A 69513-nucleotide genomic window follows, 5' to 3' on the forward strand; every position below is an offset into this window, starting at 1 on the left:
CCAACAAGTCCCTCAGGTAGACATCTGATACATTGCAGGAGGGAGAGAAGAGGGATCCTGGTTTAAAACACGAGTTGCAATAGAGGGCTGTTGTTGTCTTTTATTTTTTGGCAAGCTGGGCCAGAGCTGAGCGGGGCTGGGAGCAGGAAACAGAGCAGGGATGGGGCTGCGATGTGTCTGGGGGCCATTTCCTCCCCCCCCAGGCAGGCTGTGCAGGAGCACTGCTGCACAGAGGTGCCTGGGAGCACACGCACACCGCTCTCCTTCAGCCTGAGCACTGTGGTATCCAGTGACACTGTGATGTGATGGCACTCCAGGCAGTGCCTGTCCTGCACATCCCACTCAGCCTGGGGGGATGGCAGCTCTGCCAGGAGGGTGAGCAGCGTGGATCTGTGCGGAGATGGGGTGTGGTGCTCAGCTCCCCAGCACCCAGCACAGAGAGGTTAAAGAAAAAGACGTTTGAGAAAGAAAATCCTCATTTGCTGAAGGGAGAAAGGAAGGGGAAAGGGGGGACCTTATTTGTTAACAGCAAAGAATGAGCTTCTACAGAGTCCTCGCGTCCAGAGCACTTCAGCTTCTCCTGGCATTTCCCATTCATTCATGGCTGAGCCCCCTGTGCTGGATGCTGTGCAGGAACACAGTGCGATCCCGTCGCCGAGGTGTGCTCCCTGCTCACACACTCTGCAGCCTTTGCTCCTCAGATTTGACTTCCTTCTTTTGAAGGACAAAAAAAAAGAAAAGGAAAAAAAAATGGTTGGTTTGTGCAGGGGCTGCCCCTGGCCCCACACTGGGAGGGAAATAGCACCTCGGTTTGCAGGGAGATGATGGGCTGCAGTGCATTCCCACAATCTCTGAGACGGGACAGGAAGGCCTTAGTGACTCACAAACACCAACGGATTTTGTGTACGAGCTTCTCTTTGTTGTTTGTTATCCTTAATTTCATGGTTTTCCTTCTTTTGAGCGTGTTTGTGTATTTTAGACGATGCCATCATTTTGTCGGGGCACTTTGTGTGTGGTTCCCACACAGGAGCAGTGCTGTGTGCCTTACGGCCGTGCTCAGAAAAGCAAAAAGGGCCATCAATGGGGTGCATTCAGGGCTGCATCCTGACTTGGGGCAGCAGCATGAGGAGGAGGAGGAGGAGGAGGACAGCGGCTGCTCTTCCTCATCCCCGCAGCCATCCCTGCGCTGAGTTGGAGGCTTTCAGCCCTGGGGAGCCAATGTGCTGTAAGGCCCAGAGGAGCCCCTTTCATTTCATTTCAGTGAGATATTATTTAACGAAGCAGCACAGCTCTCAGCTCCTTGCTTGGGTTGCCGGTTGGGTGCGTGGAGGAGCGGCACACAGTTGCATCTCTGAGTGAGGGGCGATCTGAAAGAGCTTTTCATGCTCTTCTCTGGATGTGGGGACAATAATGGAGCAGCTGTTTAAATAACTGGAAATTTTGGAAACACACAGGCAAGCACTAAACTTTCCCAAGGTGGTTGAGTAATCTTGTTTGCTTTAGCATTTTAGTCCCCCAATTACCCAAGTGAAGGATATTGCCTCTTTAAACAGAGTTCAAAAAGCCCAAGAATTTTTTATAAATAGCTCACATCCTCTTGATAACAACCGGGCTGCTATTTATTGCCCACTTCCCCTCAGACAGACAGGTCGGAATATTTAAAACCACACTTCCCATGAAATCCAGAGGAACTTGGTTTTTCAGGTTCCTACAATTGTTTGTCATTCTGGGTTTCCTTTGCAGTTTACAGCGTAGGGCTAACCCTTGAAAGGAGCTGGCCAAGGGGCTGCTAAGATATACTGCTGCCACTCTGGAGTCCTCGCATGCATTTTTCCCTTACTTTTTTGGAGACAAAAGAAAAGCCCATCACTTCCCAGCACCATGGGCTCTCCCCAACCCATCTGATGAGCGCTCTCTGTCCATATTTCACATCCCCAACTCATGCACTCCCAGAAGCCACACGGTCAAAGCCCTCTCAACAAGTGGGCACGTAGATGTACTGCTCATGTTGGTGCCTCTCCAAGGGGAGTACCTCTGCTCCCAAGCTGGGGTCTGTCCATGGCTCCCAGGGGAGTAGGATGGAATGGGATGGAATGGAATAGGGTGGAATAGAAGAATTGGGTTGGAAGGCTCTTCCAAAAACCAGCTACTCCAACTGCCTGACCGTCCCAGGACTAACCAGAAGTTAAAGGATGTTGTCGAGTATCTGCATGGAAAAGCTACCAATGCCCACTGGGATGGGTATGAGTCCTTCCCCAGGCTTCAGCCATTCAGAAGTGCATCTGGGCTCTTCCTGGAGTGGAGACAAAACATCCATGTGAGGCAAGAAGGAGCTGGCCATTGCCTCCATGGAGAGGAGCACTGGGATCTGGCTCACACCGGTGCTGTAACCAGTGCACGGGGATGCGGTGCAGAGCGTCCCGGTTTCATGTTCCAAGAATGTAATGTTTCTGATTAGGAAAATCCAGTTACATAACACTGTAACATAATCACAAACATACCTAGAGTGAGCAGGACCCGATTTTATGATTTATTCGTTTATATAAAGATTTATTCATGCATAAGTTCCCATCGGAAGGCGGTGTGTGCGGTGGGGGCTCCTCGTGGTGGTGTGATGTCCCCGGCTTCGTGCCCTTCACAGAACACATTTGAGGGGAAGGCTGCCACAGATAGGTGTGCCTGCAGTTCCTTGGACTGCTGGTTGGTTGTTTATGTGCACCAACCAAAGCACAGACCCTCCAGGTCCTCCTCTTTGCACCATGTCCTGACCCGAGCAGTCACCCTTTGTTCCCCAGGGGTCCCTGGGCTCTGCTTGCAGCACGGCTGCTGCTGCTCCGGTGCTGCTGGCATCAGGAAGCAAAAGCAAACACAAAATCAATCTATCTCCATCCCGACCATTTGTTTGCTGCTCGCAGAGGGCTGAACCTCGGCCGTGTGTGACATCCACCGAGGTCTGAATCCTGCCTTGACACAGCTGGGTTTTGTTTCATGGTAAGGGCAGACCAACCAAACCTTCCGCTGCTGTCTCACTTCCACTGAGCAGAGTGGAGGTGCTCATTAAGGGGAACTGCTCCCAACAGTCCCTCTCTCGTTTGTGCACCTGCTGGTGTGTGTGCTCACAGTGACACGGTCCTCGTGTAAGTGCAAAGGAACAAAAATCCCCACAGTGGAGGGATGCTGGATGCTCCCCTGTCCCGCCCTCCCCCTCTGGAGGCATCCCAAGCTGTCACATGTCAGCAGGTTTCGTTTAACCCTTGGAAAAATCTCGAAGCGTTTATTAAATATGCATCCAAGCAATATTTTTTTACAGGAAATTTCAGAATCAGCTTTTTATCGCAATCCATGAGTTTCAGCCCATCCCCTCCGAGGCAGGGCATCGCCGAGTGGGGTTTGGGTGCTTTGGTTCATCAGGAATTCCCTTCGTGGCCCAAACTACAGGAGCTGGGGCTGCTGCTGGAGCTGCACGGCCCGTTGTCCTCAGCCCCGGATCCCTTCAGCAGTCAGTTACTGAAAACAGCAGCAACCTTAATGTGAGGAAAGGGGATGATTTTGACTGAGAAGTTATTACTTTAACATCTCCTGTCAGATCAACAAGGCTGTGCTGGTGTGCCTCCAGCAGAGAGACGTGAGCACCGAGCTGATATTTGTAAAGCTTTATGTGCAAGACATCAGGCGGCGCTGCCAAGCTCGAGTTTAAATTTATACATCCTGGCTAAGTCTGCTTTAAATAAAAACAACGTAAACTCAGCATCTTTTCCCCACTGCAGACTTTTTGGCACCGGTGTGAGGACCTGTGCAGCGCAGCAGTTGTCTCTGTTGTTATTTTTCAGTGGTGCTTTGGGCCGGGTGCAGTGCTGCTGGGGAGGACACGGACCGCAGCGCTTCTGGCTGTGAGTCACAGCTGAGCTGCAGAGCTCGCGCAAATAAACACAGGAACGGGTACAAACAGAGTGGGCCCTTATTTTTAGCAGCCTGGCACGCTGCTGGGGACAGGGCACGGGCCGGGTTCGGTGAGCTGGCACTGGGCAACGTGCTGCACGGAGCTGGAGCCCGTTCTGCTGGAACTTCGCTCCACGTTGGGTCTCTACCCGAAGAAATGTCTGCGTCCCAGCGTTGGTGGGGGGAGGCCGTCTGCCTGGGGCTCCCTGCAGATGGGATGGAAAGATCTGGGCTGTTCTGGAAGGTGATGGGGCGCAGAAGCTTCATGCAGACATTTGGGATTTCCTTGCAGCAGCCCCCGTCTCTGTGCTGATGGGGATAGGTAGGCTGCACCGCTGTCCTTTCCTGCGTGCTGTGACATTTCTCTCGTGCTGTACATACGGATCAGCACTTCTAGCACTGGACCAGTTAGGGAAAGAAAGCCAATGGCTCTTAGCTTGGTCACAACTGCTGCATTTTGGTGGTTATGCTCTGGCAGCCTCAGCACGTCTCTGGGCTGAGCATGGCCGAGGCCGTGCAAGACAAGGTGCCAGGGATCCATGGAGCAGCACATCCACTGCTCCCATCCTGCAGCCACAGGCACTGGGAAGCTGGCACCTGCCTGAGGCCAGGCACATGCTGTTTTACTGGTGTTGGATGGGGGCAGCGGCAGTGCTGAGCTCTCTGAGCTTTCCCCTGAGCCTGTCCCCATCCCACTGCAGTTGTGCACAGCCTGGAAGTGAGGACACAGCAGCGAGGAATGGGGCTGAAGAGCTGGGGGGGCTTTGTGGGATCGGTACTGCTAAGCTGGCTTTTAATCTCCAGCCAAACATTCAAGTGAAGGGCTGACCTTCAGCTTTGTGGAAGTTGCAGTTGACTGCAACCCAAGCTTCCCAGCGTGTGCTGGGAGGGAAGGAGAGAACTGCTCCTGCGAGGGGCAGAGCTGGGAGCTGCTCTGCTCGGGCACTGCGATGGATGGGTGTGGGGCTGAGCACCCGGGCTGACACTGGGGGCTGCTGTCCACCCGTATTTTAGGATAATTGCTACAAACATTCTTCAGGACTTTTTATATAGACAAACCACAACAGCCACCGATATATTTAACAATATATATTTATATATATATATATAATTTCTAGATCAGTACATTCATCAGTACTTGTTTTTTCTTCACAAACAGAAGAACTCTTAACAATAGTAGACTTTCTAAAATAAATACTATTAAAATAGAGCTTCAAAATAAATATTCTATACAAAGAAAAAAAAAAACCTTCTGTGGTGACTTCTCAGGGTGCACGTGTGACGGGGGCTGGGGGGGCCTCACTCAGCACGGGGATGGGAGGGGTGGGGGGACCTGGTGGCTCCTGGCACCGGGGGCTGTGAGCACTGATGGCTGCAGCTCTTCCCCGTGGGTCGCACGGCACCGGGCAGCGTTCCCCACGCAGGGATTTGGGGTGATGCTCTGCGAGAGGCAGCGCAGCCCGTGTCTGTGCCTGCAGGGCCTGGGGGTGGCACGAGACCCAAGTACCGTCAGAGGAAAAGGGGAACGGAGGCATTGGGGTGGGGGAACCAGGACCTCATTGCCTCCGAGCCCGAGCTGCCCCGAGCTGCGGAGCTGGAGGGGTCCTCAGGGGGAGGGAGCACTGCTACATCGACCACTGCTCTAACACATCCACGAACACGTTACAGTCTTCCAGCAAGTGGTGGGCTTACATCACAGCGGGCTTTATAGATTAAAAGAAACCAACAGAGAAATAGTTTACAACTATGTACAATGAAGGCAGGAGCGGAAGCCTCGTCGCGCTGGGGAACGGGGCGGGCACGTGCACGGCACGGGGTTGGCACAGTGGTGACCACTCCATGTTGCATTTGCTGGCAGGAACCATGCAGCTACCGATGGGATTTGCTATTGCAGATTTTCAGTACAGACCCCTCAGGAACAGCCAAGAACAGAGGGTCAAAAAGGGGAGACGTGTAGGTAGAGGCCATTTGGCTACTGCATATGCTCCCATAGCAGCTGCCCCTCCTGCTGCATTTTCAGGCCTGATTGTATCTGAGGGAAATTATTTCTATTATTAAATACATATACTTTATACATTCAACCAACAGTTCAGCTAGTCAGGGGCTGGTTTGCCTTTTACCTTTTCCCCTCTCATTTGTGCAAGATAATTCATACAGCCCCACCTGCTTCCTTCTTTCTGGTGTCCCCATATGCTCAACACAAGGATAAACTGTAGGAATTGGCATCTGGTATCAGATGTGCCCCTGGTCCTACAATCTATCATATACAAGCTAGCAAATATTATAAATATAAAAACTTTCCTTTTAATTCACCACTCACTAAATATCCACAATTAAACGTAACCATACCCAAGTCATCCAAGGTAAATGGGCTCCTGACACAAAAGACACCACACCTCCCATCAGCACGCTCCTGCCAACCCCTGCGCAGCCACTGCGGTGCAGCTGAGCAAATGGCACTCCTGGAAACACTGCCCGAGCTCTGCCTATTGCTTTGCTAATTAGGAATGACATTTCACTGTCACTGCTGTGCATTTACCGAGGAAATTTCCTCTAATTAAAAAAATAAAGAGAAAAGATAGACTCGATCTGTTGTCAGCATGCAGCTAGTACCTACCCGCTCAGGACAGCGGGGCGTGCTCGGGTAAAGGTGCTTAGTTAGCACCTGGCAGCTGTCAGAGCAATGGGGTCACTGCCCCCCAGAGGAGCACAGCCCCCCAGTGCGAGCACTCCTCTCACTGAGCACCACAGACAAATCCTTTACAGGTGCTCTGGTCCCTTCCTGGCTTTCCCTAGCGTTTGTTCGTGCTAAAAGAATCTTTACAAGCGTTCCCCGCTTTTGTACAGAGGATGCAAAAGCTGAACAGCAGCAATAGAAATGGGGGAATGGGATGTGATGCACACGAGTGCCATTTGGCCCCAGGATGAAGAAAAAAAAGATACCTAAAGAGCAAAGAGCTGTCCCAGGAGAGGAGGTACCGGGTGACAGTCCTATATGGGTACACCTATGGGCATCCCACTCTTCCACCTTTGTGGTCTGAGAGTTTTAAAGATACAAATACAGATTATCTGAACTTCATGGACTGGGTTAACACTGCTTTTGCTCCAGCACCTGGGAGTGAGCACATGGCAGGGAAATGGGATTTGAACCTTCTGGGGCAGGTGAGTGCTGCTGGTGTAAAATCAGCACTCGGTGGGATGAAACCTGGTGCTACACACTGGGACCCAGCTCGGACACGTCCCCTGTCCTGCTGAAGTCCCCAAAGCAATGTGGGCACCCAACAGAGCACTGTGCCTCCGTGCTGAGACCCCCACAGCACTGTGCTGTGTGTCTGCTTCTGGTTCAGACCCTCTGAGGAAGGCAGAAAGCTTGAGGGAAGGGCTCACTGCACACAGGTGGCCCTGACAACAGGAGCAGGTGGGCAGAGAGGGGCGGGAGCACTGCCAGCACCTGTGGCAGGGAGCGAATCTGGCTTAGGAGGGAGAAAAACAGGAACCCCACGATGGATGTGAGCCCAGGGCAGCGTTCTGCGAGCGGCGGTGGGAACTGCGTGTGCTGGTGCACCGGTGAGTGAGCGGCTGCGGGTCCTCGGGGTGAGCAGCTGTGCGTGGCAGTGTGTATCGCCTTGTATGTGGGTTTGCAGGCTCTGCTCTGAGTGATTGAGATTCCTCCTTTGGCCCTACGAACTTAAATGCTGATCAGTTCCAAAACCCTGAATGACCCGAAGTGCTTCAGTTTGTAGAAATAGTTGCTTCTGCTTTCTCCGAAGGTGAAAGGTTCGTGCTATCCTCAGACCACAGGTTACGAAAAAACCCAACTCCACCCCCGTGGGGAGCATCCTCCCCCCTCCTGCCTTCCCAAACTATCAAAAGGGCTTCTCAGCCCTGCTGGCTTTGCTCTCGGGCAGCGCCTTGCACATGACACTGTTTGTGTTCTTGCACCTGCAGCCGGGCCGGCGCAGGCGGTCGTAGCAGCACTGGGACAGCTTGACGCAGCCGGTGGCGGGCAGGTAGCAGAGCAGGCAGGGCAGCACCAGGGACACGGCGCTCATGAAGGCCCATCGGGCACAGCAGTTGGACTGGGAGCAGGAGCAGGGGTGGTCGGCGCACGTGCCTTCATCGTCCTCGTTGGTGCAGTGGTAGAAGACGCCCTTGACCAGACACATGCAGGTGGAGTAGTTGACCAGGCTCTGCGCCGAGCAGAGGCACGCCTGGTTGCACACCCAGCACGACGGCAGAGTCCGGGGCAGTGCACACTCCTTGCACTTGCATTTCCCACAGGCTTCACACAGCAGAAAGTGCTTGTCCAGTTCCTGAGACACGGGTTCCTTCAGGTCCAGGGGTTTGCAGTGGATCGCTTTGGGCTGGATGCGCACTGCCCTGGGTGAGGACTGCTCTGCCACGGGTGCCGGGGCCATGTGGTCCAAGAGCCTTTGGTCGGACGAGGTGCTGCTGCTGCTGCTGATGGAGCTGGGGCGCCCGTTGAATGAGATCCAGGGGTGGGTGACGTCCTGCTCGCAGCGCTGAGCGTGGCTCGGGGCCGCTTCGTGGGGACCCCGGGGCCGCTTGGGGGCTGCGGGGGGGGGAGCAGTGGGGTTGTCGGTGTAGTCGTTCTCTATGTGGGTCGTCTTCATCTGGTCGATGGGCAGGATGGTGAGCGGGTGCTGCAGCCTCCCGTAGGGGATCCGGCTGTCCAGCAGGGGCTGGACCATCACAGAGTTGGGGACGACGGTGATGTTGTGGGGAATCCGGGCCTCCATTGATAAAGCAGCCTGAGCGCTGGTGAGAAATATGCTCTTAGGTGTCCTGGGGGGAGGAGAAGAGATAGAAAAGAGATGGGAGAGAGAAAGAGCGTGTCGTTATCGAGTTATCCTGCAACCCCAGCCCAAGCAGGGCTCAATGCAGTGGCTCGTTGTCATGCAAAAGCTCTTAGAAAGCCTGTAAGTCATGGCAAAGGGAGTCATAGTGCTTGCCCAGGCGTAAAATGCATCGCTTTCTTGGCTATTATTTCCCTCTCTTTACCCTTGGCTGTAAGTGACAACAGCCCCGGTAGGGCACCATCACTGTGTGCTCTCCAATACTTGTTTCCCATTTTTTCTGGTGGGACCTCAGGGTTACTGGTGCATATTCACACGTTTTTTGCAGGCACGCTGCCCAGTATGATTTATCTGGGTCTGTGCATTTCTCTCAGCTGAAAATGACCCCTATCAAATGATGCAAGAGAATGGCTCACATGCACAAAACCTCGTTGGAGCATGGGTTGTAATGCTTGCCCGCGTAACTCAGGCTCTGTATCTGCTGTGGGAGGGTGGCTCAGCCTCAGGAAGCATCCATCCCCACCGGGAGCTGCTGGTTTAAGGCTGCTTTCATCCCTCCTGCGGGAGGAGGAAGCTCTTGCTCAGCAGCTCTGGGGTTGTGCAACAGCATGAGATTGGGGTGGGGGGCTGGGGAGCACCCAGCCAGGTGGGGCTGTGCTGCGTCACCTCCCGCAGGTCCTGGGCTCTTCTTCAAAACACCGAGCACGCTAATATTCCGCTTAAGCACTGTTTACCAGCTCTGCTAGCTGAGCCCTCTGTTGCTAGTTTCTAATTTCATTGAAAGAGTGCAATTTATCCTGGAGGAGATCCAAAGATTCAACGGCGGCGTAGGACAAGAAACCACAGGAAGTAACTAAACTTAAATCAAAGAGCGGAAACGACTCGGTTCAAATTTAGAAAGTGCACATTGTTTTCTAGTAGATGTGCCATTTCCTCGCTGGGTGACCTCTATTCATAAATAATATAATGTTGGAGATCGGTTTAAAGAAGTGGTGAGTAAAGAGTCAGAGCGAGTTGCAGGAGGGGGAAGGCTCTGCTATCAAGAAAAAGGAAACAGGGAACTGCCAAAGGCATTTCCAGTTGTTTGTGTTCAGGCAAATCAATTATCCTTTGCCAACAGAGTGAAATGCCTCAGTGTGATGGCAGTCTGTATGGACCACGCGTGAGGAGGAGCCGGGTCCGGCTGCTGCAGGCAGCACCGTGCATGAGAAGCACAGACTGAGGGGCAATGGATACGTGTTTCTGTTATAGTATATCCCCCCCCCCCGAATGTAAAACAACTGCGACCATCGGAGCATGTGCAGCTGTGCGTTTTTGGAAGGAGAGAGGGGAAAAATGTTACTAGAGTCTGCTGCTATCTCTGCAAACAGTGCTGACGGATCTCCTGGCGTGGGAGAGGCTCCGAAGCCATCAGTGCAGCGATCGATGGGAGGTGGGCTCCTGCGGGGGGAGCCCTGGAGTGCGGGCAGTGCGTGGCACAGCACGAGGGGACGGAGTGCTTGGAGGGCTCGCTCTGCCAGCAGCGGCGGTTATTGTCATGCAGCCCTGGTGCTGCTCCTCCTCCTCGCTGGTGAGAATTCTCTGCCGGGTCTCAGTTGTTCCGCCAGATTCATTTCGTTATTCTTTGAAGCTCTGGCGAGGAGAGCTTTTTAAAGCATCTATTTCCTAATTACTGCATTTCAAAAGTAAAAATAAGCGGTGCTTCCGGCAACTGTGGGGAACGTGGAGGGGGAAAAGAGCTTCTGGGCATCAGAACTCCGTGTCACATGAAAAACACTCAGCGTGAGCCTGAGCTCAGCGAGACGGTGTGCTCTGTCCCCGGGCACCGTGCTTGCAGGAAGGCCACGCTTTCACAGCTGTTTCTTTCCTCTGAAGAGAGGCAGCTGTGCTGCTGGCAGACGGGAGGTGATGGAAGGATGTGGTGTGCAGCTCTGTCCTTCCTGCCCTAGCAGTGCTGCCCTCCTCAGCTCCCTGTAACTTGGGGATAACCCCTCGTGTGCAGCTCTGTGCTCCTGCTGCCTGTGGCCCTGCTTGCTGTGGTCTCTGGAGTTTGCTCCACCTGCAGTAAGTTCAGACTGGATCCGTAGATCATTTACTTGGAGGTGCAGCAGCAGCACAGCCTGTCCTGCTCCTCCGGCCGTGCGGTCCAACCTGAGGCTGACCCCCCCGACAGCAGCTCTGCCCCACGGTGCTAACAGTGCTGTGCCACTGATGCAGCAATCAAACTGGTTGGTTTCTAGCAGCTTTGGAGCTGTGTGGCCAGCAGTGGCCCAGTGCTGCCCATGGTGTTTGTGTGGAGTTACATCATCACATTAACGGGCAGCCACAGGCAGTGAGCATGTCACTCCCCAAACCAGCAGTGTGCTCAGAGACAGCCACGTGCAGGAAGACTTCAAAAGATAATGCTAATCAGGAATTCAGAGTTAATTATCACAGGAAGGAGATGAACCCTGCACGGAGTACCCCACTCTAGGATATTTAACGCTGAAAATGATTCATCATCTTTTATTTTTGTCATTATAATACTGCTTCAAATTGACCTGAGGGAAAAAAAAATGCTTGCAGGGGCAGAGCCCACAGGTATTTGGGCTCAGAATCCCCTCAGATAAAGACTCTGGATCCAAATGAGATCCAGCCCTCCTAATTACCCGACCCCTGCTCCAGACTATGTCTGTGTTACAGCAGCTCAGCTTTCACACCCACCAGTTTGGTGCCAGGGTCCCTCGCAGCCCGTCCCCTCTGCCCAGTCCCCACCACGAGCACAGTGTTCTGCAGTTAGCTGCTCTCACTTCACGAGCTACATGTCACCAAGGCACATCGCTGATATTTATGGGATTTTCCAAGGACTATGACTACGCTGCTGCCGCGGCCTTGTTGCCAGAGGTCTCAGCAGTGCAGTGAGATCGCTGGTGACAGATCCAGGTCACACATCTCTGGTGCTGAGCTGGGTGTTGGGGCTGTCTATGGGGTCTGCCTATGGGAACGATGACAGTTTATGGTGAGCTTGTTTCAGTTTTTGTGTGCTTCCACTGGCACATCCCTTAAGCTACGTCTTTCCTTGAGCTGCTTCCAGCATCCCAAAAGAAAGATTTTGGACTTGGTGGCGGGCATCAGACAGTCCTACTGCCAGCAGGAACAGGCTGAACTTGGAGAAATATGCAGCACTGCAAGGGGTACCAGGCTGCTGTGGCTGTCCTGTAGGAGATGGGCCCTTCCCTCACACAGAAGAGGCATCCCTGGAAGCTCTCTGGTTAAGAGCTCGTGTTGTACAAGGAGCAAGTTGAGAGTCAGACTGCTCCCATGAATTCTTGCAGGCTGAGGTGTGCCTGCCTGGGTACACTCGCATCCTGGCCTGGGACACCCTGAAGGCATCAGCATGTGGCCTTTTTTGGTTACCGTCTTCCCCCCGGGGGAAAACGGGGCTGCGACCATTCTGTAACGGTTTCAGGATGGCTGGAACAATCAGGCGGGTCTGCCTGTGAAAGGCAGCCAGCCTGCAGGGACGCAGGGGGGTACCAGGTAGCTCCTGGGGAAGCAGGAGTATGACATTCACTTGTTCCTGCTGCAGGAGGGGGACACTGTGCCCTTCCCTGTTCCCTGCCAGGAGCATCCTGTGCACAGGCACTCTCCAGCAAGGATGGCACTACTGCACGCACTGGTTCCTAAACCTGCAGCTCCTGCTGCACTGCATTTCCCCCCACCCCTCCCATGTGGTACTTAGAGTGACCTGGCTGAACTGGACAAAGGACAAGAGCTGGTGGGGTACCAGGCTCAAAGACCTGAGCCCACCCGCTCCGAGCTGCCAGCTGGGCCCTGTGGTCTGTGCTGCTGGCAGTGGGAGCACAGCTCCTTCTGGCAGTGTCTGTTAGGTAACGTTCAGAGATACTGAATTAATTGCTTGGGTTGAACGGATTTTGTGTAATGAGATGTTGCATTTAGAGAAAATTGTAGATTGAGGACAGCAAAAAAGAAAAAAAAAGAAAAAAAATAGAAGAAATGATCCAGTAGAGTAGGAGATTCAAGATACTTAAGCACTATAACTTCATAAAAGCTATGAAACTTGCTGTAGTGCCTTTGTAATACATTGCTCTAATTCAGTCTGACTGGAAATAGCATTTTAATTCTGAGGAAAAAATGCCATACACAATGCTTGTAAACAAAACTGGTTAACCTTTGATCATCAGTAATTGCAAACATATTATAACATTAACGTGGGCACAAATTCACTGGATGCAATTGCACGGGCAATTTTCTGTTAGTAGGCAACAGGAAGGAAAATTCATGCATATGTTCTTATGCTGGGATTTATTCATTCTTCAGAGCTAGGTAAAACAACGAAGCTCTTTTCAAAGCACAAACGTCAACACAGTCCCATGTAGAGAAAATCTCTCCCCCTGTGCCATCCGGGAGCTGCAGGGCTGCTCTCCACATACCATTCTGAAGTCAAAATATATTCCCTTCCAGAGGATCTATGTTGGATTCAGAGAGCCAGCTCTGTAAATGTGCTGTGCTCCTCGTTTTGTCTCTCCGTTTGGGCACTGCCCGTTTAAAATGCCCGTTACACAAAATGATTACAAATCCTCGAGCAGTAGGAAACCAACGGGTGTTTTTGATGTCTTTTGGTGGTGGTTTTCAGACTCAGAAGTTTCGTAAGATTCTTTCTTTTGTCAAATGAAGTTGAAACAGAAGTGTTCTTGTGTTTTAATGGGATTTTGGACTTGCCTACATAATGTTATGGAAAGCGACATCCTTGTGGGCAACTCTGTGAGAAAGCCATAATAACCCACAGGAAAGCTCATTCCCATTAATGCATTCAGAGCCATTTCTGCAATTGAAAGTAATGAGGTTCTTGGTATTTTTATTTTCAAAGTGGTGTGGGATAACTTGTCTTCCAGTTACTGAAAAACAAAAGGATCCTGAGGTACGTATTTAAGGAGCGCAGATGTGCATCCTGTCCATAACTGTCTCAATTACCTATTAGTTAATGTTTCTCATATGGCCATATTAGACACTATGAAGTTTAACAACTTTATAGATAAATGGTAACAAATAATGAGAATAAAGGACTTCTGGTGTCTGGAATCAGGTCCTGTGTGGAAGCAGTGCTGTCAGGTTGGGCTCTGGGAAGCACTAGTGTGTGTGAAATCCCCTCAGTGCCCCATCCCCTGAAGTCAGCAGGGAAAGAGGAAAATGTGCTCTGTGAGTTGGCCGGCCCCGTGCAGGGCACACAGCTCTGCCTCAGCCACTGCTGCAGGACGGGAGAGCTTCAGCATGCAGTGCTGATGTGCTCACACCTGGGCTCAGTCCTAAATGCAATAGAAAAGAAGAGCCCAGAGGGGCTGCTTGGGGTCTGTAATGAGCTCAGGAGTACCGTAGCCATCAGCTTATAAAGAGCAGAAGATCAGGGGTCCCTTGACTTCTTCCTAAGCAAGATTTCTGCTGGTGCCCCTCTGCTGAGTCCAGACCTGTCCTAGAGGGCTGGAGCTGCTGGGCCCATGGGGTCTGTGCTGTTGCCCCCAAGGTGCCTTGCCATAACAGCGTGGGGTGGGGAGAAGAATAACAGGTTCAGAAGAGTCCTCTTCTTTCTTACCATAAGCTGAAGAAGTTTCCAGTGAAGTAAACCAAACTTGAGTTTTCTGTAAGAACTTCATTGCTATTTTCCAAGATTTTTCCAAACTGTGAAGCATCACAGGCTTTGGTGAAGAAGGGATGGGGAAACGACTGCAAAGAAATTAAAGGGCAAATCCCGGTTGATGTTGGGGAGAGCCTCCCAGGGGCTTTGTCAGGGCCCTGGAGCATTGCTGTGGCTCAGTGATGGCACAGAGGTGCTGGCATCTTGTTGCCCAGTGGCTGGGCTGCACCTTCTCCTGCCTATTGTCATTAGACCTGCTGTTATCCGCATGCATGCTGAATTCCATTCTCTCAGAGAACAGTGACAGTCATCTAATGGAGATTAAAATATCTGTAGCGGCAGTGGCAGTAAATGCACTGTGGAAATTTGCTTGTTTTCTTTTCTCTAATGGGGTATATGATATTTTGAGACAGAAATGTCTCAAAAGGAAGAGAATCAAAAAAACCCGCAACCACAATATCTTTATAGATGCATCTGAATACGAAGAAACTGTCATAATTGAAAACAACATACTCGAGCAGCTTGCTGTCAAGGGAGGCCATATATATTCCAAGCTGACACTGTTCAGAACTGATGGCAACCTGTGCAAATGGTCCTTCCTTTAATTCATCGCTGCTTTTAGAATGATTGTGCCTGTATTCTCTTTTTCATTGTGGTTTGGTTGAATAGTCTAGAAAACCTTATCCAGAAAGGGTTCAACACAGCTACAGCCACCGTGCTTTTTTGCATCCACCAGCAATGCCATGGGCAGCTCCTGGCTGAGGGTGTGGGCACAGACAGAGCACAAGGGTTGTGATGTGGGCAGAGCCGGGGGACCTGGGCCCAGAGCTGTCCTCACCACAGAGCAGAACTCACAGAGGGGAGACCTGCAGGGCACAGCACAGTGCAGAGCGGGCAGAGCCCGGCCCTGGTGATGGCAGAGCAGCCGTGCTGTGTGCTTCCTCCTGGAGCACAGGGCAGAGGGACCTGCAGCCTGAGCCCCAGCACAGGGAGCTGCAAGAGAATAGCTGTGGCTTGGCCTTTGGGTGGCATTAAGGACACCTCTTGCCCGGAGCTCTGCAGTGATGGAGGATGTGCTGCTGCTGCCCGAAGTGAAAGGGTTCAATAAAAGCTTTTAATGAGGGACGGCTACGCTTAAAGCTGGAGGAGGCCCCTCAGCAAGCACGTTGTAAACGTGTGATTCAGAGCAATATGTGATGTTGGAGTTCATTAAGACTGAGTTATTCTGCCTGTATTTTGAGTTAAGTGGTGAATTCTTTACAATCAGATTAAAAAAAAAGCTCTTTTCCATGAGGTGCGTATTAACATTAATGCAGTATTGGTATTGATTCTTCTTTCCCTGCTTAGCAGCCTCATCTACCTGAGCACAGCTAGAATTTTCTCTACAAGTATGAAGGAAAAAAAAATTAGAAAGCTCATTGGGGAAATCTGCCATTTTTAAAAGGAGACACGACACTCTTGCCAGAGCTGGGAGATTCAGGAGCTGGGAAATGAGAGCTGCAGACTTCCAAGAAGCTGTCTCTGTCCAGCTCGAGTCTGTTCCTATGGTGTGAGTGAATAAAGCACATTTTGGCCCGTGAACATGCAGATCTCCAGGGACTCAAATTTCTCAGTAAAGGCCCTTTATTGGATAAGAACATTTATTTTAAGGCCAGAAAACTGAGCTCAGATGTGATCTATTAAGCTAATGGTACTAAATGATGACTGTTTTATAAGGATTTTATTATCCGATGGAATTACGTTGTGTTGTATTGAAAAAGAATAAACAAGCAACACTTGTGCAACTGCTTGCCTATAAAAAGGCAAGTTTAAGGATAGGGCTGAATCTGGAAAATGGCACAGCAACGTGATTAATGAATGGCAGGCTTTTATGGTCAGTATTTTGAAAACCATCAGAGCTGTGAATTAATTACTGCCGTGGCGTTGCGAAGGTGGTGAATTCCGTCTCACTGAAGGGAGATTACAGTTTTATTTGGGAGGTGGTCGGGGGGGAGACTGCTTTTGGAGATGTAGCATTTCCCAGCGTGATCCAGGAATTAGTCATGATTCCATAAAAACAGCTTTTGTTTTGCTGGTTTAGGAGCAGAGCAAACAATTTCTCCCATGCACATACCTCACACAGAATTTCAAAAGGACTGCAGCACTCAGAAATAGCCCATTTAATTTTACAATACCAATATAGAGTCCTTTCTAGCAACAGAAACACAGTAGCCCATGGAAAATGGCACATTTATCAATGAGACATCCCCAGTGGGGTTCCAATAACTGAGAACAACTCCTCCTCCTGCTATCATTCATTTTTATATGGAGAAGGGGGAAGCTAGTCATCAAGATCATTGTGATTCAGTGCACAGATTGTAACTTTATTCTTCAACGCAAAATAGAGAGGGGGGAAGCCTCGATATTGGGAAAGCTGCGTTTCTCTTTACCTAATTAAACAACAATTCCTAAGCTGATTTTTTTTGACATCCTGCACCCTCTGCGTGGTTTGGAAGAATGGCAGCAGCTGGAGAAGTTTTAAAGAATCTAGAACATGCCTTTTCTGCTCTGGATTAATCAGTGATGTCTTTCCATTTCTCTGCCTTTCTTTCCTACACCCTTTCAAGCACAAGTTGAATCCATAAAAGATATAAATCCAGAAACAAGACCCATCTCTTGGTCACTCGAGGAAAAAGCGTGACGTTTTTTCCTTCTGCTGATTAATGCTGACATTCATTTGCACTGTCATTTCCAAGGTCTGCATTTCCAGTCCCGCTTTCCTTCAAGACCTTTGTGCCTTTTATATGCCCCGTCTGTTTTTTCCCTTCCCCTTCTGATAATGAATTTTCAGAACATGTCGTCTCTAGGCTTGCCTTTCTCCTGTGATGCCGGGACTGGTACCAGAAAATAAAATCCAGGCTTATCTCTGCTACGCAGTTGGTAGAGAAGGGCAGCCTGGACTCATTTCCCCTCCATCTATAACATATTCCATTTACCTTTATGAAATGATTCCGTATACACATTTTTATTGCTTATTTAGCCTTTAAAATACAGAATCCATCCAGATTTAACACTGAAATAGCCAAGTGTGCAGCAAAACAGGGAACAGAATGATGGTGGAATGAGGCACTAAGGCCAAAAAAAAACCCCAAAAACCCAAACAACAACAAAAAAGATATTTCTGTGAAATAAAATGCTGAAGATCAAAGGTCACACAGGAGAGACATGACACACCAGTGCCTGATCTCTGGAGTGTCCTGTCATGGAGATAGCTCAGAACTCCATGACACTAACAAGACGGAGGGCTTTGGAAAAGAGGAAATATGTAAAAGCAGCATTCATCTTCCTAAGCAAGAAATACCCAGTTCTTATTTATCAGCCCAAGCAACCACACATTTATGACCCTTTTTCTGAGGAGAAAGAAGAGGACACCCCATCACCAGGGAGAGAAGTCTTGCTGTGGCAGCAAAGCCCTGCAAATCACCCTGCCGCAAGCAGGGCCAACGCTGCCTGCCACAGCCATCCCCTGAATGCAGATGTTGGGAGAACGTAGGAGAGAGACATAAATAAGAATTACGGGAACAGAAAGGTAAATTCTGCAGGAAACGGGAGCTTTCTTCAGAATGTAAAGTCTCCTCCGGATCGGGGAGCACCAGGCAGCTCTCTACTGTCTATAATTATAGATAATTGCTGTTAGAAAAGTCACGGTGCAGAATACGCTCGCGATCAGCGATCTCTAAAGGGACGGACAAATCCATCCAGAAGGAGTGCGAGATTTTCCCTCGGGGAGCAGGCTTGATTTTTCCCAGTTTAAATCCACGTAACGTTTCCCCCGAGCGCAGAGCCCGCACTTACCCGAGGGAGCCCGGCCAGGAGCATCTCTGCGCCGCGAGCGGAGCCCACCGGGACCGGGACCGGGACCGGGGCTGTGAGCGCGGCTCTGACAGCGGCTCCGCTGCCCCCGCTCCGCCGCGGTGCTGCAAAGCCGCTGCCTGGGAAAATGGCTATTTTATGAATGGGAGGGCAGCGGCCCCCACTGCGCAGGCGCAGCCTCCCTACTCTATGAATGGGTGGGCACCGAGGCGCCACTGCGCATGCTCGGCTCCCTTTTATGAATGGGGGGCTGGAGCGGGTCTGGCTCCGAGCCGCGGAGGACGGATCCGGCTCTCGCTTCGCTGTGTGCGTGTCCCCCTCCCCCGCTGGGCTTTTTTTCCCCTGTTGTTGTGAATGGAGGGCAGGCGGTGACCGCCGCGCACGTACCGCGCCCCCTGCCCGGCCCGAAGGTAACGGCGGCTTAGAGGGGGGGTGGGCAGCGGTGGCCCCAGCCCCCCCCCGTGCCCGTGGGCGCGGAGCAGCAGCCGGCCGGGCCCGGCACAGCCGTCCCGCTCGGGATGCGGGCTCGCTGCGGTTGGCACCGGGCACGCACCTCGTTCTGCTCACGCGTAGCAGCTCGCGTGTCGTGCTGGCAACGTCGGTGTTAAAAAAGCAAGGAAAAGCTGCGGCCGCGTTTGCGTTACATATGTGGCGTGTGGATTTGTTTGATGGCTCTTCTCCTTTGAGAAGATGAAGGGCAGGGCCGTGCAGCTCAAGCCACCGAGATGAGGTCCCGCCCGATGGAGGCGAGGCGTTACGGTGCCGCTCGGTTTTGCGGCTGTTTCCGTGGGGAGCTTGCTGTCAGCCCCGCTGGGTACGGTGTAAGGCAGCCCCCAGGGCAGGTTTCCTAACGATCTTCAGCAAACAATAGCTGTCTGCTGGTAGGTGTGGGGCTCCCCTGCAAACCTGGCCCTCGCTGCGTGCGCTCTGCTTCAGGTCCTATTCAGCAAATGGAGAACCTCCTTCAGTGCTCAGCTGGTGCAGAGTGGCCCCGGGCTGAGGGTTGCTCCCCCAGGATCCCTCAGGCACGTTGCTTTACAGGGGAAGCGCACAAAGAATGATGATGTATTTTTAATATACGAGAAGTGTAAAATGCAGCATACAAACCAACCCCTTTCTCGTTTTCCTGATGTATTTATGACACGTTTGATAGCTTGCTCAACAGCGAGGGAAGGTGTGCGTTCTGCCACTGCCGGCGTGAGCCCTGCCCTGCTGCAGATCCGCCTCCTGGGAAGGGTTCCCCCTATGGAAGCATGTGCTCAAAGACCAATCGTTTGGTTGCGTACATGTTTGTCTCTAAGGACGGAGGCAGTTCTGAGTGGGAGCAGAGGCTTCGGGTCGTGGGCAGATGCAATTTGACGAGGAAAGGACAGAAGAAAGAGAATCTCTAAAGAGCAGCTTATCTGAGCCTTGCTCAAAACATTGCTGACTTTAAATACACAAGACAGATGCTTTCTCTTAAGAGCAAGCAGAATATGGTTGTTCATAATGCCACTCTGTTACTGGTAGGCTTTACAATATGCTTTTTTGAAGGTCAGGAATTTCTGCCTGGTTTTGAAAATTAGCAAGTAATTGGGCAATAGAAGGAAACAGAGTTTTAAGAAGCTTAGTGGGGGTGGGGGAGGACCCTCAGAAATAGCGTTTTGCTGCATGAAGCCAGCTCAGAGATGAGAGGCTCTAATGCCTCAGCAACAGATCTGCCCTGATTTCTCACTGCGTTTTTCAGCACTTGTGTCTGTGTGGATGAACATCAGGCCTTGATTTGAGCTCTGCAAATGTGCAGTGATGCTGTAGCAACGTGAGTCAAGCATCCCAGAACTAAAAGCTTTTATTTATGAGTGCTGACTTCTCTGTTGCAGAGTGATAAGTACAATGAACGTGAGGGAAGTTCTCAGTTGCAGTAATCATTCCCCTCTGAGGCCCTAACTGTGCCAGAGCCAACTGCAAACCACGGCGTAGCAGCAAAGCAGGCAGTGCTGTAATTGCAGAGTGGGCATAGGCAGAGCCCACGTGCACTGCGTGCTCTCGATTGAAGCCCCAGCAGTTGAGCTGTATCCTTGTGATGCCTTTACACATCGCAGCCTGCCTCAGTGTGCTCCCACCACCTCCAGTACCCTGTGTTTGGGGCTGTGCTCCTCCTGCTAACCTCGGAGGAGCTGCCTTATGGGAAGGTCGCACGCCAGCTGCGCTCCTGTGTGCAGAAGGAGTTAATTCCTCATCCAAACTGAGACTTTTACTTTTTAATTTGCTTATGGAATTGGATTCAAACCGTTCCAAAGGAGGTTTTAAATCTGGCCTCTCCTGAGAGCAGAGGGTGCCCTAATGCATGGTTTTGCCATCTGTTGGTAGCACAAGGAGAACTTTCCCCTTCTCATTATTTACTTAACCATTTCTGTGTAGATTATAAGAATGGAAGTTGTTGATTAAAGTAGATTTCCTACTATAATGAGAAAAGGGAGTTGCAGTTTTTTATCACCTGACTCTTAGAAGTGGCTCCTAGCAGCTGGTGAGTGTGTTTTTTGTCTTTTAATCCACAGAGATGGTATTTCCCAAGCACAGAAGTGCACTGCTGCAAAATCCATCCGGAGCAGCACCACGTGTTTCTGGTGGGTTTGATCCTGCGAGGATTTTAGGAAGCAGAGTAAGAAAAACTGGGATATGTTTACTGATGCATTGTGTCAGATAATATGTGTGATGGTTACTGTGAGAGCACTCCTCTATCGCATTGCTGACGGCAGTTACAGGCCTGGTCTGTGATACCTGGAGCTAAATGGGAATGATAACTGTATCAGCAAAATGGTGACTGCTGCACTGACAACAGTGTGTGACCCCGCCGGGGCCATGGGTGCAGATGGCAGAAGAGTGTGTGCTGAGGTGGAGGGCTGCGAGGGCTGGGCACTGCTGGCATGGGGCTGTGTCTGTGTGGGAAATGGGAGCAGGGGTGGACTGAGCCCTCTGCTCCCCCAGGAGTTACTGCTTCCATGGGCTCCCCTGTATGACCCAGGAGGGGATGGTTGGAGCAGGGCGTGTATTGCTGTGGGTGAGGGGCAGTGCAAGACCCATTCCCACAGAAATACAATAGGAAGGAGGGGTGCTGGACTCTATCTTGCTTTGAAACACCGCTGTGTTCAGCTGCTACTCAAAGCCTGGCTCACCGATATGAGGCAGCAGTGTCTCCTCTGCCCCAACTCCTCCACAGGCTTTGTAGCCTGCCCTGGAGGTGACTGAATGTCATTATCTTGGTGACACGAGGTGCTATCTCTGCTGTTGCTGCTGCGGTGCAGATGAAAGCTCCGTGCTTCCTCCCGCCCTATCAGGCACCTGTTGTCTGGACCCAGACATTACTCACATCCTTGAAGTCACATCTTGTTTTGCATAATTAACACTGACTGTGCTCCACTTCCTTCCTTCCTTGGCAGTTTTGCTCTGTGGCCTCACCTGGTTGTGGAGGCACTGGGTTTTACTTTTGAGCTCTAGCACAAGGAATGAAAGTAACTGCTGCTGCATGGCGTGGACTCGTGACAAACAAGGATGTCCCAGCCTGGGGCCATCAGCCCTTCAGTCCTGAACTCCTGCGATGTCCCCGGTGGGAAGCGTTGGCCGAAGTGTGTCCCCTTGGTGGTGCTTTCAGGTGGTTCCCAGCCTGTGAGGTCTTTGGGATGGAAGTGTTACACCAGAGCTTTGCTTTCTGCAGTAGTTCACCACTGACTTCTGTTTTGTCATTCGCTTCAGCTTTTAATATCTATTGACCTGGTTCTACATGAATAATTTAGTGCTCGTGAATGACTGTAGTAACTGAACCCGTGCCATTAACTAAACCATGAGCTCAGCAAATAGGATAAAAATTCATAAAACATAAAATGAGAGTTACGGGGTCTCCATGGAGCTGAACAGAACTGTTGTGTTACCTGTAAGCCCCCAAACATGTAACTGCTCAGTATTCAAGCAACAGGACTCCTACGCCTCCGGACACGTGCAGTTAGCTGCCAGTGCTGCAATACACTTCCCAGTTACAGCACTGGGATTATTGGGTTGCAAGCCTGATGTATGCATGTTTTCTGCAGGATCAGGTATTACAGTTCCTTAGTTTTTTCAGTTATATCTGACTTGCCTGGCATCCTCGATTCCAGCTGAGCACACTGTCTTTGCATTTGCTTTTCAAAACGCTGTCAGTTTGGCAGTGTTTGCTGATTCGTTTCCTTTCTTGGAGGACTGCAGCCTGGGTGATGCTGTGTGCTGCCTTTCTCTAGATCTGACCTCAGCGGAGCAGAGGCATTTGCAATTCACTGAGATGAAAAATTCCATTGAGGTAAATGCAAATGCAGAAGTTGGTGCCTTACTGGAATAAAGGTTTTTAGATTCGTGACTGTGCATAGCTGTAGTGTGCAAGGATAGAGGTGGAGAGGAAGTTAAGGGCTGGCAGTAATGAGCAAACAGAATTCTCTGCTGAAGCTGCTGTGATTTTTGCCGCTGTCCAACTGGCAGAGCAACAGTGAGTTATCAGGCAGAGACTCTGGAAACCTTAGATATGGATTTTCCCATCGTGGGCTCTGGACACAGTGCTGGATCTGCTCAGTAGCAGTGCAGGGGGCTGAGGCTGTTTCCCTGCAGGCAGATGGATGAGGGCCTGTGGGGAACCCCACCAACTGTTTGGGATTGAATAGATCTCGAGGACCGTAAATTGTGAACCTTTCTAATGTTTTTCAGAATATTTATTTACAGTTCAGGTCAATAATCTCCAGAAATACAGTTCTGCTTACAAACAAAATTCCTGGGCTGCATTCCCAGGCGTTCCCACGTGACTGGAGCATTTTTAGCAACAAAACGAACAAATGCAAACCTATGTTGAGAGTGGTGGAAGCATTGCTGTTCCCATTGTCCCTGTGTGCCCGGGAGCTGTGGCAGTGCACTGTGAGGGCTGAGCTGAGCGGGGCATGGCCCTGGGGGAGCTGGGATGTGTGAGTGTGCCAGGGAACAAGTGCAGCTCTCAGCCTGTTACCTGCTGGCGTATCTTTCTCCAAAACCTGTTTACTTGTGACTAAGAAAATGAATTTTCATACAGGGGAAATTGTGTTACCTGACAAACAAAGCAGTGCTGTGGAAAAATACTGGCATTAAAAGCCACCGCAACTACCGAGCAGTGCTGTAGAGCCTGTTGGTGTTTGTAGTGCTACAGGAGGGCCGTGTGAGTCCGGAAAATCCAGTACTGGGATTGTTCTAGCTCTCCAGCACCGGTCCCTGAGGTGTGCCCCTGCTTAGCAGGGTACCCGGGCAGCTTGCTGCCTCCTGCCTGCACCCTGCACTGATGCTCAGACCCACTTGGAGCAGAAAGCTGCCCCTCTGTCTTCAACTGCTGTGCACGACCTTCCCTGCAAGGCTCCAATTAGAAATGATGCCGTTAACGAGCAGCAAAGCAAGCCTTTCAGTATCATCTGGTTTTAGCACATGTATTACAGCAAAGGGATCAAAACCAGACAGCAAGTTCACCTTTATTTTGACAGGAATAAGGTCAATGACAGTGATGGTTTGGAGGGATAAATGCTACAGCCTTTTGGCTACAACGTGAGTAAGTGTTTCTGCTGTCCGGTTCTGTTGTTTCTGTGGTTAAGGTTTAAAATGCACTGTATAGTAAAAACATTCCCTATTGCAGCTCTTTGCTGTGTCCATAGGGTCAGTGACGATTAACTGCACATCTTAACCACAGCTCCTTCCAGGACATGAGCACAATTTGATGTGGCCCCCGTTTATATCCCCATGCAATCAATTCCTAGCCCATACTAGAATAGGAAAAGGATGAAAACGTCAGCTGCTGTTAATGATTTACAACCCTGATTTAATTCCAGGTGAGATTACAAAGCTGCCCTCATTGCAGAGGGAAGCAGCTGAGGCGTGCAGCTCCTGAAGCAGCTGTGCCATGGGGCAGCTCTGTGCCCCCAGCACTGCTCCGTCACTGCCTGACCCACACTGGACACTGCAATGGGAGTGGATGGAGCTCACCCTTCCCGCTGTGAAGTACTGCTGGGCACTACAGAGTCACATCCTTGTATGTAATTATCATATTCTAACACTTAAATATTCTCCTGACTAATTTCTTCCTATCCTGGATTTGAAAGTACCCAGCTTATAACCATTAAAAACTTACGGACTGGAGAAGAACACCATTTCAAAGGATTTGTTTAATGCTTAAAATCCACTTTTCTTTGTGGGCTTCACCTTTTACCTTTTGCAGGATTGACGTTTATTTTTTTCCCCTTTTTAGCCAGCAGCCCTAATGCTGTGGATGCCCCCGGCTCTGCCCGGTACCGGGGTGATGCAGTTACGCAGAAACTTAACAACAGGAAGAAAAGTAAATGTTTAATGATTTGCCTTTAACAGATCTCAGAAAGCTTTTCCTTCATGCTTTGCTGCTGATGAGATTTTTTGGACACCTCTGTGTTCTTTTTCTCAGGGTTTTCTTCTCCCTGTGAGGCGGTGATGCTGCCGATGCTGGAGCCCAAGGACGGGCGGTGTGGGCAGTGGGTGTCAGGCGATGCATTTCCTACATGCAGAAATCAGTCCTCCTCGCTGACAAACAAAGGCAGATAAGCATTGGAAATGTATATTAGCTCACTTTTGCATGCCCTATTTTCCTGACCTTGAGGAGCAGATGCCAGGCAGTAGTGCATTGATCTGTGGTGGACACGGGAAGGAGCGGGGCTCAGGAGCTCCTGTGTGCTCTGAGAAACGTGGACGGAGTGCTCGTGGAGCTGTGCTGCAAGCTGGGACTGTTTGGAGGTAGGAAGTGGTCAGCTTTGTCCTTGCCAAAGAAAACTGCTGACTCTTTGAATGCAATATTGATATTAAGGTTTGGAGGAGGATGTGCAGAAAGGAGAAGGTTGGGGCTGTCGATGCGAAGAGGTGAGCAGCCGGATGCTGCAGCCGTGGCTTGCTGAGCTGTGCATCTCCCACATCCCTGTGTGCCACTGTTTTCTGCAGCCATTCTGAGCAGCTCTGCTTCCTGGGCAGCCTTGGGTGGCCTTCTTGGTGGCTGTCCCTGAGAGATTTGTTTCTGTTCATAGAACCGTAGAATCACTCAGTTTGGAAAAGACCTCTCAGATCTCCAGCACACCCCACCACGCACACTGGCCATGTCCCCCAGTGCCACATCCCCACGTTCTGGAGCACCCTCCAGGACAGTGACTCCGCACTCCCTGGGCAGCTGTGCCAGTGCTGGCCACTCTTTGGAGAAGAAATGTTTTCTAATATCCAACCTGAGCTCATTGCCAAAGCATTCTGTACAAATGTACAAACATTTCCCTGCATCTCAGATCTGTCTTCTGCTGCAGCTCTGCACTGCTGCAGCTCATTTAGGTCCCACTGGCTAATGAATGCAATGGATTCATCTCAGCTGCAGCATCCTTTTGTTTCCATTCCTCCTTAGCTTTCTGTTCTGTGAGTAGGATATAAGGGGTTGGCACAAAGCTCCCTTTCCTGCCCCATCTTCAGCTCTTGCTTGCACTGTGGTGCTGCAGAGGTGTGCAAGCCTCACTGGGCTGAGCTGACACACATCTGTTGTGAGACACTTTGATGGGTTTAGGTGTCCTTGGGAGTGGAGGGAGCAAGTTAAGGAGAAAGTCAGTCCATCGTCTTGATGGAAAAACCCAGTGAGGATGCACAAAGACTTAACTTGTGAGCCGAGTTGGGCCAGATTTCAAGAGTAACGGGATGTGAGGGTGAAGCTCCTTGGAAGAAAAGTCTGCCAAAGTCCTGGTGCATATCTCACAATAAGAGCTTTGGTGCACAGGGCAGCGTAAGAGCTTTTCATATCTGTGTGGCAAATGGAAAATGTTCGAGGAATGGGAAAGAAGAAAAACTGATACACAAGGTAAGGTCTTGTTGGCCCTGGGTTACAGGAGCTGTGGGATTTGTTTCAGTTCAGTCTAAAACCTCTGCTTTTCAGCCTAGAAACTAAGCCTACTTTCAAGGCTACTGAGTTATCTCTGAATTCTTGGTGTTCAGTGGATTAGTAGAGTTCACCACTTGATGTGGAAGGACTAGGATTCAAAGAATGGAAAGTTGGAGACTTCAGTTTGATATTATGCCCTTTGTTGGCCGTTGATGCAGAGGCCCAGGATTGTTAGCCTTCTGTGTCTTTGAATAGCAAGGTAGAATCTCCCAGAAGAAATGGTTTTGATGCCACATGGTGGACAGGCACTAATTATCGCATGGTCAACGGATCCTGTGCTTCCTCTTAGCCCAACCCAAAGCCAAGTCCTGGCTCGGCCCCGTCAGTCACTCGTAGGCTATGAGAGAAGGTTGTGGCAGCTGGAAGTCTGATACAACCTACTTTTGTTATTAAGATGGATTCCTTCGAAGAGATCGCATGAGAACACAGCCTCTTGGGGAAACGCGACAAGACTCCTAATTAAACAGCCCTGTGACTGCTTAGAGGTGTGTGTGCAGTCACAGCTAATTGCCAGGGCTTTACCACGTGTGTTGGTGTGCTCTGGGATTTTGGGAGGGGCCCGTGCATCACCAGCACAGGAGGAGGAGAGGGTTTCCCACGCACCATCGCAGTTCACCTTTAGGATGGGGTGTTGGTTCTGTCGCTGTGAGCAGGACACCACGTGTGACAGTGGGATTACTGTACAAACGCTGCTGGTTTCTCCACAGAAAAAAAAAAATGCAGCGAGGAATTTTTAGCACGTTGTCATGCAGCACTCTGTTTCCTGGCTTGTACATTCAAGCTGTGTAATAATATTTATATACAAATGCTGACTGTGATTTTCCACCCTGGAAAAAGGAGATGTCATTTAAAAGTGCTGCGTGTGATGTAAAGCAGAGACTTTTGACTTGCGTACTTGCATATGGTGTGGGTGTGAATTTTAATTGTTTGAAAAGGGATCATTTAAAAAAAACGTCCCATTCCTGCTACATAAGCACATTCTACTGAAGTAAAGGTCATTTTGCTCTTTAAAAGTTGCTCTTGGAATAGATGGGGAGTTCCTCGTGTTGTCTTTCCTAACGCCTCCCGAAATGTTCTGAAAAATATGAAGTCATTAATTGTCGGGCTGAAACATCTCTTCAGACCACATTTGATGCTGGGATCCAGTAACAGGAGAGCAGCAGCTGTGGCTAAGTGCACGCTGGCACACGGAGGAGCATTTTTCCCCAAAGAGCCATGCTTCTCCCCAGTGCTGACACCTGTGTCCCGAAGCACTCAGACTGCTCTCGCTGTGTGAATGACCACATTGATTCTCTTAAGCTTTCCTGGAGCTGGGATTTAGGAGCAGTTCCAAGGCAAAACCTCTGCTTATCGGCTCCAGCCAAGGGAGCTCTTCCGAAATCCTCCCCGTTAGCAGCGTGTTCCTGATCCTGGTGTGCTGGGCCTTGGTTTTCGTATCACGGTCTGTGCTCCTGAGAATCACTTGGGGGATTGTAGGTATTGAAAATAATGACCCGCCAAGCGGAAATGTGCAAGTTCATCTTCTGATCCGTGCTTGACCAAAGAAGGTTGGATCCCAGCTTTGTTTTATCCTGATGACAGAATCCAGATGTCAAGAGCTTAAATCTCTCAAGTTCCTGTGTTCTCCCCCTGGAACGCCGTGCAGCCAGGGCTGCCCTGCAGTGGGGGCTGCAGTGGGGGCTGCCCTTTGGGCTCTTTTTGTTGTACGTTTCGATTACTGTAGCATGGTGAAGGTCAGCCTCTTCTCCCAGGTAACAGCAAGAGTACCAGTGATAATGGCTCTAAGTTGCACCAGGGGATGTTTGGGTTGGATGTTAGGAAACACCACTTCTCCAAAGGGTGTTCAGCACTGGCACAGCTGCCCAGGGAGTGGGGAGTCACTGTCCTGGGAGGTGTTTCAGAACCGTGGAGGTGTGGCACTGGGGGATGTGGTCAGTGGACATCGTGGGGTGGGATGGTGCTGGTGCTGGGAATCTGAGAGATCTTTTTGAGCTTTCATGATTCTGTGCTTCTATGGTTCAGCAAGGGGCAGGCATGGGGGGGGAGATTGGGCCCGTGGCTTCTCCTTCATCAACTGATGTGGAACATCCTTGCAACCAGAATGTGATGTCAGTGCTATCTCTTGCAGCTGCATCAGGGAGGGACGTGGGGGGGCCGGCTGGCAGAGGATCAGAGTTTTGTTGTGCCCTAATAATGAGTGATTCACTCAGAATATCAGCGTATAGCTGTACCGGTTCTACGTGGGTTACTTGATGCTGATTCCCTTTGAAATGATTTAAAAATACAGTAGAAATAGATTTACATGCAGCCTTCTGGCTCCCGTGAATTCTGCAGGTGAGAGCTTTGGGACCAGAGGGCTGCGCAGAGCTCTGACAGTCCTGAGCTGTTAGCTGGACGGAGCCTGGGGCACTGCCTCTGCTGGGAAGGGGATCTGTGCTACAGGGAGAAAAAGGGCACCCAAAGTGAGAGCCCCATTCCGGGCCCATTTGGACGAGCTGTCTCTGATGGGGATTTTATCCCGGGCTGCGTGGGGGGCTGCTGCTTTTCGTGGGCAGTGCGGCGTGGCTGAAGCAGCCCCGGCCCGTGGGGCACCGGCAGCGGCCACTTCCTTCCCTGACACTGTCAAAAGCAGCTTTAAATCGGATTAGGATTTTAACAAACACTTCATGGTTTGCTCTCTGCAGGGAGGATCAAAGCCTGGGGTGGACCCTTCAGCTGTTTGCTTTTCCTTTATGCAGAAACTTTACCGTGGCTGCTCTAAAAACCCCCACCAAATGAAGTCAAGAATCCCTCCTCAGAAAAGCAAATGAGTTGCCCGCAGCTAAAAGAGGGCACTGGTTATCTGCTGGTGCTTCTCCCCCTCTGCTTGCAGCTGCTGGGGCTGAGCATTGCAGGAGTGCCCGGAGGGATGGGGCAGCACTGCTGGGCTGGAGCTGCTGCGTGGCACAGGTGGGTGCATGACCTCTCATTTGGATTTTTCTTTTTTTTCCTACCTTTTGGACATTTTTTTTTTGCAAACCAGAAGTGGTTTGTATGCAGATTGCTGCCCAAAATGTCCCGGGGCATCTCCTGCTGGGAGGAAGCTCTGAGAGTTAAAGCTGCTCAATAACAAAATTCTTTGAAAAACTAAAATATTAAAAGGAGAGGAAAAAATAGTTCTGTGGTTAAAATAAAGCACTGAATCTGGCCCACTGGCTCCTCCCTGAGCTGTGGTGTTGCAGTGACACAGCCCTCGGGGGGGTGGAGGTCCATGGACCACTGGCAGCCCAGCCTGCAGGGCCTGAACAGCACGAGCCCACCTGCCTGGGCCATGCCACTGTGCCAAGGGGTGCATGCGAGGCTGGGCTCAGCTCCCATCCTTGGCTGCTCGGTGGTGGCCTGCTTACTCCTCTCTGTGCATCGTGGCTTGCTTCGGATGCTGGACCAAACACAGAATGAGAATTTAAGCCTGCACCGCTGCGTGCTTTGTAGGTGATGCTTTGGGGATAACCATTCATTTGAGATGTTGGTACAGCGGGGAATGTTTTTCAGGCAGAATATATTGTGGGAAGAGGCACAGAACAGATGTACTCATAGCTGATTCCATTTATCATATTAAAAATAAAGAAAAGACAATTTCAGCTCATTTTCTGCTTATTAGTTCAAATAAACAGCTTTTCTAATCAATGTGTATGGCAAACACAATGCCTTCATAATTGGCAGTAGTGGTTCCAAAATTAATGGGATAGTCCTTGTTAATTCTCTGGTAATTAATCTGACAGTTATGCCCTGGTCTAATCCCACCCTTCTCCTATTCCTTTTGGGATGGGAAAGACTGTGCTCATGTTTTAAAATGTTACAGAGTTTGAGGGATTTTCTTCCCTCTCCTTTTGAGTGAATGCAGCCAGGAGTGGCATGCAGGCAGCACCTGAACATCGGAGGGATCTTCTGCTCTCATTTATCCACAGGGCTTTGTTGATCCTTTCAAAAATGCTGATCTGATTTATGAAGTGATAGAAGACGCTGGGAGAATAATTTTACCTATGAGAGCTTAGCACTGTCCGAGTAATTGCCCAGGAAAAGAGAAGAAGTGCTGACCTGCTGCTGCAGATGTTTCTCATCTGGAATACGGACCCATTGTAGCCATTGTGGGGGATTACTATTTGTTTTGATGCTTTATTATACTGCAATCACCAGGAAGGAAGCGATGCGCAGCAATGCATACCTGTCAGTTACACTTAGGGGGTTTAACCCCTTTCTCTCCCTCTGCTTTCGATATTTGTGAGCTCTTGGTTCAGTTCTTTCAGTGGGAGCAGAACCCCATGGTGCTGTGGGTCTCTGCTGGCACCCACTGCAGCTGGTGCCCAACAACCCGGAGATTCAGGGATGCCTTAATGCTCATTCTCTGAGTGTGACTAGCGAGGACCTGTTGGCCTTTTTTGCCACCTAGTGCTTCTGTCCCTGCATTACTGTGAGGGGTTGGGTTGTGCAGGAAGGAGCCCTGTGCTGCTGCTTCCCCGGCCAGGAGTGTTTGGTTTCCAGAGGTGCCTTGCAGGAGTGGAATAAACTCAGCCCCACTTTGTTTTGCCAAAGAGGTGTGGAGCAAGGCAGCAAACCTGAGGTATGCTGAATGGGAAGAAGCGAGTTTACACCAACACCTTTGGATCTGAGGATCCTTGTGACCAGGATTTTAAGCCTGGCAAATCCTTTATGAAGATGCTGAACTTGCTGATGTGTTTCATGCTGCACAGGTCACACTGCAGACAGAGCTGCAGATCTGTTAGGTGCACACGGAGTGCTTTGTGCTCTGGGCCCGGAGCCTTCCACGCTCTGAGGCACTGCAGCAATCACTGTGATTATAGCCATCACTGCTGAGGATGGACATACTTGACATTTAACTGAGGGGAATAGGAGAGCTGAGGGACCAACTGCATTTTTGATGGTCCTTACTCTTACCAAATTCATATTTATGGCTTTTGCTTAGCTTATAATGCTGTATGGGGACTGCTGAGTCACAGTCTGAACCACTGATTGAGCACCTGAAGGAAACACTGGGTCAGCCCTGGGAGCACAAGTGAAGGCAAGTCACCTGTGCAACCCAAAGGGGTGGAGCCTCTGCCCCTCTTAGACCTCATTTAAGGGCTGAGTGGCACTGAGGAAGGCTCTCTTGTTGGAGATCCCTCCTTTGGAGTGCCTAGGTCCTCAGAGATGCGTGAGCATTCATTTTTCCTTCCTTTTGTAATGTCTCCTTGTTTGTGCTGGTCCCTTTGCCTTTACAAATGTGTTTGAAATTTATCAGCACCAAAAGACACCTGCAGAGAGGTGGCAGAGGCCTGGCAGCATGCTGGCCACGTCCCACTGTGCTCCAATGGGAGCTGGATCCGTGCTGATGAGCGTTGGGAATTCTCCCTTCCCTGCACAGCTCCAGCCCTGGCTTGACAAACCCTTGCTGTAATGCAGTTGTCCTGCTCCAGAGGGGAGCAGGAAGGTGGGTGGATTAGGAAAAATGTTGTATTAGTGATTTTTTTTTCCACCGAGCCATGTCACGCTTCTTGGCACCGTGGTGTCTCAGCTTTCCAGGCCACTCTCACAGTGCCCCGTGAGCAGAGCCCACTGCTGCCCATCTGCCTATGGCTATGGGTCCAGTGCTGCTCCCTGCTCGGGCTTGGGGGGCTGTGGGGCTGGGAGTCCTGTAGAGCTTTGTAGTCATAATTAGCAGTAGGATGAGAGGTGATTGCCCCCGGTTGCACCAGGGTAGGGCCAAGCTGAAGTACTAGGAATAATTTATTCTCCAAAGAGCAGTGATGCATTGGCACAGGCTGCCCGGTGAGGTGGGGGGCTCCCCATCCCAGGAGGGGTTCCAGTATGTGGAGATGTAGTGCTGGGAGACAGTGAGCACGGTGTGGTGGGCTGGGGTTTGGGCTGGGGGCCTTTAAGGTCTTTTCCAGCCTCAATGATCCCATGATGGTTGCTGTGTTTGGCAGACCCACGCAGCGTGTAATACGTTACCTTTCGGTACCTGACTGTGGCATCCAGACCTCCCAACGTTTCATGATCCACAAATGGAAAAGTGGCACTCAAATTGAATTTATTCAGGTGGGAGCACTGTAAAACATTAACATAAGGCTTTTGAATGGCTGCGCGTGCATCTGAGCGTCAATGAAAAGCTCTCTATTCGGCTGCAGAGCCAGATGCTCAGATGTGATGTGCCACACGGGCTGGAACAGGGGCAGCAGATTGGGAGGCAGAGCCCAACCGAAAGTCTCGTGGGATTAATACCAGCTGTTATTTTGCACGCTCCTGTTTTCCTCCCTTTTCTCCCCGGGACGCCATGAAACAACAGCAGAGCCGCCGGCGGAGCGAGTGGGCGCGTTTTCCCTTGGCTTATTTAATTTGATGCTGTCCTTAAGTATAAGGTCATTTTATAGCCCGCTCGAGGGCTGCCAGGAGCAGGAAGCTACCTTGCGAGGAAGGAACTGGCCCGCTCTGTCTAAATATTGTCGACTGTGTGCCGAACAGAGGCAGCAGCCTGGGGAACCCAAATAGTAGCTCTTTGTGCCTCCGGTCGCCTCCTGCCAAAGTACTTTCCATAATTAGGCGTAAACCCTATTTACGTTCCTGTTGTCTTTGGTTGTGGGCACACACCTGTACGTGTGTGTGCGTAGAGGTGCAGGCGTTCATAGTCCTGCGTTCAGAAGCCGTCCCGTGGCCGATGGGGGTACCCGGGCTGTGAGCTTGCAGTGGGAGGGGGGGGATGCCCTGTGTGGGAGGCAGAGGAAGCCCGCTGGGCTCATCGCTCTGCCATGCGCGGGTGTAACCCTCGTGCAGAGAGGTGCTGCCTTTATCTGAATGGGAAGGCCCTGGCTGAATGCTCCCATTTAAAATTCATTGGTGTTTGCATGGAAACCAGAAAAATGGGCTTAAGTCAAGAATGCAATAACCTCAGTTAGGAGTGCTCTCTGCAGCAGGCACACGTAGCTCGCAGCCTTTCTGCTCGCACGAAGATAAATGGTGGAATAAAATACTGTGTATAGCTGCATCTGCAGCATATTTATAACAGGGTGGTTGATGCACAACCGCTTCCCAGCGTGCGTTGCTGCCCTTCACTCCATGAAAACTGGTAGCTGACATTGATAGTTCAGTCTGGGGGGGAAAAAATCTCATGTGGGACAACTGGATCCTTTAGAGGAGATTCCTGAAAGGAGTCCAAGGAGCGCTGTGCGGTCACGTGGTGTTGGCTCCTCGCCTGCTTCCAGCTGCACAGCTTCATTAAAACACCGCCAAAAGTGCTTTAATTACTCTTCTCACATAACTTCCCTGCACAGGCAGCAGTGCAACTTCCACATCCGTGTGATCAGGGTGGAGAGGAGAGACGCTCGGTGTGATGCATGCGCAGGAGTGCATGCTCCATCCCCGGGGCTGGGGCTGATGTGTGGCTGTTGGTGGCAGCTGGCAGCGGTGTGGGGCTGGGCAGCGTTGGGAGCTCTGGCTCCGTGTGCTCCTGGGGTGTTGCACGGAGCATGGTGCTTGCTCCTGCTGCCCCTGCCTGCCTGGGGAGGTGTGCTCCTGGCCCTTGGGGCCTGCTCTCTTGTTGCAGAGCTCCGATCTGGATTTGAGCTTTCCCAAACTTGCTGCAGATGCTACAGGGATTTCCAGCCCACCTCTGTTTGGAGTCTCCTCTGACGGATGCTCCCTAGGGAGCTCCAAACAGATGCTCTGGAATGGCCGCGTGTGGGCTCCTCTCTGCAGGAAGCCCTGAGACTGCCAATGTGCCGGGGCAGATCCCTGCTGCTGCTGGGGAACGACGTGGGACGTCCTCGGCGCCCTCCAAGCCCTGAGCCGTGCCTGCTCTCGCTGGGAGTGCACTTCTGCTCCGGATGCCTCCTGCGCTTTCAGGCGCTTAATGGAAACGGCAGAGCTGCTCTTGGAGGGCAGGCCGGAAAGTTTCTGCGGACTTGTCGCTGTGCCAGGGCGACATTTTTGTCAGGAGGAAGCTGATTTCCATTATGCCTTTGTCAGACTTTGCAGCCATAGAGGGGAATTTGGGATTTTCTGTGTCAGAGCAGTGTGCGAACGTTATCCGAGGCCTTTACCTCCTGGTAACGCTGTGGTTTTGTGCTGCGTGTGAGAAGCATCTGTCGGGGTGTTAAGCAGGGGTGGCTCAGTACGCACACGCTGCAGTCCTTGCAGCAATTCACGTTTTGCTGTTTTCTGAGGTACTGGTTTCTCGGGAGCACTGTGGCTTGGTCTCTCTGGAAATATATTTGTCCTTTGTTATGGGACATCTGTCTTTAAAACAAAGTTTCCTCTTTATCTCGAGTTTAAAGTGAAAAGTTTGAGGTTTGGAAGCACATTAGTTTCCTGTTCCAGATGCATCTGCATTCAGACCCAGGAACAGACGCTCGGCTGTAATAACATAAGTGAAAACGCACGCACAGCCATGCTAGATCTGTCTTGCAGGTAAAAAGGAAAAGCATGCCCAAAAAACAATGTTTGCAAAGCCCATCAGGCAGCTTTCAGGGTGACTTTGCCCCGTGGAAGGAGTTACTCTGACATAAGCAGCTTTGAAAAAGAACAAAACCCAAACCACCCCCGGACCCCCCCGGTGAACACCACGGGCTCAGTGTGGTGCAGCTCCTGCCCGAACATCTGCTCCCCTGGTGCTGAGAGGTCCCCTTGCGATGAGTGAATGCAATTCTCTGCGCAGAGGTTAAGTAAAGTTGAGAGGCTCCAATCAGAGGCTTTGTGCCATGGAGGCCAGCTCTGCAAAAAGAGTTTTGCTGCAGCAATGTCCGGTTTTAATTCAGAGAAAAACTCAGGAGGGGAAAAAAATGTCAACTAAGCTGGGCTTCAGTGCTGAGCTGTTCATGAGGGGAAGATGCTTTAGGATGGAAAGTGGGATTGGAGCAAAGTGGTGCTCCTGAGTTGTAGGAGCTGGCTGGGCAGTGTGCTCTGTGTCATCTTCCTTCAGCTGGCAGCCTTGCTGTCTGCCTGCTGCTGGGACTTCCAGCAGGGAAGGAATTCAGGGGTTAGAGTGCATAAGAAGTAAACCTGTGATGTCTTTTTCTTTGTCTGCATTGGCTCATCTGTAGTTTTTTCCCAACTAGTTCTTGGATTTGGGGCTGCCATTTTGCCTTGCCCTATCCATTATGGATGTAAGCCCTGTTAAGACTTGGATAAAGGTTTTATCCCAAGCTTTGAGCCCTGCTTTTGGGACATCTCCTCCTCCCAAATTTCAAAATGGAGCTATGGAAGAGATCACCAGTGTTGTTTAAATGCAGGTGATGCAGAACCGAAACAGAAGATCCAGTGCATGGAGTTAATACCACAGTCCATCTTGTACCTAGCAGTTACTTCCCAAGATCTGCATGTCCTGCTCAGAGCTGTTGTGTGCTCTGCTGAAGCACAGTCCTTGCAGCATGACTAATTTTGGCTGCACAGTTGCATTTGACCAATCCAAACTAATCGGGCTGTGTTGCATTTTTACTTGGGGAGAGGCCAAAATAAAGACCCCAGGTTAGAGGCAGGGGCAGGAGCTGTGGGTGAGCTGCTCAGCAGGCAGCAACCTCCCGCCTGCTCTTCTGGATCAGGTCTTTTCTCCATTGGAGCTCCTATGGCCCCAAGTGCTGCTGTGCCCTGCACGGTCCTGCAGCCCCACGGGGTTGGGGTATGGCTGCTGTGTGCTGTGCTGTGCTCCTGGCTCGGGTGGGTTACTGACAGACTGCATCCATGCTTTTACTTTCCTGCCCTGTCTCCTCAGTGTCGGCTTTCAGCTCCTCTGGTCCCACATCCTGCAGGGCTGCAGTTCATACCGAGGAGCGTGAGCATCAAAGAGGAGATCGTGAATAAGAAACCGCTTTATGACATGTCTTCAAAGTGCCTTTTTAAAAGTTCAAAGGACAAGAGGAAAGGAGGGAATAAAAATCAAAGGAAGATCGGGGGGAGAGAAATTAAAGCCTCAGAGGAACTTTATGGCGTGTTCTGTGTAACACTTTCAGTGCCGAAATCAGGAATGCTCCCGGCAGTGGTGTCAGCACTGAGCAGCAGTGCCTGCAGAGCTCCCACATCCACAGTACCCACAGCTGTGTGCTCCTACATGAGCTCCTGCCTCCAGGCCAAGGGGAGGATGCTGCTCTGCACCATCTGGGAGGGCCGGGGTCAGAGCTGAATCACTACTCCGATCTGCCTCATCTCCGCAGGTTGGAGCTGCCCGTCTCTGACAGCCTGCAGCTCGCAGACCAGGAGCTGATTTGCCATCCTTGGAAGCCTTCTTGGCAATGGGGTCATCCCTACTGACAGCTCTTTCCTCTTGTTTTTTTCTCCCTGGAAAAGCATCTTGCTCTCTTCCTGCCTCTTACTGCAGGACCTCACCATTTACTCCATGCTTGGGAGAGCTCCATCTCTGTTAGGGGAAAGGGGCTTCTCCTCATGAGAAGAGTTGGTGGGTCTCTGTAGGCTGGAGGAGAGGTGAAGCAGACTGTCTGTGTGGACACCTCACGTGTCATCTAGGGACTGTGCAGTGCTTACACAGCCTGGGAGGAAACCAAAACGAGGGAGCTATATGCTTGTTAATGTTTATTAGGCTCTTGGTCTCACCATTTTCCTGCTTCTTTCTCTCTGCTTTTAAAAGCACAGGAGACTTTGGGTGCTCCACGAAGAGGGTGAGGGTGCTCTTTTCAAGCTCAAAGCTGATGGCTGTCGGTTTAAATCTCGGTGCCTGCCCTCCACCTGCTGCAGGTGGGCTGCTGGCTGCCTCCCCCTCAGGTTTATGTGTTTTTTCATTCCATTTTGTTTTTGTGAGTGTTGCTAAGAAATGGTTCCCCTTGGAAGCTGCTAGGACCTACCCAGCTGCAAAACTGGTGTCGGAGGGAGGGGGAACTCCCTGCAAGGCAAAACTCTGCAGCGCCAGGGAGAATCTGGGACACCTCACTCAGATATTCATGTGCACGTGGAACAGAAACGCAGTTTATTGCTGTTTGTCAGCGGAGCTCACGGGCTGCAGTGATGGAGCTGCTGTGGTTGGTGCTGGGGCAGAGTGGGGATGGGCACACGGTGCTGCCCCGCTCCATCACAGCTGCTCCGTGTGCTCGCTGCTCCCGACGCTGTTTTTGTCTGCTCTGCTCAGACTGCAAATGGTTATGCAAATTCCTGAATATTTTCCTACTTCCTTTTTCAGACGTCCCACATTATGTATTATTTTCTGATACTTACCTAAACCAGGAAATCTGTTTTCCATCTCATTTCAGCCAAGGTTTTCTCTCTAACCAGTCCTCCCCAGCATTTTCCTTTAACACTTTGGGTTTGCTGAGTGAACTTTGCAGTATGAGGATAAATGAAAGTGAAAATGTATTGCTTGTCACATACTTGCTGTTTAGAGAGGGTTTGTTTTTTTTTCCCCTCTGGGTTTGAAGAGAGAGATATAAATCATTGCTTTAAAAACAGGGTAATTTAACAAGATTATAGGAGAGAGAAAATCCACTTCCTACCCAAAGTAACAGTCTCTTAGCTTTCTCCACCTACACAAGCCATATGCATCCTCCGAGCCGCCTGAGATCCTCTTTTGTGTTTTTCTGGCAAGACTGTGGTATCATAATTAAAGTCCATATGCAACGCTATCTCTGTGGAGCCCACACTGGTCTTCTAATTACTCCGTAATTGGTCGGAGCGTCGCCATCGCTCAAACCCCAGCCTGCTCTGCTGTGTTCGAGAGGTCCCAGAGCTGGAGGGAGGTTAGAAGCTGCAAGTCCCAGCTCGGAGGCTTTTGCTGCTGGGTTGCTTTCATTACCAACTCCCTTTTTGACAACAGAGCCAGCAGTACCATTCTAAACATTAAGGAGTGGTGTGAGCTGAAGTCATTCTGTCCCTGGGTAAGGCTGTATTAAGGATGCGGTGCTTTGTGAGCACCCAGCACTCTTGGTCGTGTCATCCTCAGGTACTTGGTCTCACTGATCTCCCTGCAGCACCAGTGAGCAGCATGGACCCACAGAGTGGTGCCCGGGGGCTTCAAGCAGCCACAGCAGCACTGCCTGAGCATACACTGCACAGCACTGCTGAACTCTTACAGCCAGTTTCTGTGGTTGCCCTTCTTGCTGGGATTTGGGCTCCCCACCAGGCACAGGAGCTGGAATCAAGGATGCTTTCATTGATGTAACAAACGTCACACGTGCATTGGATTCCAGGAGCCAGAAGTCCAAAATAATTCTTCTGAAACAAGCTTCAGCATCGCAGTGGTTGTCGGCTGACCCGTAACCTGTCCCAGGCTGCGGAGCCTTCATAGCACTGAGCTGCAGGACAGGGTTCCAGTAGTGAATTTTCAATGAAGTGTTTTTCTAATTATAGCAAATTATTTTTACAAACATTTTCCTGGGAAGAAAGTTGGAAATTAGAGCCAAAAAGGTGGAAGGTTGAGAGGTAGGCAGCGCCTGAAATAAAACACTGACTGCATGCTCATTTTTTCTTATTACTATCAGGCCAGATGTTGCTTCAGAATGCAGGACACCACATTTTTGAGCTCCCCGAATGAAGCTGATGAGCACTGCTGGAAGGCCGTGGCTGGTGATGCGCTGCTGCCGGCCCCACAAGCTTTGTCTTAATGGGTTGTAATGAGCTCCATTCAAACATGGCCACCTCGGGGCTTTGTAAGGCTGCAGCGGCCCAGAATGGGGACAGCCGTTCCTGCAGTGTGGGGCTGCTCTCAGTGCTCGGATGGAGAACAGCCCCCAGCCTGAGGACTGCAGCTCAGCCCGCCCCAGCAGCAAGGATTTCAGATCTGTTTTCCCATCTCAGCGTTGCAACCAATCTAAATGTCACAACTTCTGCTCTTTTTCTGGAGCAGACTTACTTTTCTGTTTGCAGATGTTCGTAGTTTTCTTTTTCGGAAAAAAGAAAAAGAGCTATTATTAGCAACTACTAACAAAAGTGTGAAAATCCACCTCTGGAGGTGCTCAGCCATAGAGATGCAACGTTTGTACCGATGGAGACAGCTTGGTGGCTCGGTGCTGCCACTTTCCAGGAGAGGTTTCCAGGCTGCTGGTGCTGCAGCGTGCTGTGTGTGCCGTTCCCATGGCTCCTATGCTCAGCTGGATAGTTTAATTAAAGTTAACCATGGAAAGACCCATAATACTTGGAGGTTGGTGGCGTGGGCTGCATGTAGCTGTTAATCACCTTAGTGCCAACCAGACTGTAGGCTATTGTTCATCAGAAAGGAGTTAGTTAATCTTTTCTACAACAAAACAAAGAAATCCTCCCCAGGTCCCCAGAGCCCAGCCCAGCAGGCGGGCTTGCCACGGCTCAGCCCTGGCAGCGGTGTGGTTGCTGGGGTTGGTGGAGGGCTCAGCAGGTTGTCCAAGTGGGGACTGTGCACCGTGTGTGGGGCACAGAGCAGAGGTGGTCTGGGAAGGAATACGGGCAACGAATGTTCCATGGCATGCATAGCTGTTTCATGTGCAATTTGAGATTAAACTCCCTTGGGTGGTGGGTACTTGTCTGGAATAGTGATAATGCAGTCTGAGTGGACTCCTAGCTTGCCATGGTTGCTCTTGTGAAGCACCTAAGGGTTAAAGACAGATTGCTGCCCTCTCCCCCCACTGGTAAAGGTAATGATACCACCATCCATTTAGCTGCTGAAGAATTTGCCATTGAGTAGATAGGGCCCTGCTTCACCAGAGCCCTTCAGCAGCCCAACAATATCGCATTACCCAGATTGTATAAAGAGCACGAACGATTTCCGCTCGCGGATCTATAATGGAGGTATCTCTTTACAAAGGCCCTACTTCAGGCCAGCTGAATGCCTCCGCCGTGCCTCAGAAATCCCGCAGCCCTAATCCCTTCAGCAACAAAGATCTGTTTCTTTGCTTAGCATGAAGTAGACCTCAGAGGCCGGTGTGTGCCTTGGCCTGTAGGCCAAAAGCCTCCTGTTTACAATTTCCCTATTCCTGTTTTTAATGTTGTTCTGAGAGCAGCCACAAAGGGCCAGTTTTGTCCAGCAGGAACAAGGGAGCTATTAGAGAGGGACGGAGGAAGGAAGGAAGGGAGATCCAAAAGGAGCAGCCCAGGAGGGATTAGCATACACAGCTGTTCCCCGAGGGACAGGAGCTTTATGCTTTTTATAATTTCCCTCTCATTTACATTTTTTAATATCTCGTTTCCTCCTTTCTGCGCCCCCTCCCCCCTTCCTTCGGGACCATCTGCCCGTTTTATTGCAGTTTTGTTTTTCAGTGCACCCAGTGCCGCGTGCTCCCCGGCTCCGATGTCAGCTGCAGCTCATTGCTCGCCCCGGACCCCCTCTCCCCACCATCCCCTTCAGCCGTGTCTGTCCACCCAGCCCCAGTGTCCCTTCGTGGAGCAGTGGGTCGCGTTGTGGCTGTGCCGGCGATTAGCGAGCAGCCAAGGCTGAGGGCTCTGTCCCTGAATGCGCATTGTTCTCTCATCTCCCAGCACCAGAGGGGAGAATAGTTGAACTGTTTACAATATTGTTTCATAGACTGCTAAAAAGTGGCCGTCTGTTTTTCAGAAGTGCAGTGAAACATTTATGAGCGCGGGGCTTTCCTCCCATGGCAGCCCCGGGCCCCACGCTGCTGGCCGTGGGGCAGCAGGACACGCACACCTCGCTGCTCCCACCCTTCTCCAGGGAGGGCTGTTCCCGGGGCCTGGTTTGCTGGTGGCACCTGGTGGGACCGCTTCAGAGCTACAGAGTGCTCTTGCTGCCCCCACCCGCGGTGACTCGCGTGAGCCATCTTCCATCCGTGCACGGAGGGCAATGAGGCTCTGCCTCTGCTGCCCAGAGTTGTGCTGCCCCATCCCTGGAGGTGTTTGAGGCTGTGGATGTGTCCTGGGGGGGCAGGCAGCCTGCAGTGGGGGTGTTGAGAGGGCCCTTCCTGGGTTGGGTCTGGACGATGCCTTCCAACCCAGGCCACTCTATGATTCTGTCCTCTGCCTCTGTACGTTCACAGCTCCGTGTTGGTTATTTCCAGCACCACAGGCTGTTCTTCACGTGGGAGCTGCAGCAGGTCCTTCCAAAGGGTGACATGCTTTTTTCCCATGAAGGGACTTGAACACAGGATCTCTCCGTAGCTCATTAAGGTCATTATGAATGTTTATTTTTAGGCAGATGGATGCTCTAACCAGAATTGTAATCCGGTCGTAGCTAAGTGCAGGAACAAGCCAGAATTCGGGTTTTACTGTAATGGCTATGAATGTTTCACTGTGTCTTCGGCATAAGGGATCCCATTGTGCATATTTAGGATGTCTGCAGCTTTTACGTGGTTTCGTCTACATTTCTCAGGATTTAATATTTGAAGTTCCTTCTAGGGACGTATTAGAGGAAAAGCTGGATTTGAACTCTAGTCAGAAAGTTTTCACATATTCAGAATTACAGAGTGCTTATAAAAGCAGTTCGCTTCTGTGGGGTATGGTTAATCCATCTATCTCCTGGCATGGGGCACTCATCCCATTCCGCAGGGCTGGACACGAGCAGGGCTGTGGTTAGTGTCCTCCCCAGGCACCCGGGGCCGACCAGCCTAAGCCCTTCCTTCCTGCCCCGAGTGGAATTATCATTAACTCATAACTTGTTTTCAAGAAGAACATTTTTTAGTAGGCTGTGGAGTTCTTCCAAGAATTTTTCAATTTGTACAGATGAGAATATAGCCTAAACCAGATGCCAGCTGAAATGTGCTCACTTGGTACCACCTCGCCAAGGCCTCAGCAGTGTGACCTTTCAAGTGGCCTTTCTAGAACATGCTGCTGAGAGCGCTTTCTAAAAAGCCACAATTGCAGCTCCTCTTATTGCTCTTAATGTCCCCGATGGAGAGGAATACTTAAAGAACTTCAGCTTCAACAACCTGGTAGGGGTGGAGGTTTCTAGACCTGTGCGGCTCAGGCTTCTTTTGTGGGATTACAGACTTGAGACTGTGATGAAAGTGTTGATGATAATGGACATTTCCTAAATCATTACTTGCATAGGAATAAAAAAAATAATAAAATCAGTGAAGCCTTTGCTTCTCTTTGCTCACGTAGATGGATGGCTGTGTGATTCTGTGATCCTTCTTCACAGTGGTGGAGCACTGGAGCTGCACAGAGGTGGTGGGGTCTCCTTCTCTGGGGACGTTCAAGACCTACGTGTGCAAGCTGGGCTGGGGAGCTGCTCTGGCAGGGGGTTGGACTCGATGATCTCTGGAGGTCCCTTCTAACCCCTACATTCTGTGATTCTGTCATTTAACCATTTGTTTACACAACCCTGCGTGGCACTGCATGGCCCTGGTGGGCACAGGGAGCAGAATAACATGAAATCCACTTTGCTTTGGTCAGTGCAGGAGGGGCTTCACACCAGCAGTGATGGGATGCTTTAGAGTTGGCTGTGTGGAGGTTTTTTTAATTATCATTTCTGAACTTTCTGTCCTTAAACTGATTCCACTTAATGTGTGACCTTTTGAGGAAAACTTGCCCCGTGTCTGTAACTTCTTTCACGCCAGACAGGGTGGGAACAAGATAAGTTTTTATTTTTGCTGACTTCCCTGCTCCTCTGGTGACCCAACACGTCGGTATTGAGGTCTGTCACCTCCCAGGGCCATGGTTCTGCCAGGGCTCCTGGTCCCCACCGCCGGCAGCAGGATATCCAAGGATTTGAGCTGCAATTATCAAGCAGTAACAAACGTTCTGCTTTAATCAGCTCCTTTCCACGTGAGATACAACTAGCTCAGCACTGCGGTTCCTAGAGGTAATGCTTCATTTCCAAAAACTCGTGTTTCTGACCATTGCTGTGGTTTCCCTGGAGTGGGGCATCCCTGCCCCATCCCTTCCTCATCCATGCCCTGCCCGGGAATGGCAGGGACAGGAGCCCCACTCCCACTTCTCCTTGTACAGCCTTTGGTGGCTCGTGGGACCGCGCTGACACTGCTGCTCTGTGCCATGTGGTGACAGGGCTGTTATTCCAGAGCAACCGGATGGGGACCACCAATTTAGTTCTCACAGACCATGGCTTCTGGCTCTTCGAGAGCATTGTTTTGACATTGGCAGGAAAAAATTAGGCCATTGTCTTTGCTCCCATGAAATTTCCTGTCCTCTCTTTATGAGGTGTGTGGCTGCACAGAGTGCCTTTCTGCTCCCACAGCAGCGAATCTTGACACCCACAGATTGGGCTGGTGTCCCAGGGTGGGTTTTCTTTCCGGGTTGATTTGGGATTTTTGCCCATGCAAAATGAATGAATGAACAAATAATCTGCAGCTGTCTGAATGGCCGTAACAACTCAGTGCTCTGCCCGGAGCTCTGGAAGTGCATATCAGAGCTGCCCGGGGCTTTGATGCAGCCTCTGTGCCTGGCCCCATGTCTGGCACATCCCTGTGTGCTGTCACTGACATGGTGCTGTCAAGGCACTGGTACCCTCTGTTCAAATAACTCATCTTCTGCAATGTGCACGCTATGCAGCTCACTGTTCCCTGTTGGATAATGAAGGTCAAACCCAAAAACAACTGAACAATTTTGTTCCTGTAGCTTCTTCATCCTTCTTATTCCCAAGAAAGAAGCAGTGATGCCTGCAAGCCCGGCGAGCAGTGTAAGCTGCTGTGATGCTCTCCTTTGCTGGATATAAGGACTGCTGGGGCCAGCAGGTATCTGGTATAGATGAACACATTCACATGGAGGCCCACGTGCAGCTTTGCTGTGCTGGATAACTGTGGCTCACTCGGTTGGCTCTGAAAGCCTAGGAATAAGAACTCAAAGGAGTGGGTATTGGCCTGCTTTCCATACTACAGGCACCATTTGTTTTCCTTTTCATCCAGGATTTGTATAGCATTCTCAATGAAATATGAAGAAGGCTCTCATAAATGTAGTGAGAAATATTGGCAAAATGTGGTAAGAGTCGAAACTTTCCCCGCGGTGTCCCCTCCTTCCTTTCGTCCTTCCCCTGAGGCAGAGGCATTATGGAGGGAGGGGTCTGCACAAAGGCAGCACTGCCATCAGCCTTAGGGCATCCCAGAATCTCTGGCACTCTGCTTTTCTCCCCACTGTGCCCACAGCAGTGAATTCTTCCGAGGGAGGGCAGTCCACCCCACACCTCCTTCCCCTACAGGCCTCCAGAGTGGTAAGACCATAACGTCTCACTCTCAGCTACGCCTCAGCTGCCACGGAGATCAGGAGTGATACTGGCACGCCGCTATCTCCCGTGAATTGTGCAGAGAAACACCGATAAAAGCACAGGGAGTGTGAAGTGCCACGACTTGGAGCTGCTGCTCTGTTGGCCGCTCGTGGCTCTGAAGGCTGCAGATCACCTCCGGAGCTGCTCGGAGTGGAAACGGGGATGGCTGTGCTCCAACCGATAGCTCCTCGTGTGTTTTTCTGCTGTTGTGATTCCCACCTGAGAGCCACAGCCTATATGGCCCGGGAGGGATTGTGGGGGGAGGTTTGCAGCACCGAACGTGGAAGCGCTGTGTGGAGCTGACTTTGGATGCTGCTGTGCAAACAGCCCCAGCGCAGCGCAGCCCCGGGCTGTGCCTCTGCCCCCGGAGCAGCGCCTGTTTGCTCACAGAGCTCATTGGCCTTTTCATTTAGCAATTTGTCTGCTCTCTTTCCTCTGCTGCAGTTTCCTCGCTCCCTCGCCTTGTAAAGCCATCGTCTGCTACCTTTCCTGGGAACGGCCTCCCCGGAGAGCAGCGCGGACGGACGCCTAATGCTGCTTTTCCCTTCCTTTTATCCTGAGCCATTTGCTGGGCTGTGCGGTTGACGGGCGTGCATCAGGGAGACAACACGACATCACATTTCATCAGCTTCCTTTCCTCTGTTCTCCCTTTTCCCTTGTTCTGCTGAAATTTAGGCCGTGCCCTCCCATTCCTCGGGCTGCCCTGAGCACCATGCAGCCCCCGGCAGCCCCCGCTGCCCTTCTCCCCATGCTCTGTGCCTGCTGAAGATGTGCTCTGGGGGCAATTACCGAGCGAGTGAGTGTTGCTTGGCTTTGTTTTATTCCAGTTGCGTGATTTGTAGAGGTGAGTGGCTGCAAGCCAGCATCCAGCTGGCCTTCCCCTTTCCTCCTGCCTCCAAGAGGTTCCCGTTGCATCTCCGCTGCCCCTACACACAACACCTTTCCCAGCGCTACCCCAGACTTGCTCCATCTGCTGAGTAAATCCCTTGCCTTTTGCTGGAATTTTATTTTATATTATTATCTCGTTGATTTTATAAGGGTACGCATAAAATTACTGTTCTTGTTTTTCTCCCAGAAATGGCATGCTCTTACCTTTCCCCACCTTTCGTTTCGTGGGCATACCATCCCAGCTCCTGACACTGTTTGCCTGCAGTGCTGGCAGCCCTGGGCAGAAGGGGTTCTGCCTCAGGCCAGCGTGGGCTCCCAGCACTCCGGGCAGTGGCCATGGGGACAGCAGTGGTTCCCAGGTAACCATGCAGTGCGTGCTGGCCCTGGGCTCTGCAGAGCTGCTCGAGCGAATCATCCAAAAATAGGCTTTGTATGTGATGCAGAAGAACCCAAGCAAAACACAGAGCCCAGCCAAACCCAAATTTGTGCTTGTGGTTACTGGAGCCTGTGAGATCAATTTTTTGTTTACTTAAAACTGATTTCAAAGGGATTTTTTTTTCCTCGTTCTCCATCCCCCGGCAGGGGATGGTGGTGGCCGTGCTCCAGCCCTGGACTGAGCATCCTGGCACTGCCCTGGGCAGTGGGAAGGGTAATGGGGGCTGCGTGCATCGCTCTGCCGTGACCACACAGTGACAGGCAGGGACACACAGCCACGTGGGTCCTTCTGGGAAATGACCGTGCTGCGGAGTCACCGAGCTTCCACGAAGTCGGCTGCTTATGGGAAGCACTCCTGTGCTTAGGTTTAACCCAGGGCTGGTGGGGAGGAGAGGAAAAAATGAACCCAGCTGGCAGTAACATGGTCCTGAAGGTACCTCTGCAAGGTGGGAGTATTTCGGAGCAGTGTTTTATCCTTCCTCCTCCTGAGCAGGACAGGGAACTTCTCTGTTTTACGGCATCTGTGTCCATCCCATGGCTGTGCCAGTCCAGGGCTGTGGCTTTTCCCCAGAGTTCTGCCTGTGCTGCTGCCTACTTCTCCCACGTGTCCCACTGCTGTGCTGCAGAACATGGGCACAGCAGCCAGTGGGTAGAAAAGTCCTCTGCCTGGGCTGGGTAAGTGCTCTGCCTCAAAACGTGTGGTACTAAGGGGAAGGTGAGAGGAGCCATGCACCCCATGGCACAGGACAGGCGTCACAGCTCTGTGTGCATGCTCCAGCATCCACCTGGGATGTCCCCTCTGATCCTCTCACCTTCATCAGAGCAGAACTTTGTTTGGATTTCTGAGTTTTTGAAAAGATTGAAGATTGCAAGTGTTAAGAGGGACGGTTTAACTAAAAAATATATCATCCAACAAAACAACTGAAAAAGGAAACCCCAACCCCAAAGCCCCATAGAACTGCTGCAGAGCTGGCGGAGGGCTGAGCACAATTACAGCAGTGGGGGCTGAGATCAGACACTGTGCCATCCCACATGTGTGGGGTTTGCCCCAGCAGGATGGAAAAGCCTAGAAAGTTGCATTTTGATGTACTTATACATCCTGTATAGAACATGATCATGTGGGACAACTGAAGCGTGGGCAGGAAGCAAGGGGTTGCCTCTTTTATTTTTTCTTAGTCCATCTGATAGCTGTTGCAGATTTGTCCCACTGCAGCCTTGCATCTGCCCCCCCATGGGCATTTTTGTTGGACCTGTAGTGAAAAGCCAGCTTTGCCTGGGGCTGCTGGGCACAGGGATATGGCACTGGAGAGGCAAAAGAAGTTTCCAAATGGGGTAAATGACATCTGAGTAATGCTCCTGTGTGCTGCTGGGTCAGGGCTGACCCTGGGGAGCACTTCAGGAGAGCTTTGTTCTCAGTAAGGACACCCAGCACTGTGGGCTGCCTCTGGGCTGCCCTCTTGCTCCCACCACACTGCCAGGTACTCAGAGGGACCTGGATGAGGAAACCTGAACTGGTGCACGAGGACAGGTCTGCCTGGGCGAGCAATGCCTGCACTCAGGTGCCACTGCATTGCAGCTGGCTTTGCTTTGGGAGTGCTCTTGGAGGCTTTGGGCCTGAGCTTGAGGTCATGTCCTCTGAAAAACAAGCGCCCAGCAGCACGAGGAGCTCACACCATTATCACTGCACGGCCGTGCCTTGGCAATTCTTTCCTCCTTTCCTTATCCCACATTCAAGGTGTGACTTCAATACATGTGACCAACTGGAAATTGCAGTCGCCATTCAGAAGGGCTGGATCCTGCTCGGGCATCACGTGGTGATCAGGACCGGGCACCGTGTCCAGCCATGCACTTTGCTCCAGCAGCACTGTGCCCGCAGTGACGCTGCTGTGCCCAGGGCACGGCGGTGCCAAGAACCCACCCTGGTCCCCTCTGTCCCTCCCACCCCCCTCTTTGTCCCTCCCACCCTCTCTTTGTCCCCAGCTCGGCGCCAGCTGTCAGCGCAGGCACAGCACAGCAAAGCCTGCAGCAAACACAGCACGGGCGCTCCCCAGCACAAGCCATCGCCGAGGAGGATTTGGCACCAAGTTAAGTCATAAAGGATAAATGTGCTTTATAGCCACATTCAGGATGTAGCACTAATGGCTAAATAAAAACATACCCAAAGCCGTGGAAGCTGTCAGCTGAGGCCCGAGGGAATCGTGCTGTTGTACAAGCAGGCTGGGGCTGCTGCAAATCACTGCTCAGAAGGGGAAAGGGCTGAGCTAAAGGAGTGCAGAGAGGGGGTAGCAAGAGGGAGGGGGCTGCTGAGGAGCAGCAGTGTGCATTTAGTCAGCAGTGAGGAGTCCTTGCAATTTGTTCCATGTCCCCCTGTCCCCAGGTGGGCAGGGGAGGAAGGTGCTGGCTGTGCTGGGGGGTTGGCATGCCTGGATGGCCCCAGGGAGGAGCAGCCTGGGGAGCACAAGGGCTGGGCAGCGTGGGGTCCCCACCCTGTGCTCCCCATCTCATCTGCACATTTGTTACTGAGGTCAGTCCCTGCGTGGCCCCACAGTGCTGGGCATGTCCTGGGGGCTCAGCACCCACCCACACCACCTGGCTGCTGCCCTTCGCGTGCCACCACCCTCACCCACAGCCCCAGCCCCTCGCGTGCATCACTCCCTGCCTCATATGCCCGGGACAGAGGAGGCGAGCGAGGAGCTGCCAGCAGCCTCCGTGCACCCAGAACATTTTCCTAATAACATCCAGATGGATCCACAGAAGTTGTTCACGTCTCAGAAGGAAAAAAAAAAAACGCACTTCAGCTGCAAGACAAATGAGCTTCGGATGCTTTAGGCAGGGCAGCCCAGAGGAGAAGCCCACTGCTGGCACTGCGAGAGGCTGCGGGTGCATCTGAAATGCAACATGGGAGCACGTGGGGATGGGGGGCTGCACAGTCCTGAGAGACCGCTGCCCCAGAAGCAGCCCCCGCCTGCTGCTCGGCTGTGGGCCCTGCAGCTCCCCGTGCTGGGGAGGTCGGTTGGAGCAGTTGGCTCTTACATCTGGATGCAGGTGCCCACGCTCCTTCCCAGCTCCCTTTATCCAAAGGGAGGAAATTGGGTTTGGAAAAACGGAGAAGAGGCATTCTGCAGTGAACCTGTGGCTTTGGGGTGGTGGGGAGTGGTTTGGGCTCGTCCCAAGCATTCCCACAGCTGCAGCTCATGCCCTGAGTGCGCAGCCAGGCTCTGAGTGGGGTTGAGGGATGCTCTGCGCTGCGGGTGATGAATGCACAGCGGCCCCACTCCGGAAACGGGGCCGGGGAGGATATGAGAGACAGAGGATTCATATCCCGGAAACTCCGCAGTGTAATGGCTCAGGAATTCAGCATGATAAATGTATTTGTCTGCGCTGGTGCAGGCAATCTGCTTAATGTGGGAAGCAGAGTTTCCTGCAGCACCAAGTTAGCTGAGAAGGGAAAAGCCTGAGAGCCAGGAAGGGCCGAGGAGCAGGTAACCGAGCTGAGCTGCAGCTGCCTGGGGCCCTGGGAGGGGTGTGGGAGGTGAGCGTGGCTCCTCCACACCGGGACCTGAGTGGGGAGCTGAGGTTGGCGGTCACCCGGAGCCCACGGAACAATCCACTGTGTGTGTTACAAACAGCCCGGCCTGTGCAGGGCCACAGGGAGACCACGGCCGTGCTCTGGGGCAGAGGGTCTGCTGGACCTTTCCTCTCCCGGTCCGGACCCGGGACCCCCCGCCGCCCCCCGGGCTCACGGCGCCTCAGCACTGCCCCCTGCTGGCGGCCGGCGGGACGACACGGCGGGGGAGCCCCGGCCGCGGGCAGAGGGGGGGTGCGCTGCGGAGGGGGGGTTTGCTCTGATAAACCCACTGCTGGAAGAGGGGTTCCCGAGGGACGGAGCCGACCCGTGCCGTCTGCCCAGCTAAAGCGACCCGCTGGCTCGGGGAGTGCGGGCAGCCCGTCCCAGCCTTTACTTTTCATTCCCGTGTAACCCACGGAGAGCAAAAAAGCAGCACTCCTCGTTCGGTGGTGGCTGTGAGCTTTGATGCTCTGCTCCTCAGGGCCGGACGGACATCCCGTGGGGTCGAGCCCTGAGCTGAACACAGAGCCCCTCCATGGGGACCCCACAGCCACGCACCTCCTGGGGAAGATCTTTGAGAGCATAATAATTTCAGTAGGTCTTATTTTTCCGCTCACCTCTCACCCTGAGGACAAAGCTCTCTGGGCAGAGTGTGGTTTCTCTGGGTACCACCATCCCCGCTCGCTCATCCGTCTGCAGCCATCACTGCGGCTCCTGGGGGATTATTTTTCAGACAAAGTGTTGACATTTTCCCCCAGTTGGGTGTCAAGTGTGGATCAGAGGTGGTAATTTCTGAGTGCAGAAGTCTAATGAGAGGAATGCTCCGCGGTTAATGAGGTGTTGGGAGGCAGTGCAGCTCAACCGCGGTTACGCTTTCCAACTTTCCAGTTTAATTAGCAACCCGGATCTCCTGTGTGTGCACTCTCTCCTTTCTCACTTAAGTGACAGCACGGAGTTTCCCGGGGAGGTTTCTCACAATATTTAGGCGAGCTACTGGTGCCGCTTGCTGTCCACATTGCTCTGCCCTGGCCCAGCTCACAGCTCTGTGTGTGCCACTGCCAACATCACCCGCAGCACTTCCCAGTTTGGCACAGAGCTGTGCTCAGGACGGGTGGCCGTGTCCTCCTCCTGTCCCTGCCCTCCTGCTGCCCCGGTGCTGGGATTTTGGCACTCAGCCCTGCTCAGTGCTGCTAAGTACCAGCTGAAATGTCAGACTTCTGAACTCCTATGCACTGCCATTAAGCAGTTATAAGTCCATAGGTGCAGTGAGAGCAGAGATTGCAGGGCCCAGCCCTACACCAGGTGTTCCTGCCCCACATCCCGTGCAGGGCCCCATGTGCCATGCCAGCAGTGAGCCCAGCCCTGCCCCCAGCCCTTCTGGCTGTTAAGTGAGAACTGGAAGTGGTCTGCAGTCCCCCGAGCTCTGTGCACACAGTGAGCTCGCACAGGACACACCTGATGCTGTGTCCCACCACGGGGAGCCCAGGGAGCTGCAGAGCAGTGCAGTGCTCCCACCAAACACACACGTCTGCGGTTTCCAAGGATTTATTATACAAAAATAAAGGTAAAATAAATGCAATCACCCATCTTTTTCAATCCGAAGAGGAGCGCTTTTCACCACTGACCTAGAACTGTAATTTCAGCAATGGAATGTTTACCGATGTGACATTACTCTATGGACCTAAATGCCTTTTTCCCTTTGCTGTCCAATAGGGAAAGCCAGGCTGAGCTGGAGGGGCTGTAGGGAGGGAAGTGCTGGAAGGGGTGCTCAGGAGCAGCGCAGCTCTGGCTCCGTGTCCCCATCCCGGCCGTCACCCAGGAGGAAGCTCACCACGTCCCTCAGCCTCACGAGCCACAGCTCTCTGCTGCTGCTGTTCTGCTCCAGCTCTGCCTCGTCCCCTCCAGGACGGTGTCAGGGGATCTGGTGCCTGCGTGCACTTACAAATTGTGGCAGAGAGAGATTTACTTAATAAATAAATGCAAATAACGTGGCAGATATTAGCGTGAGGTGCAGCAATATTCTAAGGTGCTGAGGACTCAGAGCTCCTGGCTGGCCTTAGCTTGGCTTACTTTGGTGAAGTTATCTGCAAGCTTTCTGCTCACTTGGTAACACGAACGGCAGCACAGTTTGAAGTAGCTCGAAGGCGTGTTGGCAGCGATGTACTTGGATGGATAAATGGGGTAACACGGAGTGCTGGGGGTGCTGGGATCCAGCAGCAGCCGGGCTGGAAGCCACACATCCCAGTGCACGGCCGTCCTCCTCGTCACCGCCGCGATGGGTCGTGCAGGGCTGAGCAGCTCAGCTCTGGTTTGCTTCAAGCCTTTACCTACAGCTCGGGGCACTAACGCTTGGCTTCTTGTTGGACAACCAGCAAGGGGCAGCGGGGGCAGGCGGCCGGCGCCGGGGTGGGGGTGGCTGTGAGCTGTGGCGTGGGGCTCAGTCGGCCGACACCGGCAGCGGGAGGAAGAGGATCGCCTTCTGCCCGTAGTGAGTCCGCGGCCCCAGCTTGCTGTTCCCGTTCTTCTTCAGCCCAACGAACCAGTTCTTGTCTGCGTGCTTTTTGGAGACGTACGTGTTGTAATGGTTCTCCTCGAGCCTCTCGAGGAACAGGCACTCCTCGCCCGGTAGCTGCTGGAAGAGAGCCGTGGGGGGGTGGTGAGAGCGGTGCCGTGGGGCAGGATGCAGCTCGGGGGCTCCTGCCCGCTCCTTGTGCCCACTGCACAGTGCACTACGGGCCTTGGCATCGCTCCTGCCTCACTCCTGACCCACTCTGCAGTCCCAGCAGCACGGGGGGCAAAGCAGCTCCTTGGTGAGGCTGAGAAGCCTACCAACAGGGTTGTGGGATGAGCACTTTGCTATAAATGGGTCTCCAAGACCTGGGTTATTTTTGATGACTCTCTGTCCTGCAGCTCCTGGGCACCAGATCGTAGAATCACAGAACCATTAAGTTTGGAAAAGACCTCTCAGATCCTCAGTCCCAGCCCACCCCACCATGCCCACTGACCCTGTCCCCCATGCTACGTCCCCACGTTCTGGAACAGCCCTGGAGATGGTGACTCCCTGCTCCCTAAGCAGCCTGTGTCCATGCCTGACTGCTCCTTTGAGGAGAAATTTCTCTAATACACAATCCTCCTCGTGCCATCCCTCCTACACTGCTGCTTTCACTGCTTCTGTGTGTGACAGGAGAGCTGGGGATACAGCAGGGAAACATGAGAGATCTCCACTCGGGGACTTCCCTCCACTCCTGCAGCCCCCTGGCAGCCCCAGCCCCCCGCAGAGGGTTGGGTTGGCACTGCTCAGCAGTGTGAGATTGCTGCTGCAGCTTACCGAGCCGTACAGGAGCCCGCTGGTGTCCATGGCCAGGTACTGCCCCGACGCTGTGCTCTTTATATAGACCTCGCCCACATCTTCCGCACTGAGCTGGAGCTGGACTGGAAGGAAAAAGAAAACAACAATAATGCGAAAAGGAAAAGGGAAAAAGGGAAAGTAGAGAGAGAGTGGCTCAGGTGCTAGGAAGGCAAGCAGGGTGTTTTTGGTCTGAATTATAAAGAGCTTACGAGAAGCAGCACAGAGTGTAATAAAAACATCTCCTCGAACCCTCCCCTTCAGAGAAACCCCACAGCCACATTTGGGGAACCAAAGACCAATTTTTGTCTTTTTTTACATCAAGGGAAGGGCAGCCTTTTAGTTAAGACGCTGAAATGGGACACGGGAGATTAGGGTTTAAATTCCGACTCTAATCTGCAAATTTCCCACGTGCTTTTGACGGGACAGTTAAGGAGTGACATTCGGAGAAGTATTTCAGGACGGACAGAGCTCGGGTACCGGCGCTGCAGGGCACTGTGCCTTGCAGCCAGGGAGGGTCTGCGCCCTGAGGAGCTGGGTCCTGTGAGATGCAGAAGTGCAGTAGACAGAGGGAAGGCACTGCTCCTCACCCTGAATAACAACGCAGCCATCCTACAGACGCCCCTGAGCCATGTCCTGTTAGCTTCCAGCCCATGGAGCAGCCCTGAGGGATGGCTCTCCAGCGCGTGGTGCCCAAGGAGTGAAGCACAAGTGGGTGCTTTAGCTCCAGCTCCTTCCTTCTATTTTAATGTACTTAATCCTTAGTGGGACGCAGAGTATTGTTACCTCTTCCCTGTAAAATAAGGCTGTTTTTGGAAAGGAGCTTGAGCTTGTTTCCTCCTCAAGAGTCTGAAATGCTCACGTAATGTTTTTTTTCACTTCGTGCTGAAGGTTTGGGATGCTGAGCACTGCAGCAGAGGACCAGAAATGCACTTAGTGCTGGGTGCAGGGGCCTCGGATGAGTGACTTCTTGATTTCCCCTTAGATATCCTCCTTCATTCTGTGCCTTGCACTTGACAAGGTGATGTCAGATAAAAGGAAGGAATTCCCTGGAGCACCACAGGCACAGAGCAGTGGTGCCAGTGTCTGTACATGGGCAGGACCCTGGAGTGCAGTGCTTCGTGCCCAGAGGGGCAGCTCCCACTGGCACACTGCCCTGTGCCGGGTTTGCTCTGTAAATATTTGTCCAGTCAGATATCCACGTTTACAGGATCGTTTGCAGGGGGTTCCTGGCTGGCAGGGGTTCCCAGCACAAGCCCCTGGCTGCAGGGCTCAGAGTGGTGGGGTTAGGGGTGGGCTGGAGAGCCTGGGGAGGGGGACTCGGGGCTGCTGGGATGCTGCAAGGAGCAGGGAATGGTGTTTATACTCAGAACACTGCTGCTCATGGAGGCATGAGGAAAGGTTAAGCTCAGAGAGAAAGCAGTGTGGGCGTTTGTGGTTTTAAAGGGGAAAAAAAAAGAAGTGCTTTTCCTAGAATTTGTAAGGCCAATTGGGCCCCTCCCAGTGCTCCTTCCTAACCAGATATGAGATCTGGATAACTGCAGATCCCAATTACATTCCAGTAAGCACTCGATATATGGAATAAAAGGCTGTGCTGCTGAGCACTGCCAGCTGAGCAGGGCAGAATCCAGCCCTACTTCCTTGGGCTCCCATTTCCCAAATCCTCTTGAGCACTTTGCAAGTGCAGTGGCCCCCAGAGCTTAAAGCTCCCAGACAGAGCCCTTTGTGCCACTGCATCATCCCTCGCACAGCTGCTCTGCACTTAGTGCAGGTGGCTGCTGGGGAGGGGCTCAGCCAGGAGAGCTGCTGGGGCAAGGTGCAGCTGCAGGCTGCAGGCCAGCCTTGTTCTTGCCTCCTTTGGACTTCGGCATCCTGCAGGAACTTAATTAGCCACATAGGGCAAAGGGAAGCTACTGAAGACGGGAGGATGCTGCATGCAGAGCACACAGACACAACACATCCAGCACACCAAGCTCCAGCCCCCGATTCATGTGTGATGAGCACAGCTGTGCTGCCCAAGAGCACTGCGTGTGCCATGCCACTGCTGCCCGACCCAGGGACAGAGATGCCATCGAATCACTTGTGACAGCTGCAGGTGTGTGCAGGGCTGCAGCTCCTGCCTGATCTTCCAGCTGCCAGCTTGCCTGCGTGCTGCAATGAACCCCTCACATGCATCCCCTGCCGTTAGCACCCCTCCCAGCTGCACTGCTGCCTGCACGCCCAGGCCAGGCTGCTTCCTGGGCATGCAGCCAAGCAGGAGAGCCAAGCAGCGCGGCCGGTCCTTACTGTGCTGGTCACTCCGGTCCCGCGTCCCGTCCACCTTGCCATCGGGCAGGATCCTTAGGAAGTGGCCCCCGTTGCTGCAGTACAGGAGTTTGGGCTTCTTGTAGTTGCCCGGCGGCAGGCCGAAGCGCTCGGTCAGCGCAGCGAAGGTGGTTATCTCCCCCTCAGCCATGGCTCAGCTGTAGGAGATGGGAGGTGTGAGCAGGGCGGTGAGCTGCCCGCGCTGCTGTCATATAGGGGCAGGGAGGGATGGGGCAGGTGAAGTGATGCTCCGTGCAGTGGGAGGAATGGGGTCGGCAGGATGCAGTCCCTCTAATTGTATCGCAGTGAATTCTGTTTTCTTTTCTGCTTTCTATTGACGCACACGCTAAAATTATACGGTGGAAAACGCGTTTGGAAAGCACCCAGTGTCGGATTGGAAGCCACAGGAGGCAGCAGCCCCGGGTTAATGGCTCTCACTGCTATGCCACCTTCCCGTGCTGGCTGTGACTAGAATTGCAACACGGGCAGCACGCTACAGAGCAAGCACTGCTTCGTGCCGTGGCCTCCACCTGGCCCAGGCATGCACACGCTGAGGATCAGAACACAATTTTGGTATTCTGGGAGATGAGGGCGGGGGAGACATCCACTGCTTGGGCCTTGAAGGGGAGATGTACCCACATGGTGATCAACTGTGTGTGGAAAAAGGGAACTCTGAATCTAGATGGTGCCATAGTTGTGCAGCCTTGCATCCCAGCTGTCACAGAAAGCCAAGAGCCCAGAGACTGCACTTAAACCACCATGAGAACGCTGCCTCTCATAGGCAATGCTCTTTGGGTTAGAGCTCTGGCTCTCAGAATCTTTGTATAACCTCCAAACATTTGCCCGTAAGCATTTAGCTTTGCAAATGCGTCTGTCAGGAAGGGAAACTACTCCTCCAAGTGGATCCCCAAAGAGTAAAGAAGATAAAAATACATGCAAGTGCCAACTTTTGTTCGAAAGTTTTGGTCACTAAGGACTGAAATCTTGGAAATCAGACTTCACTGCTGTTGAAAACATGCCCAGCCCCTCTGCTCAGTTCCCAGGCTTCATCCCTTTCTTTCAGGTACATCCCTTTGGGGTCCCATGGCTGAGGTTGCTCTGAGTGCTGCAGGATCAAAGGCAGGTCCTGGCCAGGTGCTGCTTTAAACTTTTCCCCGCTGCCTTCTCTGCAGAATCAGTCTCGTTGTGTTTCATATGTCAGCTTGGCTGGAAGAGTGTCCAGTGAGCAGCACTGCATCAGAGATGAGTTTCCCCAGCTGGTGCCTATCTCGCCCTGAGATGGGCTCGCAGCCAGCTCCCCCCATACTGCCCGCAGCCCTGAACCTGCTCCAGACACATTTTGAGCTGAAAGCGTTAACCTTTCTCCAAGGGACCCAACCCAAGTTTTACAGCCACCTCCACTGTTTCATAGCTTGGTCCCAGCAGGTCAGCTCAGCACCAGCTACCAGGCTCTCTGTGGGCAGCAGCCTGCCCGTCACCCAACGTGCTAGGCAGGCCTTAGAGCTTCGCTGAGCATTAATCAAGGCCAGCAGTGTTGTGCAATGTACTGGAAATTACTTTCCTTCAACCCTTCTCAGAGTGATGGGGACAGCAGAGGAGCCCACCCCACAGCCGTGGGCTCCGCATGGGGTCCCAGCAGCACAGCTGATGTGGGTGAGCTGCAGACCAGGGTGCATTCCTTCTTTGCTTGTAGGTCTGCACAGCCAAGAACATCTATGGGTAGCTTTAACAGAACAGCTCTGCTGGAAACGTTTCCTTCACCTTCACGTATTTCCTTTAAGGTTTTTTTTTGCTATTTTTAGGAGGTGCTCAGTGCTTGCCAGCTGCCTTTGACTCCAGAAGAAAAGCTGAATGAACACAATTTTCCACTCCTATTGTCTCTCCTTGCTAAATAGTGCTGCTGTTCTCAGACTTTTATGACTGTGCAGTCGGTACTCCACACACACTACAGCTCCTGGCCCTACTATTATACTTTTGGCAAGAAAACATTAGGTTTTTATGGGAATTAAAGAAAAAAAAAATGAGAGTGCGAGAGAGAAACTGAACCTAAGTTAACAGCAAGGGCCTTATTTTGGGGGGTAGAAGCCCAACAGAATGGCTGGGCTCCCAAACTTGTCCGCTGCTGTGCTGCATATGCGGTGCTTTCCTGTCCAGCTCTCCCCACTTCTTTCCCTTTAGACCCTTTTTGACCTCTCTGAATGGATCTGCTCTCCGTAGGTCGCTGTTCTGTTCGTTGGATGAGAAGCCCCATGGAGCACCGCATGTGTCTGAGCTCTTCAGCCTCAGTGCTGCTGGGGTTGGCCCTGCAGTGCCCTGGCCATGGAGCACTGCTGCTGTACTTGTACAGCACCTGGCTGCTGTCTGCAGGAAACCAGAAATCTCTCTTATTATGGCTCAGAGTGACTTAAATGCATTAAATTTGTTCTTGGCTTTGGGTGCTATCCTTTCTATAGCACTGGGAAGAAACGTTCTGGAGAAGCCCTGTTAAGCATCCCTTCAGAGCAAGCTTGGAGGTGTTGGTTAATGGCAATTGTCTTTCAGATGCTCAGATGGTCATTGCAGAGAATGCCTCAAATAGAAGTCAGCTAATCAGGATTTGCTGGGGTTTTCTCAGCCTCCAGTTAATACGATCAGTGTCTCCTGAGTTAGGCCCTCGTGAGTTCAGTGGGATGCTGCAGTTGGTTTTGCTTTGGGAAGTGTTGTTTTCTCCATTAAAGAGGGAATCACATTTATCCCGGGGTGCCAGCAGGCTGCACTGCCCCCCGTGGGCCTGATGCCCAGCAGGAATGATGCAGTCTCTTCTCCGGAGGTTCAGGTAGGACATGCGAGAATGGTTCCAGCAGGTACAATATGCTAGAGGAGCTTTGGCTCTGGTTTTCCCCCATACACTGCCCTGGTGGTTCCCTCAGCACCTGGGCTGATGGGTACAGATTCGGGGAAATGCTAGGAGGATCTCAGAACTGCCAGAGCTGCAGAGAGAGAACTGGATAAAATGGAGATTTTGTTCATTGTAAGCATTAGGAATTAATTGTGAGGGATGGATTTCCTCACCCCAGAATAAAAGGCCATGAGCGATACAGGCAGGATCAGCTCAGCAGAGGTTTCCTTGTGCAGGGGTGGCCCTGGGATCTGCAGCACAGTGGGGATGGGTGGTGGTTGAACTTTGGTCCTAGGGGTGTTTTCCAACCTTCATGGTTTTGTGATTCTATGATCCTCTCCCTACTTCCTTCAGGAGAGAGGAGCCCTTGGGTAACACGTGCATGGCTTGGGGTAAAGGTCTGCCTGTAGCCAGGTGCTCTGCTCAAGCCACATGCAATTTCTGTGCTTCTCCAGGCTGGGACGCTGTACATCATCTCAGCAAGGCAGTGGCATCCATGGGGAAACAGGAAAACAAAGTGATGATCTGCTCTCTAATTGCCTGCTAGCCTCTCCTACCTCCCCACCCACACCCTTCTGCAATCTGGTGATTAACTTAATTACAGCTGCAGCTCCTGGAGCTGGCCCAGCCTGGGAGCAGGAGCAGTGCCAGGAGGGTCTTGCTCTCTGCAACCTGCCTGGGCTCGGACCAGGAACACGGATGAGTCTGTGAGCAGGGCTGGCTGTAGATGCAGATCCCATTGTCTCATGTGTGGGATTTAACTGTTAATCCCAGTGCACGCCAGATGTGTGGGATCTATTGTGTGGAAAGAATACGTTGGACAGGGAAGCACAAGGCTGCTGTTTCTGCAGTGAAGGGCAAGGAGAGAGAAGCTTTGCACTGAGCATCAAAGGAGGCAAGTATAAAGTAGGATGGAGTGCTCCACTGTGGGTGGGGGCGGTGAGGGAGGAAGGGACCCCTCTCCTGGCAGGTCCTGGTAGTTGAGCTGTGGTGTCACTTGAGAATGTTGGTGCTCAGTGTTCTGAAGCTGGCTCTGCACCCCTCTCCCTGCCGTGGGTCTGTGTGTGCTCTGCTTCCCGGAGCTCAGAGCAGCAGCAGGAGGCGTGCAGGGCTGCCGCAGAGCGGGACAGCAGTGCAGGAGGGAGGGCTGCTGCAGCCCTGCGGGGCTGGAGGTGAGGCTGGCTGATGCTGCCCAGCTCACAAACGTCACCGCTCCCACTGCCGCTGTCCCTGCGAAATGTCAGACCGCAGAGCTGGCAGCGCTGAGGCCGTCTGGGCTCAGGTGTGGCTGCCCCACGGCTGCTGGCTCCGGCCCCACACACCCACAGACAGACGGCAGTGCCAGCCCTGCCTGGCCCCGGGCAGGCTGCTCACAGCTTCCTTCTGCTGCTCTGCTACGGGTGCTTTCCTCCAGCCCTTCTGCAGCTCACTCTCGCATCCCAGCTCTGCCCAGAAAAGCCATTTGCCCGACACCAGGTGACAGGTTCTCACCCCCAGATCTTGCACTATGCTGTGCCCTCGTGCCAAGGGGATGATCTGGCTCTCCTGTTGTATGCTGCGGGCCCCACCCCGAGCAACGCCTCAGATTCCAGGTGAGGACCTTGTTGGTGCCCTCTCCACCACCCTGCTGCCAGCTGTGCCAAGCTCTCATCACCCAAAGGAGGCTGGAATGTCATCGTGCTGCTGCTAATGAGGCGTGTGTCTCAATGGAGGAGCAAAAAGCAGGAATTTGCCTGTGTTGTCAGATGGAATGCTTCCTTCAGCTGCCCCTGTGGAGACTGGCCCAGCTCAACCAATGGTTGGCTCTGGCTTCAAAATGAGGATTTGAGTTTGGGTTCAGACTTTTGCTGTGTCCTTCTCTAGAAAAGCAGAGGATGCTGGAACTCAAGGTTTCATCTCCAGGCCAAGTGAAACCTCACATCCATACCCGTGGTTAACCGTCAGTAGACACATCATCACTCAGAAATCAAGCCTCAGTCTGTGCAGTTCCAAGGAAAATCAGTTGCTTTCTGGGCTCACCATAAGCTCAGCAGTGATTTACTACCATAAAAATGCAAGGGGAGTTAATTATCCTCATTTTAAACTCATCTATGATGGTAATATGGCTTGTCAAGTTAGGTTCTGAGAAAAACTGCCTGGAAGACTTCTGCTCTTAGTTCAGCATCTTTAACTGTAGCATCTAGTAGCTATGGGTGCCTGAGTAAACAGCTTGGGCTGTGTTTTGCTGTGCACACTGTTGCTCAGTGACTTAATAGTGCAACAATCACTTGAGATAATAATTGCTATTACTGGGAAAATCCTCCAGTAAATAATAATTTTCTTATCTGCATGACTTGAGAGCTGGAGAAGTGCCGTACTGTGTGAAACCACAGTGCATGAGAACACGCAAGGAGTGTTCCCAAGGAAAGATCCTTCTGCTCTGTTGGAGGAAAGAAAGTTCAGAGCTGAACCTTTACAGATGTGGGTGAGAGGTTCTGCGAGAAAATCTAAGCAGATAATTAATGGGGGATAATGAATCCCTGTGTTCAGCTGGTGAGCAGGCACCTCCATCTATCTCCTGCTGCTGTGGAGCAAGATACGGGCATGGTGGGGGTGGGTCAGAGGTTGGACTCAGATGATCTCAGAGGTCTTTTCCAACCTGAATGGTCCTATGGCGCATGGTTTTGGGGCAAAATGTTGGGGGCTCTCAGTTTGGAATAGCCCAGAGGGTCCCTGGGTCCATGTGCCGCCCCATTTCCAGCCAGGGGAGCACAGCTGACACGTGGGACGTGCCAGCCCTTGGCAGAGGCACCTGTGTCTGCAAGAGCTGGGCACTAATTTGTCCCCACGAGACATCAGTGAGGCTGCCGATGACCGCGGCTCCAAGGAAAACAGCCCTGCCCCAGGGCACAGCGCGGAGGAAGCCGGCGGTTTCTGACAGCCTGCCTGCCCCGTCTCATCCCTGCGATCAGCGGCCGCCGCCACCAACGCAGCGCAGGACAGACAGCTGCAGTGACAAACGTCTGATGGAAGCCAGTGCGTCGTGGGGCACTGCCCCAGGTGCCACCCACGCCGGCTATTTGCAGCCTGGCAGGGCCGGAAGGCGTGGGGACGGCTGTGAGCTGGAGGGGACCCGGCCGTGGGGCACCTGCGCGGGGTGAGGGGACACCACGGGGCCCCGGAGACCTAGCACGGTGGTGGCAGAAGGTGGGGACATCCCAGGTCTTCAAACCCGGTGCACTGAGCCAAAAAAGCCGAAAGCAGCATGAAACCTGTCTAGCCCGGGACACAAGCATCCCATATCCACAAAGCTTCGGACACCTGGAGGGGCTCCTCCGAACGACGCCAGCCCCCAACCGCCCAAACCTGCCCCACGGCCGCAGCTCCTCAGCGTGACAGCCACCACCCACAGCACTGACCCCACCGTGCCCCTCTGCCCAAGTCAGCTCCGCTCAGAACTTCAATACAAAGAGAGATGGAAGTCCCGATGGAGAACGCGCCCATCGGAGCGCTCGTCTGCAACCGAACAGCCGCGCGGAGCTCCGCGGAGCCGCTCCGGCTGAGATGCGGCGGTGAAGATCTCCCCCTCCTGTCCGCACAGAGAGCGGGGCCGGGAGCGAGGAGGGAAATGCCGGGCCGGGGGCTGCTGCCCTATGCACGCCCCCAGCACAGGAGGCGGCTGAGCCTGGGGATGCTGGGGATGCTGTGGGTTTCGGGGTGCTGCAGGCACTGGGGTCACTGCGGGAGCACCGCACACCTGGCGTGGAAACAGAAGTCCGAGCAGAAAGGAGGGACTCACCCAGAGGTGGGACCTGCAGACTGCTAACGCCAGAGGCGTGGGAAGAAATGTCCCAAGGTTAAGGCTGACGCCCAGATTTCTCCTCTCGGAGCGCGGCTCTAAATTAAGAAGTGGGAACAAATGCTCTGAGCACAAGAGGGCTGTGAGTCACGCCCGGCCCTGTGTCTAGACTGCTGTGGGCAAACCGTAGGGAGGGCAACACCACATCAGAGTGAGTCTGAGGGGACCAAAGGGTTGGGGTTGTCACCATGCAGGTCAGTGGGCACCCCGCTCTGCAGCAGGCCTGGGGACAGAATCCCTTCTCTGCCCCTTTTCTGATCCCCAGCCTTCCCAGCGCTGCTGTGAATTTTGGTTACAAAACCACAGGCAGAAAATTGACGTTTCGTGGTTGGGTTGACCTGCAGCCACCTGCTAGCAGCACCTCTGGGGGCTTGGGGAAGGGCAGAGCTAATGGGAAGGTGAGGGACATCCTGGGAGGAGCGGTTCAGAGCATTTCTGTGGCTCCTTCTGCATGTGTTCTGCAGCAGAGCTGCGTGGATGGGAAGGGCTTGCTGCTGTCGGGCTCTCTCCCTCTGTGGGATGGGTTTCTGTGTTCTGCTGCTTTCTCCCGTGACCCATGTGCCACCGCGTGTCTGTAACAGGCGACTTTAATCCCCTCTGCTCTGCCCTCACCTTATCTCTGGCCTTGCAGGCACTGCTCTGGTGGGTGCAGTTTCTCAGGGTGGTTTCATTCCCCTCTAGGTGCCTCTGTCTCATTCTGGGGAGGGCTCAGGCTTGGGGAGTTTGGGAGAATAGAAACAAGGGAGGGGAGCTGTGCTGCACACGCAGGTCTGAAGGCTCAGATGAGTATCAGCCTTTTCCTGCCTCTTTGAGCAGCTGGGAAAACAAACCATCTTTGTTATACAAGGTTTAGGAAAGAGAAGGGCCTGGTGCTACTGCGTGTCCAGAGCTCTCTGCACCCTGCAGACTGTGCCCCAGCCACCCCGCCATCCTGCACCAGGGCACTGCTCTGCTGGGCTGCAGCATCTGCTGGCATCTGCCCCAGCAGCATTAACAGAGAGACACCGATGTTGGACGCAGGGTGAAAAGTGCTAACTGCTCTTAGTGAGCAATACTGAGTCAGGCTGCTCTTGTTTAATGAGAGGAGGGGGAGGGAGGATTATCGCATCCATTCAGGCCCTGCCAGACACTGGGGCAGAGATAATGTGACAAAGCAGTAGTGCCTCTTTCTCTTGCTGAACTGGTTTTCAGCAAATTCTTCTGCAAACAGATTTCTATTGTGAGTGGCTTAAAGAGCAGAGGCAGCCAGGCCTCCGGCGCAGGACCATGCAGTTGCACGAAGTGAATGTGGGATTTCTAAAGCTGCCCCAGCCCTGAGCAGCGGTGTTAGCAGCCCCTGTGCTGTGCCAGAGGGCAGTGCCAGCTGTGCCCATCCTCCCCATGCTCCCTGGCAGGTGCTGCAGGACACAACGTGAGTGCTGGCGTGCCCTGTACCCGCTGCCAGGCCGGCGTTTCTTTGTCCATTCCCTCAGTGCTCCGGGCCACATCAGTCCTCAGTGCACTTTGGGTGCAGCGTGTCCCTGAGAAGCAGCTGGGATCTGCGGCTGGAAGGAAATCCCTGTGCTTCCAGCCCTGTGGCTCTGTCAGAGTGCTTGGGCACTGCTGGCATCCTGCTTGTCAAACCTCACCAAGGTTTGCCCCGCTCTGCTCGAGCTGCAGACCGGTGGCTGTCCGACCTGTGGCTAAGGACCATCTTTCGGGTTGGTCTGTGCCCAGGGACCATCTATTTTTGCAGCAGGAGGTGGCATCGGGCACATGGGAGCGGCCCGAGGAGCACAGGTCCTGCAGGGCACAGCCCGGGGTTGGGGCTGACGTGAGCACCCACCAGCAGCTGTTACCCCACGGAAGGAAAAGTTGGTGATGAATTCATTGAGAAGTTGCAATTTTCTCTAATGAATCCCTTAAAGCTCGCCTTATTTCCTGCAGAAATGTGCCTGTTTGTGGCTGAGGATTGCAGTATCTCTTGAAAATCCTTTTTCCTGCCTCCTCCCACGTACTGTCATGCAGCTATGGACTTCTTGAGAAATGGATGGAAGCGTTTGCCATTTGGTTACCCAACCACAGCACTAAGGGCCTCACACAGCCCCCAGGAGCTGCTGGAAACAGGGCTGAAAAGGGAATGCTTCCTGCAGGAAGCCAGCAGAACTGCTTCTGGATCTTTCCTTGTGATAGTGCACACAGTGTGTGCGTGGCAGCAGAAAATGCAGCACTGCATCAGCAGCAGCGCTGGGGCTGCACAGAGAAACAACTGCTCCAGGTGAGCCACGGCCTGTGTCACAGCTCTTCCAGGAGGAAAACCCCCACACTTCTTGCTGAGGGAAGAAAAGGGCCCTTCTAAATGACTAAGCCCTTTTATTTATTATTATTATTATTATTTTCTAATGTCTGACTTGGCATCAGAAGAAAAAGCAAATATTTAAGAGGATCAGATTTTGGTCTGCTCTGTGAATGCATCATCAGAAGTACGAAGAAACAAGAGGAGACAGACTGAGATGAGCCTGCAGGGACTGCTCTCCCTATGGCCCTGGCACTCAGCCTTGCCTCTGCACTGCTGCTGTGAGCTGTCACTGCTGCCCGTGCCAGACCAGAGGAGCCCAACACAAAGAATATCTGATCGCTGATCGCCCTGCTGAGGTGCGTGGGGTGAGGTCAACCTCCTCCGTGCTCCCCCCTTGCTGCTCCCCGCTATGTCTGTGAGCATTTTAGCTTGCTCATGCCATTTGGCACAGAGGAAAATTCAGATAAAGCGTGGGGAGAGCTGAGCACCAACACCAGAGCTGCATCACTGCTGGGGAAATAACACTGAAGGTGCCGTTGTGGCCAGCTGCGTGATGAGCTGCTGGGGTGGGAGGAAGATCGAGGTCTTGGGAGTGGGAGGAAGGCCAGAGTCATTTGGGGAGCTTGGGAGGGGGAGGCTCTCCCCAGGGTGGGGTGGAGCTGGAAGGGGAGGTTATCCAAAGGGCTGGAGCTGCCTGAGGCCTCCCCGGACCCAAACTGTGGTCAGCCCCGACCCGAGTGGCTCCACACAGCGAGCAGTGGCTGGAGGGAGCTGCACTGACCCCGATTTGCAGGGAGAACACTCAGGCATTGTCCTGCTATCACTGCCAAGCCGAGAGCTGCAACGGGGAACGGAGGTCCAGACCCGTGCCTGTGTGTGCACAGCCTGGGCCACCAGGGGCCTGGTCCCACTGCCATCCCCACCCATCACCCCCCCACCATCGGCACAGGGGGTGATGGGTCTGGGGGGTCTGCCCAGGGTGGGCCCTGGGACGTTTCTATTAAGGAAATCATTATTAATAATAATTTGTACTTTTTTTTTTTTTTTTTACTGTTTTCTTAGCCACCACAGTGCTCAACCAAATTTCCAATTTGGGATGGCCCTCGTATGTCTTGCAAAATAGAACGTTTTAAAGATTTGGATTCAAATTCAGATCCGAGTTTCTGGCCGGAGCTTCCAGTTAATTCGCAGCCATTTTGAAATTGCAGTGAAACTCACATTGGTTTCAACCCCTCCGCCCTCCCAGTGGCAGCAGCTCAATGACACCTGCAAGGTTTGGGGGCTTTGGCCCAGACAGGTGAGGAAATAGCACATCCGAAATCCTAACATCCCTGCAGGAGCAACCTGTCCCTTCTTCCCCCCATCCCGTCCCACGTGTGCGTTCGTGGAGCCCCCTCAGGCACTGCTCTGGTCCCCACATCCCACGGGGGGGGGGGGGGGGGGGGTGTGAGCATCAGGTGGGGAACCCCAGCTAGGGGCACACTGACAGCATGTGGGTACCCGGGCCCCTCCCAGCCCCTCCGCACCGCGTCCTGGGCTTCGGGGGATGCTCCTGGGTGCTGCCCGGTGGGATGGGGACGGAGATGGGGACAGAGATGGGGACGGAGATGGGGATGCTCGCTGCCCGCCGCCCCGCCCGCAGCAGCCACATCCCCGCCCGGGGCCGCACGCAGCATCCCGGGTAACGTACCGCCCGCACGGTCCCGCGGAGGAGCTGCCGCCGCCGGGCTGAGCTTTTGGCCGGTGTCAGAGCGAAGGGGAGACGGAGAAAAAACATAGAGGGGAAAAAAAAAAAGAAAAGAAAAAAAAAAAGCGGCCGAGCCTATTGGAGAGACGCTGCGGTGGGAGGGGACGGCCCGCACGGCCGTGTCGGGCTCAGCGGGCACTGCCGCTCCGCCCCGGGGCTGAGCCCAGCGGGCACCCAGCGGGCACCCGGCACCCAGCGGGCGGGCAGGCGGCTGCTGTTTGCTGCCATCCTCCCGTGGTCAAAGCGGATCGGGGCTTTCCAGGCTTTCCAATGGCGAGATAAGGGTGGGCCCGAGGGAAGCGCGCCCGGTGCGGGCACTGCGCGTGGCTGCTGCGGGTAAAGGAGCGCGCACAGAGCTCAGCGTTCCCCCGCCGCTGTCGGAGCCGGGCTCGGTTCACGCCGGGCAGCCCATCCGGATCCGAGCCGAGCGGTTCGGCACAAACACAGCGCGGTTGGCGGCGGGAGGGGGGCACCGGCAGAGCCCCGCTGCGGTCCCGGCCCCCGCTCCCCCCCCCCGGCCCGGGCACGGCCCCGGCAGTGCTGCTCCTTCGAGCCCTCGCTCCGCTGCCCCCGCGGTTGTGCTGCGTGAGAGCCGTAAATAACGCGCGTTTCTTGGCGTGGTTTAGAGGTACCGTGAATCGTTAACGGCGGAGCCGCTGTCTGCGCTGCCGCTGTGCTCCCAGATCAGGAGCGAGCAGCAGGGGCAGAGCTTTCTGCAGCACGGCTGTCAAAGCAGCCCCCCCGAGATGCCCCGGCTCCGGGCCGGCGCTCGTTGCTCACCTTGCAGCGGCATCGCTGAGCACAGAAATGTCTCCTGCCTCCGTCCGCGTCCTCAGTCTGAGTCCAGAGGGAGGAGAACGAACCCCTGACCCTTCCCCCTGGTTGTGCACACCCAGCCGAGCCCGCCTGGGAGCGTGGGAACCACAAAAGCCCATTGCAGACCATTTGGGGAGAGGCTGCAATGCCCATGGTGAGGCCGAGTGCCCGCAGGGGCCGTGCCCCATGCTCACAGCGGGGTCGGGGGGTCACCGTGCCCCTCACCCCCCCGCCCGCAGCCGTGCTCGCACACCCACTCTCACAGCACTCACAGCAGCGTGCAGGAAGGGCTCCAAGGAGAAGTGGTGTCCTCAGATCAGCACCATCATGGGGTGGTGATGGTTTCCAGGTGAAGTCCAGCCTCGGGCGGCATGTGTGGGGCTGGGACAGCCCCGCTGTCACTGGGGCCGCTGCACTGTGCCCACATAAGACAAAGCAGTATGGATAATCCTTCGCCTTGCTATTTTTTCCCTCTCATGTGATCTTGTTTTTGGACTGCTATTTTGGGGCTGGCCTCCAGCCCAGGTGAAAGACAAGGATTGAATCCAGCCTCCCACCCTGTGCCCAGTGCACGCGGGGCCTCTGCCTGCTGCCTGGGCAGTGGGCACAGCCCTGCTGCTGGTACAGGTCCTGTGCTTGGTCCCCTTCCCTTCTCTTGCTACAAAGCCTTTTCTGTCCCCAGACCTCCCAGGGGATGATGGCTAAGAGGCTGTGGTGGGTGTGCGGTGCCCAATGGCCCCATCCCACAGCCTCCCTGCCCATCCCTGTGTGCTCAGGCTGGGACTCAGCACATCACCAGAACTCCCCAGTGCTGTTAGACCTTTTTCTTCCCATTTTCCCCACAGTTGCAGCCTGCCAGGCAGCTGACAGGAGATAAGGTGAAAAAAAAGCTGGCAGCTTGCAGCAGCCTTGACATAAACCAATGCCAGGCCCAACCCTGCATGCTGCTCCTCATCCCCCTCATACGAGCAGTGGGCATCCCACTGTGCCTGGAGGAGGGGGGCACGGCCAGGGGCAGGGCCAGGCGGAGGCTGTGGGGTTCCCTACGTGGGAACCTTCAGCTGGAGGTGTGCCTCGGTTTGCAGAGGATGGGTCATCTCAGGAGCACGTGAGATAAGTGAAAAATGGAGGTCTGAAAAACTCCCTTTTTTTTTTTTTCAGGCTATTTGGCAACCTCCAGTTAGCACATGGATTTTTTTTTCTTCTGCTTCCCATTAATCATTTTGGTACAAAGGAGTCCGCTCTGGCACTGTGCTGCTCTCTTTTTTGGGGGGACCATGAAACTGTACCGCATGAACAACACCAGGGGGAGAGCTTCTCTTCTGCTCTGCCCGAAAACGAGGCTGCTTGTAATCACAGCGTAGAGCCCAAAGCTGCTATTAATGGATGGAGAAGACGGCAAAGGAGGGAGCTCTTGGGGGCAAGGAATAAAGGGCAGAGGGATGCAGGCAGAGCTGTTTGCTGTCACGCAGGTGAGCTGTGCAGGAAGGGCAACTGTCCCTGCGGAGTGGCCTTGAGCTGTGCTGCAGGGAGGAGCACACTGAGCCCGTGGGCTGCTTTGGGATGCAGCTGGGAGCGCGTCCATCCATCTGCCAGTCTGTCTGTCTCTCCATCCCACTGTCCACCTGTCTGTTCGTCTCTCTGTCCATCCGCCCGTCTGCTCGCCCGTCCGTCCTCCCCGGGGGTGCTCCAATCTGAGCGCCGGCAGCGCATCCCGGAGCTGCGGCGGAGGAGGGGAGGATTGGGGGGGGGGGACTGGAGGCAGCGGAGCCGCCAGAGGGCGCCGGGGGGTCGCGGCGGTGCGGGGCTGCGGCGGGGAGTGGGGGCACGGCTGGTGCTGCTGGGGGGGGGCAGCTGGGGGCTCCAGGAGCCGCTGCTCCACCGTCACCAGGAGCACGACGGCCGTGCACGACGGCCGGCGCTGGGCACGTCCCCGCACACCGGGCAGGCCGGCTCCTGCAGCCCCCCCCTCCCCCCCGCAGGTGCAGTCGGACCTTTTTGCTTTCAGGTTGTGGCTGAGATAATTAGGGAGGAACTGAAGACGAACAGGAAGGCTGTTTCTCATTAGGACGCTCTCGTTCTCCCCGATTTCTGCCAGCACCGCCCGCTGTCCGGAGCAGAGCTGTTCTGTTCGGCTCTGCTGTGCCCTTGCACGCTGCTCTCGGTGCTGACTTATTTCCAGGATCACTTTGCAGTCGCCGTTTCCCGGGACGGAGCGCTCCCTCCTGAAGAATGACTCCGGCCTTTGTTTCCCGAGGGATGACCTGATGTTTTACAGCGAATGCTGTTTCCTTGCTCTCGGTACTAGGACAGAGTCAAGAGCTGAATCCCAGAGGACTCTCGAGCAACCGTAGGAGGAATCTGCTGCTGTAATTGCATTTCTGAGGCATCGGGCATTTTCTGATTCATTTAACGTGTGCCATGTTGCATCTGTTACCAACCAGATACACAACACAAGCCCTGTTCCCTTAAAAGTGCTGCTGTTATGGAGCACTGACTTAATTACAGATCAGGTTAGTCGGACAGAGCCCATTCTTCCCAGTTCCCCACTGCTGGGTGCCATGTCCTTCCAGTTCCCAGCTCCCTGGGCAGCACCAGGCCGAGGGGCCATCATTGCTCAGAGCCCCCTGCCCCATTTGCAGTGTTCTGGGTGCCCCAGCCGTGCTGCTGGCTGCTGCAGGGAGCACAGCCCACCCCAGCATGGCCCAGCAGCCCGGCTCTGGGCTCCCACGCACAGGGATGAGGTGCAGTTCATGGTTCCCACTGCTGTAGTTTTCCACGGCTGCCGTTGTTGACTCAGAGCACCCAAGGTAAAGTTGGGATCTGCTCATTATCATCGCTTTCCTCTTTCCTCTGATTGTTGTGTGGTTGCCATGGTTTTTGTAGCTGGAAGCGAAGACAGTGTGACTTTCTTACCTCTTGGGAAAGCACTTTTTGTTCCAAGTGGTGTCAGTTATGGCAGTGGTGGCTGAAGGGATGGGGAAAAGTCCCAGTTACGCACAGAAACATTTCTCCTTCCTCCTTTGGCTGCAGGTGGCAGCGTCAGTGGGGCTGTGGGTCCTGGACCCCACGGAGCTGTGCTGGTGGTCCCACAGATGTAAGGGCTGGGGCAGTCCAGGAG

The 69513-nt window shown here is 53.0% G+C and overlaps 2 protein-coding genes across 3 annotated transcripts; both read right to left on the minus strand.

Annotated features, from left to right (window-relative positions):
- Positions 1 to 7805: 7805 nt before the first annotated feature.
- On the minus strand, positions 7806 to 18320 carry SPRY4 (sprouty RTK signaling antagonist 4). Its single transcript, XM_065735014.1, has 2 exons — positions 18223 to 18320; positions 7806 to 8745 (listed from the first exon to the last, which is right to left on the minus strand). The coding sequence occupies exon 2, from the start codon at positions 8697 to 8699 to the stop codon at positions 7806 to 7808; it is 894 nt and encodes a 297-aa protein (XP_065591086.1). The 5' UTR covers positions 8700 to 8745; positions 18223 to 18320.
- Positions 18321 to 50714: 32394 nt separating this feature from the next.
- On the minus strand, positions 50715 to 65584 carry FGF1 (fibroblast growth factor 1). 2 transcript variants are annotated; one of them, XM_065734939.1, is made up of 4 exons: positions 65520 to 65584; positions 54818 to 54993; positions 52514 to 52617; positions 50715 to 51814 (listed from the first exon to the last, which is right to left on the minus strand). In XM_065734939.1, exons 2-4 carry the CDS (start codon positions 54984 to 54986, stop codon positions 51623 to 51625), a joined length of 465 nt encoding a protein of 154 aa, XP_065591011.1. In that variant the 5' UTR covers positions 54987 to 54993; positions 65520 to 65584; the 3' UTR covers positions 50715 to 51622. The 2 variants fall into 2 exon arrangements, with proteins under 2 accessions (XP_065591011.1, XP_065591010.1); XM_065734938.1 differs by having other exon boundaries at positions 50715 to 51817; positions 65520 to 65583.
- Positions 65585 to 69513: the final 3929 nt, after the last annotated feature.

Source organism: Cyrtonyx montezumae, unplaced genomic scaffold (assembly GCF_038088225.1).
Source record: "Cyrtonyx montezumae isolate F1298 unplaced genomic scaffold, pur_monq_1.0 scaffold_18, whole genome shotgun sequence".
NCBI lineage: Eukaryota > Metazoa > Chordata > Aves > Galliformes > Odontophoridae > Cyrtonyx > Cyrtonyx montezumae.

What these genes read in the sequence shown, in the direction of transcription:
- FGF1 (XM_065734938.1), bottom strand. Translation starts at nt 54,986, where the DNA reads ATGGCTGAGGGGGAGATAACCACCTTCGCTGCGCTGACCGAGCGCTTC. An exon ending in GGACCGGAGTGACCAGCACA is followed by an intron (nt 52,618 to 54,817) that starts GTAAGGACCGGC and finishes TTTTCCTTCCAG; the next exon opens with TCCAGCTCCAGCTCAGTGCG. An exon ending in GCGGGCTCCTGTACGGCTCG is followed by an intron (nt 51,818 to 52,513) that starts GTAAGCTGCAGC and finishes GCTCTCTTCCAG; the next exon opens with CAGCTACCGGGCGAGGAGTG.
- SPRY4 (XM_065735014.1), bottom strand. Translation starts at nt 8,699, where the DNA reads ATGGAGGCCCGGATTCCCCACAACATCACCGTCGTCCCCAACTCTGTG.